This window comes from Pleurodeles waltl, chromosome 4_2 (assembly GCF_031143425.1).
Source record: "Pleurodeles waltl isolate 20211129_DDA chromosome 4_2, aPleWal1.hap1.20221129, whole genome shotgun sequence".
NCBI classification, from domain to species: domain Eukaryota; kingdom Metazoa; phylum Chordata; class Amphibia; order Caudata; family Salamandridae; genus Pleurodeles; species Pleurodeles waltl.
In genome coordinates this window covers 634,003,291-634,075,379 of record NC_090443.1, presented here as the reverse complement: position 1 = coordinate 634,075,379, position 72,089 = coordinate 634,003,291, and positions in this window count along the sequence as shown.

Below are 72,089 nucleotides of genomic sequence, written 5' to 3'. Positions count from 1 at the left end.
GCCAACATGGAAGCTGTCCAGGTCCCTGGAACTGACCACCAGCCACGTACGACTGACCACTGGGGATGGCAGCCATGTCTGCAGCGGTGCCACTGGCTCAGGATGTGGCATGGTCGCTGGCCGCTGGGCGTGCTGGCGGCGGTCTCAGTGGTGGCAGTACTTTCGGCGCTCATTGGGCAGTGGTGCTGGTGGGTGGCTCAGTGAGCGTGCTGCTGGTGGCGGTGTCCTGTGCGGCGGTGCTGGTGGCTGGCTAAGTGAGCATGCTGCTGGTGGCGGTGTCCTGGGCGGCGGTGCTGGTTGCTGGCTCTGTGAGCGTGCTGCTGGCGGCGGTGTCCTGGGTGCCTGTGCTGGTGGCTGGCTCTGTGAGCGTGCTGCTGGTGCCGGTGTCCTGGGCAGCGGTGCTGATGGCTGGCTCTGTGAGCGTGCTGCTGGCAGCGGTGTCCTGAGCGGCGGTGCCTGTGGCGGTGGTGCATGTTCAGTGCCGGTGGTGGTCTTGTCCGCCGTGCAGGTTGACGGTGACTTCCCTTTCTTCCTCTGGCCCTTCCCCACCTTGGATGGTGGCGCAGCTGTCTTGCCAATCACAACTATAGTCCTGGGAGAGCTCTTAGTGGCAGGTGTTTTGGCCTTCTCCCTCCGGGCTGTGGCCAACTTCTTTACTTTTTGAGGTGGGGGGAATGTCCTTGTGCTGGCTTCTTGGCACACTGGCTGCCCTGCTGCTTGGTGCACTCCAGAAGCCGGTTACTGCTGGCACCACTGATCCCGGTGATGGGGTGACTGAGGTGCTGGGTTGGGACCTGGGCAGGCGGGCCCTAGGGGACGGAAGGGGTGGGGGAGGTGTAGGGAAGAGGTCAAGGTTTGACAGGAAAAGTTTTTTAGACACACTGGGACGGGTAGATGGAGGGGGTTTGGGAGTGGAGGACAAGGTGGTGATAGTGGTTGTAGGAGGTGTACGTCTGCTGAATTTGGGTGAAGGTGCATGGGCTGGAGGTGGATGGATGTTGGGTGGCTGGGTGCCTGCGTTTGTCTACTTTGGGAGGAGGGCGCACAGACACACACGTAGAGGACACAGGGGATGTGTCAATGGTAGTGGGGGTGGTGAGTGCACGTGAGCGGTGTGTGGTGATGGGATTGCTGGTGATGGACATAGTGGCTAAAGATGGAGTGCATGCAGGTGTGAGTGGAGACGTGACAGGGAGGGAGGAGGGAGACGTGGAGGAGGGGGACACAGTTGAGGCAGTGGATGTTGGCATGTCTGCATGGGTATGATGCTTGTGTGAGTGCCTGTGGGATGTGCTGTGCTTATGTTTGCCAGAGCTACCCTTGTGTGTTGAGGTGTGTGCATGTTGGTCTCATGGTGTGCTTGGGACATGCTGAGGTACTGGGGATTGGGTCTGGGTGGAGGAAGTTGGAGGGGGGAGGCTAGACATAGGGACAATGGCTACCATCAGTGCTGAGGCCAGAGTCTGAAAAGCTCGCTGTTAGGCTGCCTGACCAGAATGAATGCCCTCCAGGTTTGCATTGGTCTGTTGCAACTGCCTCTTTACACCTTGGATGGCATTCAGAATGGTAGACTGCCCAACAGTGAGGGATCTGAGGAGGTCAATTGCCTCCTCACTGACGGCATCAGGGCTGACAGGGGCAGGGGCTGAGGTGCCTGGGGCAAAGGAGATGCCCACCCTCCTGGGTGAGCTGCCATGGGATACACGCTGAGGGGCTTCTGGAAGGGCGGTGCTGGTGGGGGGGTGGCGGCTGTACCTGTAGATGCGGTGGGCATTAGAGGGGCCCGCCACCGCAAGGGAGCTCCCATCAGAGGAGGAGTTGGTGTCACTGGTCTCAGCTCCTGTCCCCGCCGTGGAGCTCCCCTCGCCCTCCGTCCCACTGGTGAATTTGAAGTCCATAATCTCACCCTCCAGGGCCATGTGGAATGCAGCTCCCTCCCGCTCCGGTGGCACTGCTCCTCCGCGTGATGATGCTAATGCACACAAGAACAAGGAGACCACAAAAAGGGGGGAAAGAAAGTAGAAAGACATGTTCAGTGCATGCAATGCCGCTACCATTGGCGGACTCTACAGACACAGCAGCCCTCTGCACTACGCCATGCACTAAGAGTTCCCTAATTAATTACAGGGCAATGGGGTAAAAGGCCTATGCCCGATTGCTGCACACATGGAAGTCACAGGAGCCTGACTAGGGGTAGAGATGGCTCTTACCACTGGTGGGGATGGGGTGCCACTGATCCTGCCTCACAAAGGGTCCTTGCCTGCAAAACTCACCCTGGCCTTGTGTAACCCACTGCCCACCTCCCCCACCCAGACACCTCCCATGCATGCTGAATCAGCTGAATGAGCCCCCTTGTGGCTTCTGTGATGCCCTCAAGCGCACATCCAACTCCGGATACGCCACCGCCAGGATCCGGAACATCAGGGGGGTCATGGTGCGCCAGGCACTCCTCCCACGTTGGGAGGCCATCCCCAGCTGGGCCTCCGCCGTCTTCTTGCTCCAGCGGAGAATGTCCTCCTATCTTTTACGGCAGTAGGTGCTCCATCTGTGGTGGACACCCAGGGTCCGGACTTCCTTGGCGATGGCACACCAAATATCCTTCTTCTGGTGGGCGCTGACCTAGAGGAATAGTACAGGGCAAAAGGAGAATATATAACCATCCGGACCGTCACTGTCATTAGCCCACATTCCCACCCTTGCCCTTACGCACATACACTCACCATCTTCTCATGCAGGCCTCATCCCCCCCATTCTCCCATCCACACCACTCCAAACAGGCATTGCCCATACAGCATGCTCACAGTTTGCTCACCTGTTTGTCTGGAGGACCGTAGAGTAGCGTGTACTGGGGGAGAACCCCATCCACTAGTTTGTCCAACTCCTCCGAAGTGAAGGCAGGGGCCCTTTCCCCAGAAACTGTAGCCATTGTCGCTTCCAGACTGGGGTCACAGCAGCACTTGCAGTGTAGGTCCTCTCCTGTCGAAGATCAGGTATCAAGTGAGTGAACAGAGAGAAAATGGCAGTCACGTCCACGGAGGTGCGTACCGCCACCACCAGCGTACATCGTCATTGGCTCCTGGGACCCATAGGGTCCAATGTTAACCAATGCAGGGTTGTGCCGCAGTCTTCACCCGCCTACCACGACGGTGTACAACGCCAGTGCAGTTACCTCATATCCCATTGACTTCTATGCCCTGGGACATATCCCCAACAGGTGCCATTGATGGGACACATGTAGTCCCCCCCGCAGGAGTGAACAGGTGTACAGAAACCGGAAGAGTTACCATTCGATGAATGTGCAGATAGTGTGTTTGGTCGACCAGTACATCTCCCATGTGAATGCCAAGTTTCCTGGCTCAGTGCGTGACGCTTACATTCTGAGGAATAGCAGCATCCCTTATGTGATGGGGCAACTCCAGAGGCTCCGTGTGTGGCTATTAGGTGAGGACATGGACCCTATACAGTGTGAATATTTTCTGGGTCTGGGGTTGTCCCTAAGGGTTAGTGTGTGTCTAACAGTTGTCCCTCGACATTTGCAGGTGACTCTAGCAATTAGCCCCTTTGTGTCATTGGTCACAACAATCCTCAGCACTTTGGAATACACACAAAAACCCTGGGAAGTTGTTTGTCAGTTTGCTGTGCCAATGAGGTAGATGTCTTCAACATCTCGGGTAGGTTCAAATGCTATGGGTGTCACTGGGGGATAGGCACTGCAACAACCATTGCATGCTCCTTACTTGCAGTATACAGTGTCATGCAGTCACATATGGCCATTGAGGTGTAGAGTTAACAAACACCTACATGACAATGCCATGTATAAACAGTACAGTAAAAAGTACCACAGGAGTGTCAGGTACAGTGATGGTTTGTAGGTACGTGGGTCTACATTATCTGAGACTATGTGTGATTGACTGATCATAGGTATATGTCAGTTGCTCTGATCTACTACTAGGATGACTTGCTCACTCAGTCTAACAGGTTGACAGTGAACAATGTTGTCCATTATCTGATATGTACAAATTACACTAATCAATGTTTTCCATTTGTGTCTTGCTAGTGGACCTCCGCCCTTGGTCAGGTGGACCCATTTGATTTGAAGACCACGATGCAGCCAGTAAGTGTCATCTTGTATGTCATTTGTTCCAATCCAGGGTTTGGTGTAAGTCAGTCTGGAATACTACTAATTATGGTTTTGCCTGACTAATGATATGACATCATTGCAAAATGGACAGTGAAATCATGTCTGTTGGAATGTTGTGAAACGAGAATGGTTTGCTTGTAGCACAAGAGGCAACATGTGCTTGAAAGGAATTGTGTGTATTAGGAATTGAAATGGATGGCCACATATTCATTGATGTCTACCATGATAGGTGTCAGGCGAGCTGGTTATGTACATAGCATGCCTGTTGACAATCACTTTGTCACAGCACTTTTGACTGTGTGCCACACATAGCTTACACTTACTCACAAGGTGGTACAGATGTGGGTTACATCTTCAGAAGTCTCTAGGGGGCTTATGTAGGAGACACATGCACCACAGGTGCCTCACTACCCTTGAGATATATGAATTGAGGCTGTAGTACTACAAGGGCCCATTTTGTGCTGGGCAACAGTCAGTAGTGTATACACAATTAGTAGACAACTCAGCTCCAGATGGTTTTGGGAAAAGTCTATTATTTTTACCACACCAGATCCCCTCAGTTTTCACAACATTGTCCTGCCACAATATTTGTGAGTGATGTAGGTCACATCACGTATGCATATGATGTGCATGCTGTGTGCGTACCTGGTACTGACATGCATGTGCAAAAGATGTACAATGTATCAGGATACTGTTGCAGCACCCAGTGCTGTGCCAAACTCACTGTGGGCCTAAGGGCACTCATACATCCACCATGTGTGTGCGGTTTAACACATGTAGCACAACATAGTAGAGGGTAGGGGGCTTTGTAATGTGTAGACAACTTTGATGTGCAGGTCAGGCTTTGACCAAACTTTATGGGAACATTGCATCATCAGTTGTGCATGTGGGCACATCATGGGCAATTGTGTGCCCTCTTGTTATGTATGCTCGGGCCTTATATCAGGACACATGAATGATGATTTACCAAACTCTCGAATAGCCTGTGGGATATTTCCAGTCCCCTATCATATGGCCCCCACCTTGCATCCTTGATGGCTGGGCAAGACTTTATGTTTCACCATGGTTTTCGAGGTGGTGGATTGCATGCACAGTTCCCCTTATGCACAGTGACACAGGAAATCCAGACCTGTTGGGGCAGGTGATCCTCACAACTATGATGACATAAATGTAGATCATAGAACATTTAGTCCACTCATCTCTAGGCCCTGATGGTTAATAATGGATAGCCGTCCCGTCATCCCAGTGACAAGTGCATGATACTGTAGATTGCTGTTAGGAAATAGTCATAAATAAGGAGTAAGTCATTGTTGAGGAATGTGTTATCTGCAGTTGCAGTGTACATAATATGTCTGTTCAACCTCCACCCAATTCTGAATCTGATTCTTGAGTCTCCTCATATTTCAGCTGCTAATATGACACCAGAGCAGAGGCATACATTTCACAAGAGGGCTAAATGCTACTGGTACATAATGGAGGTGGAAGTAGTATACTGCAGAATGGGAAGGAGGTTCTGCATGGAAAAGGCAACTGGAGAATGGCATGTGTTTGCCCATGGTGGACCTCCACAGCTGCCACAGCCACAGAAGGACAGTGCTAGAAAGACATCAAGGCCCTCCCAGTCAGATGCACCTATTCAGCCGCCTGCTGCAGTTGTTGTAAGCCAATTTGAACAACACATGAGACAGGACACGGCCAAGATTTTAGCCTGACTTGACAAATTGGAGGAGGAGAGTGCAGAAACTTAAGGATGTTGTGGTACATTAAACTGAAACTCAGGAAAATGAAAAAAAAAAAAACACTTATCTTGTTCTACAGCCTCCCAGTTCCTTCCCCTTCCTTTAGCCGTTGTGCATAGTTTTTATTGGGTTTTAGATGGATAGTATTACGTTAGTGTAGGGTAGACATAGGTTAGGTTAAGTACAGTGGGGGTGGGGTTCTTCATTATTCTATTGGTGGGGGAGTCATGTTGGGGTATTTTTGTGTATAAAAAAATGAAACAAATTAAAAATACCAAAAAAATTGATATATTTGTTTAGGCCATAGGTTAGGTTGTGTAGTTATAGTTTACGTTGTCCTACTAGTATCTTGTCTCTTAATGGGGGTGGGGAGGACAATATTTAGAGTGTGGTGTTACATGTGTAATACAAGTTTAGAATAGGTTAGATAGGGATAGTTGTTAGTTAAGTCAAGTTCGTATAGGTTGATTTAGCATAGGGTCGTTTTTGGGTTGTAGGTATATGGTTTTACAGTAAATCCAGTTTTTCTTAGACTAATAATATTGAAAGTGGATTGAGTGTCTGGGGGTTCTTATGAGTGCACTGGCCAAGTTGGAGGAATGGCCTAGGGTATGCTTACTGTTTTGATTTACAAGTATTACTGTGTGCATCTCCTATGACCAAGGAGCTGTGATATTGGCTGTTATATTCCATCAACTAGGGCATACATTTGCCATCCAGAGTTCCAGCCATTCACAATGTGTATGTATACTTTGTCTTGGACAGGTAAATATGGTACTTCACCTGTCATTGGTGGGGTCCTGCAATTTCAGTGTTGGCAAGTGTGGCACATCTGGCAACAGGCAAATTTGGAACTGTATACTGCAACACTGACAGGTGCCCATCAATGATAAGGTTATATTCTCCTGTACGACACAAATAAGTTGTACTGGTATTCCCATCTGGGTAAATTACCATTGAGCTGGTTCATAGCAATGCATGTCATATGCTTTTCCTTGTGTATGTTATTCCTTCTACATCTTCATCCTCTGATGTCTGTGGTGCCTCTTATGCCATGCTGATGCTGCTGTAGAGGTAGAGGGGGCCAAACACACTTCAGGGTATAGAGATGTAGAGCCAAAGGTCCTGGCAGTACCATTTGTTGGAACACATAACGCATCACTGCAGCAAGGAGGAACTGCAGATTTTTCAACACAGCAGCAACATCACAGTGGTAGGCAACCGTGTTTTCCCTGAGGGTTGCCGCTTCACGCTGTATGGACTTCATGGTATTCTGCATAGCCCCCACCCTGCTGTCTGTTATGCTGCTGCCAGTTTGGGAGGGCAATTGTTGTAGCCTCTGGTTCATGACAACAGCCATATCGGCCAGAGTCTGCTGGAGTCCACGTAGTGGGTGCCTCTGATGGCAGCTGAGTTGTCCTTATTTGGACTGATGCTCATCCGCACTCCATCTAGGCTGCCTGCCATGGTCTCCATCCCCACCCCCAACTGCTTGGCCAGCTCCCACTGGACTCCTACCACTGTCCTCTGAAAGCTGATCCCTGGGTACTCGGAGTCCAGGGCTGTGTGAGTGCTGGCTGGTGGCGTGTGTTGGTAGCTGTGTGGTTCATGTGGAGACCCTGCAACGCTATGTGTCCTCCCTGCGAAAGGAGGTGGTATCTGGAGTGATCCTTGGACATCTTTGGAGAGTCTGTTTATTCATGGTTGGGAGCTGGTCATCCATGGTCATCTATGTCATCTGCAAAATCCAGGACAGGCAGGTCGGTAGAAGGTAAGCCATCCTCCTCTGCAATGAGATAGTGTAAAATCAATATTCAATAGTTTTTTCTGTTGACATGGGACATCATGAATTTGCCACTGGAGGCTCAGTGACATGCTACTGACTTAAGGTTGAAGTTGTACTTATGTGTAGCATTGTACATCACACAAGGGTCAGGCTCTCTGGGTACTTTAGGGCATATGTAGGTGCCCCAAGCCCCACCCAAGTGTCACTTTTGGTGAGGCTCAGGTGGCACTGTGCCCTGTGCTATATTTGCAAGTTGGCTTGAAGTCACTTTTTGTGCCTTAAAGCCACCTTGTATATATGGCCCCTTCACACGCCTCACTTTGCGTGGAAGGTGTGTGCAATGGGTACTGCTGTGGGCCTTCCAGAGCAACACCCATTGCGTTTTGACACTGCCTCAGATTTGAGACTTTTTGTCCAGAAGCTATGTCAAAATCTAACGCCAGCCCAGGAGTGGGGTTAGCATGTCAAAATCTAGGACTAATGATTACATTTGTACTCAATTTTTTGCTTTTTCTATGTGCGCTGCACACACAGTAAGAGCAAATTGCCCTTTAAGTATTTTGTTGTGCAGTAAGGTGTTCCTTCTTGCACAAAAACAATCTACCCATCAACTATGGTGCAAGGGTGACTGTGTGTCACACAACAGCTAATTTACCAGTTGCACTAGGGGTACATAGGGGTGCACTGTATTCAGCACACACCTTTATTTTCAGTTTGATCTAGCCCTCTATCTTGTCAGATTGTGAGACTGCAACTACTTGTACAGCTGCACACATGATGTTCACAGACATGCTCCATATGTTGTATGTGTTTTATTTTGTGGCCATTGCCATATGGTGCATATGGTTATCTCTGAGCTGTTGTGGAATCACCTTGTATGGGTTGTGTTCCACAGATTGCAAGCTTTAGGGCAGATGTTTCTCATGTGGCTCAGGGCAGCTACAATCTGTGATGCACTACACTGCACCAGTTTAGATATGCATGGATGTGCCATGTTTACTTGAATACAATACAGCCCTGCAATTCCCCCTGTGCCTGCACAGATTTGTTCTGCCTGCACCAACACAGGCATTGTTGTAGCATGATGAAGGGGTGCCTGCCTTGAAGGGATGATTTGTTTGTGTATAGGAAGCTGTCCCTTCCTGCACATGTACAAGCTATTATTGCTAAGAGGGTGTTTCAATGTGTGCTGCAAGATGCAGCACACATGAGTAAAGGCAATGTGTCTAGGAGGAAGAGAAGCATTTTGGCCAGAGACACCACCTTGACACCACCCCTAGGGTGCTAATGACTTCTGTCCTAGTCTCTGATGTCTACTTTGTGTTGGTACAGGGGCTTTGACAATATGCAATAGGTGTTGTAAGAGCACAACCACACTATTTACATGTGCCTTCCAGGCAATGTGCTTCCTATTTACATGGTTGAATGTAGGTTCTTCTTTGGTAGAATATAGCTATAGTGAGTGGCCTATGTTGATGTTGTTAATATGTTGAAGTGCATAGCACAACCAAAGAGTCAGTACATGTGTAGCTTGGGTGGAGATGGTGCATCATGATTCACAGCCTATGTGCCCAGATGCAACCCTTTAACATGTATTAACTGTGTCCTATGTCCCTCCCCTTCCTGGAGAGTTTCTCCTTAGTCCTTTGCTTGCAATCATGCCAGCGCTTCACTTCTGCGACACTGTTGACTTTGTCTACTATTTGCTGCCATATTTCATCTCTCCTATCAACTGGCAATTTGGTGGTGACAAAGAGCTGGTGTTGGTGCTCCGTCACCTCTCTGACCAGTATGTCATGCTCCTCCTCACTAAAGCGACACTTGTGCCTTCTCTTTTCCTTCTCCTTTGACTTTTCTGGACCCTCCTGGCTGGTACTTGGGTGATTGGAGTCTCTTTGGGGTCTCTCTCTCCTGGCATGAAAAATCCATCTTCTCTTGCAATAGCACTTTTTCCTGCTTGTACATTTTGTTTTGATGTTAATGCGGTAAGAAAATGATGCTAACACTTTTGCAACACATTTACATGCGGCAAAACAGTCTACCGACACTTTTGACAAATTAGCGTAATTTTACCTCATGGGATGTTGCAATGATTAATGTTATTTTTTTACGCTAACTATTCCTTAGCGCCATTGTACGTCATTTATTAAATATGGTGCTAAGAAATTACTCTAGCTCGCATTAAACAAAATGAAGCACAACTGCGCTAGTGCCTCTCAAACAGGTAGGGTTGCTCTCCTATTTTGTGTTATTCTTCTGTAGTGTCAATGGAATAAATTCACAATGCTCTATTGTAAATTTAAGCCCCATGAAAGTACACAAAGAGCACCACTTTTAGGGCAAAAAAAAGTATCATTAATTCATGCTTGCATTTCTCTGTAAGTTTACAGAAAGTTGGAAATTTAGGTGAAAACGCATTGCAACATTTTTTAGACTTTAGACTCTTAAATTCTCAGTCACTACCTCTGCTCTGTATCTTCTCATTTTTGTTTCTTTGTACTGCCTCTCATAAAGAGTTTCTGTCTGCATTTTGCCCCAAAGGCTTTCAAATGAGTTAATATCTCCTCTCAGTTCCTTGCCTTTCTCTCTCCTCACCTCAGCTGCTACATGTCCTTATTGTTTCTTATACCCTCTGCTCCCATCCTTACACACTTCAAGCTTGGCACCTAGTCCTAGTACCACTATATGCCACTATATGCCACACTATTAAACAACCACTCACCATACTGACCATGTTCATCTCATGAAGATGTATCTGAGACTCATCGGTCTTGCCTACTCCATTGAATGGAGAAGTGAAAAGGGTAGATTAGTCCAAAGAGGGGGTGGGTCACTAGTGACCTGTCCCCCAGTTCAATGCCTATTCATGCTCTGAGTTTGATAATGGGACGTGCTTTAGCGTGACTGTGCCTGAGGAGCCTTGCACGCTTTCTGCTTTGGAAGAATCTCTGCAGCCTAGTTCATGGGTCATTTGGACTCAGAATGTGGCACTGTACCCGGAAAATAAAAGGCCTGCTGATAGCAATAGGCCACAAAGCCTCCATACATGTGTAATGAAAGCTACATGCTAGAAGGCACTGAGACCATCTCAGAGGTAAGAACAGCTCACTTTTTGCTGCACCCCACCACATGCATCACTTCTGTGTGCCTCATTCACTCCATTTCTGATACATTTACACTGACTGCACACTACAAGTACCCCTTCCTCATTCCTCACTTCTAGCTAGTCTGTCACTCTGAATATCATACATTTTTAGCCCCAACTATAGTCACTAACAGTCACTTACTCTCGATCACTACTAGTCAGACTCTGTCTTCCTAATACTTTGTCACTCTCAGTCTTTAATTGCTCTTCAGCTGAAGATACACCAGTCACAGGCACCTACTCATTCTCAGTAGTTCTCAGTCATTTTATTCACTTTCAGTCTGCTACTGTCGTTATCTCTTGGTCACTCTTAATCTCACCTTTAATCAGTCTCAGTCAGTCCAATTCTCAGTCTCACTCACTTTCACTCAATCACATTGTTTCTCTCATGTTTAGTCACTCTCTTTCGTATCCTCAGTCAGTCTGTCACTCTCAGTCTCACTTTCAGTCTGAGGCTGTCACTCAATCATTCTCTGCCTCACCCACAGTATCAGACATTGGTTACTTTTTGTTAGTCACTCTCTCTCACTCACATCATCATCCAGTCTGTCTCTCTTTCAATCTCACCGTTAGCCAGTCTAAGCCATTTCAGTCACAGTCAGCCTACCAGCTTCACTCCATCTCACCCTCAGGCGCATACTATCAATAACTCTTAGTTGTTCTTAGTCAGAATGAATCACTAATTCATTCTATGTCAGACACTCTCAGTCACTGCTTACTTCTCAATCACACTCAGTCTCACTCATGTCTAGTCAATCACTATCAATCTCAGTGAGTCTGACTCTCACTTTATCTACTTCACTATCAGTCGGTATGAACCTCCTTAGTCTCAGTCAATTTCAGTCACTATCAGTCTCTCTGTCATTCGCTCTCTCGAACGGTGTCATTTTTAGGAACTCAGTAATCTTGAGTCACTGGCAGTCTGACATTCTGTTTGTCTAATCCTCAAGTAGTCTCACATTCAGCCAATCTGTTGCTTTCACTCTCATTGCCAGCCTGTCTGCCACACTCAGACTCCCCTTAGCCAGTCTCAGTCACTCCAGTCTCCCATAGGGATGTCTCAGCCACTCACTGTGTCAGCCAGCTCTGGTCTTTTTTTTAGCCTCTGCCAATCTACTTGTCTACTTCACTCTCAATTAGAGTGACTCAGGCAATCAGTCTTACTCATAGTCTCTCTGTTACACTTAGCCCCCATCATGTTGCTTAATTCATGCTGCCAATCCTCATTTCACCTAGTTTTAACCTCAGCCAGTGTAGTTCGCCCTTTCACACTATCCCTTGCACTTCTCACTCTCCATCTGACCCTCCTACTTCTCCTATTTCTACTTCACGCTCCTTCTGCCTCACATCATCTTCCTCATTTTCCCTATTGCATGCCAATTTACCCTTTCCTGCCTATACTGCCTATCCCCAACATGGCCTTCCTCCTATTTCTCTACCTCAACCTCTTCCTTGCCCTTAAATCAACCTTTAACTAAACCTCCTTTTCTCACTTCACCTGAAGACACCTTCTCTCTACACTTGCTCAATCTTCCTTGACCCTCTCATTTTCTTTCTGCCTTGACCCCGATTCTTGCCCCGTCAGATGCACAGGTATCTTGTAACTGTTCAAGTACTGAAAATAAAATGACAAGAATTGAGGTGCAGTTTCGTGTTCACATTACAAATGTACAGCCTGACTCCAATTTTCTGTAGTGTTCAGCATCAACATAAACTGCATCAGTTTCTACACCCCACACGCAGTGTCCCAATGTAATAGTGTACCCATGAAATGACTCCTTCATTTACTCACACATACACCCAATTAATGAGTGATGCTCTCAATTGTAACATCTCCCAGTCATGCACTTTCACACACTCCCTGCTGCAACCATTCACAGCTTAGCTCTTATTTCTTCAATCCCCCACACATTACAGCATTAGCCCTACCCAATGCACTTTTACTCACAGCTAGACATAGGGCCTGATTATGACCCTGGCGGACGGCGGAGGCCGTCCGCCAAGGTACCGCCGCTGAATGACCGCACCGCGATCAAAAGACCGCGGCGGCCATTTAGACATTTCCTCTGGGCCGGCGGGCGCTCTCCAAAAGAGCGCCCGCCGGCCCGGAGGAAATGCCCCTGCAACGAGGACGCCGGCTCAGAATTGAGCCGGCGGAGTTGCAGGGGTGCGACGGGTGCAGTAGGGGGTGTCAGAATCCCCCATGGCGGCGCAGCAAGCTGCGCCGCCATGGGGGATTCTAAGGGCAGCGGTAAACCGGCGGGAGACCGCCGGTTTGCCTCTTCTGACCGCGGCCGAACCGCCGCGGTCAGAATGCCCTGCGGGGCACTGCCGGCCTATGACCCCCATAATGTCTGCTTCACTCATTCACTCCTAGACCTCTACATATTTTTCGTGCATATTCTCACTCATTCACTGATGCACTTATTCTCATGTAATCATTAACTGCTTTATTCCCGTATTTACTTCTACATTTCTAAACTCAATTACTCCTCTAATTGTAATCATTCCTCTGCACTCATGTCCTCCTGTACTCACTCATTGGCTGCTGAATTCATTCAGTTATTACTACAATTAGGCTCTCATTACATGTGTAGTGTTCTTACAACCACCACACTTGCTGTAGGGGTCTGGACTCCGCGGATGCAGTGGGCCAACCCCCACATTACAACCCTGGTGATCTGATTGTCAAGGAACCACCAACTCTGCCAGGATCTTGGATCCCGGCAGTGTGGCATGATGGAGATCCTAATTCACCATGGCAGTGCTGCAAGCTGCGATGCCCGGCGGACTACGACCATGTTCTCGACCAGCCTTTTCACTGCCATGAAAAGACTGGCAGAGAAGAGCTGCTGGGGGCCAAAGGGGGGCCCCTACCGTGCCCATGCACTTTGCAGGGCAGTGGAGGGACCCCCCCCCAGCACCTTTGCAATGTCCACTGTCTGATTTCCAGATGCTTGTGCATCCTGCTGGCCATAGCATTGCCGTTGGCTTGATTATGAGTTGGAGACAATGCTGTAGCCTGTTTCCCGCTAGGCCAGCTGACAGAAACTTAGGTTTCCGCCTGCTGACCTAGTGAGAAACTCTTAATGACTCTGGTGGGTAAGTCAACCCCTAGGCAGCGGCCACTCTGGAGTTTGGCAGACAGAGTTTATCATCTTTCAAACTCTTAATGAGGCCCTCAGTGTTAAATTCATTATTTGTATTGTTTGTAGCCATTTTTAGCTATAGTTTTATACACGTATTTTAGCAAACTAGGCTTGCCGCTGTGCACTTTAACCTAGATATATTTTATTTAGCTTTGTTATCTTATTTTAACATTAGCCACATTTACGGTCTTGTTTTATTTAGCTGTTCTTCGCCTAGGTCAGCACTACATTCTTAAGCAAGACATTTCTTTCACTCTGTACTTTTTTCAAGTCTGCAGTAAAACAGGTTGCATGGAAAAGTGGTACGCTTTGTCTCCAATGTTCACAGAAACATACACACTCTTACGTCGGAATCCTTTCTTGGAACATCAGATGTTTTATTATAAAAACACTACTTTGACCCATGTACATTAGAGGGAGATTCCAGCCAGGTGACCATGACTGTATGCTGATTGCTTCACTGCAGCTGCTTATGTAGACTACACACCTCTTGGTCAGGTATGAGGGATGATGTCTTCCCAAGTGGAAACTGAAAGGCAGAATTAGAGCTTAACATGCTGTGCTGTAACATAGCTTAGGTAGGAACTATCTCTACAAACCTTAGTGACAGTATGGTAACGTTATTCTTGTGTTTTACTCTCCTTGTCACAATTTTAATCCTATTGTGCTTCATCGTCCTAGTTATTGCAATACATGCTTTATTATCTAAGATGCAGTTACTTCAATAAAGCCTGATTGAACTTTACTCTGCCTCTGATTGTCCTTGCATTCGTGAGACTAATGTAACTGAGAGAAACGGATGAGATCTGAGTGACCACGATTCCGCTGAGAAGTCATGTATGTCATGCACCCAGTTGCCCCAATCATCCCTGCTCTTGGGTGGAGATGAGGCACTACTAGTTAGCCGGAACAATCCCGGGTTAAGATGACAGATCTCACACGGTGCGGGATCAGACTCAATCCCTGCAGTACAAGTAATTCTGCTGCCTGAATCCAGTAGTTACATTAGGATAATGAGAACCTACATGACTTGGCTCCACCAACGTTTGGTCAGGCACTAATTTTCGGGTCCTCCTGAGTATCTCTGTCTCGCTACATGCAAGGATTCCTTAGTGCTATATACGGAGAATTCCGTGGCATTGTTTTTTTTTTTTCTCCTCAGCTGAGTAGGGAGTACCTAACTAACATTGTAGGTTGTTCAAGCTTGAACCCTAAAAGGATAATCCCCAGGTGGTATGCTTATCTCTGAACAAAATTTGCCATTCACCATGGCAAACCGACAGCGGGTATCAATTGCAATCAATATGCAACCACCCCTTACTTCATATTTATTGGCACATGGCCCAACGGCTAAGGGGGGTCCAGTAATATTGTTTGTTGAAGCTCATACAGTCTACAGAACAAAAATGTTCTATGCTTGGGTCACCTTTCCAACAGTTGATGGGAACACAAATACATTTCACCACTATACACCTGCAAATACAAGTGCACAATATAGAGCTTATGCATATTTAGAGATACCTCTATCTTATCAAGACCATACTAATTGGCTTGATGGCACCCTACCACATACAATCCTACTTATTAGACTAGGTCCTCTAGTAATGTTGGTCCTACCTGACCTTTATTAGCCACATGTACACCACACCCTGATGCAGCAACCTTGACTATAGCTGAAGATTGCTGCTTATATACTGAGCTTACGACAATATACAGACTATTAGTACAGTTTCTAATGCAAACGTTAAATACCAACCCAGCACGTGCTGCCCCAAAGCTACCACAAGCAGCAACACCAGGCATTAATCCTGCAACTGTACATTCAATCATGGGTAAGGTACCCACCAAATGGGAAGAGATTCCATTTTGGTTAGCTCAAAAATGATTGCACTGGAAGCAGTATTTCCCCATATGGGACCTCAGGATAAGAATAGAATATTAACTATGTGCTTGCCGTTTGAGATGGTTCCCACAGTAAAAAATTTAATACTTGGGGCACAGTATTTGCCAAGCTCTATATTACACGGTACAGCGACTCTTGCCAATCTTTCAAGAGTTAAAACAAATTCAAGATGAATACAGATGCAACTTATGGGCAATTTTGCCACTGTATCTCGAATTATATTGAGTAACCTGAAATGGGAAACAGTTGCACTAGCAGTACGTAAACGGCTCTGGGATGTTCCTGTACAGGATCAAGAACGTGAGCTAACAAAGTTTATCGCAGAGACCTATTCTAATATTGGTCAAGATAGTCTGGGGGCCAGACCCACAAAACTACAGTTTCAGGGTAAATCAAATGAAGATACTTCCAAGCAAGCACCTGAGGGTTCTAAAAAATGTTGGGCTAAAAAACAACAAACACCTAAAAAAGAAAGGGGAGAATCTCCTAATTGGGAGACCCCTCAAAATAGATATAATCTCAGAAACAGAGATAATGAAACTCCTGACAGATATCAATATGCTGATACATGACAATCTTGTTCCATTCATGACTCACCAGAAAAATGCAGTGAGAAAGGAGGGAGGTCAGAGTGCAGAACTGAGTATGTGAAACCGAGACAGGAATCACAGCGCTTAACAGAAGTTTCTTTTAAAAAAGAAGAGAAAGTTCCCCGAAAAAACCCCCAATTTAAAAAGAAAAAAGTGGCAGCAGTTGTGATTTGTCATGCCACTCAAGAAGAGTGCTCTGTTGAAGAACAAGACGTGGGCACTAGCTCTGCCAGACAGCGCAGCAGAGGTCACAATAGTTCACCGGAATCTTCAAGAGCATCTGGAGGTGAAAGCAAATGATGACTTCTTACAAGTTGAAACTGTGGACATGTGTGTCTCCACGCCTGACAGGGTGTACAAATTAAGGATAAACTTAGAAGGAGACAATGAACGCACAATTGACACAATCTTTTGGGACTGTGTCATCAAAATTTATGATATTTTACTGGCCGAAAAGGATTGGCCACCTGAATTTGTCTCCATTTGCCCATATGGGGAAGAGATTATCAAACATTCTTTCTCGCCTCTTGTTCACGACAAGCTCGTAGAACCCCACGCCATTGTTTGGGCATTGGCGCAGGGAGCCGCATTATATCGCAGCCACATAGGGTGGGATTAAGATTTCCCCTATCATGTAATCCCAATTCAGAATCAACCCGAATACCCATTAAAACATGATGCTAAAGCACCTGTGAGGGAAATCCTCACACAACTAGAGTACCAGGACATAATTCCACCCTGTGTCTCAGCAATGAATAATCCTTTATTTCTGGTAGCTAAACCGGACCATTCATACAGAATAGCCTAAGACTATAGACCCTTAAATATTCATACAAGCACACATGCTATACAAAACTCTCATAGCACAGCACTTATGAACAACGTAGTGTGCAAAAAATACAAAACAACATTGGATATTTCCAGTGGCTTCCTCTGCCAAAATATATTGCCTGAGAGTAGAGACCTATTAAGTTTCAGTGCACTAGACTTCCAGAAAACATTCTGTCGTTTACCACAGAGTTACAAGCACAGCCCAGGACTGTTTGTGGCTTGTGTGACTTTAATATTGCCCGACATTCAAGTATTGTCCTATGTAGATGACATCTACTTTACAGGCGATGAATTACTGCAACATCTAAGACGGGTAGCCCACATCGTTGTAGGATTTGCCGAACTCAGCTATAAATTGAATTTAAAAAAAAAACTAAAATAGCCTTCCTTAGTGCCCTGTTTCTGGGATACCAATTATCAAGTGAAAGAAATAGCCTAGCTCCACAATTCTTAGAAAAATGCGCACAGTTACAACCTCCAAGTACCATTAAGAAACTCCAATTGTTATTGAGTTTTCTAAAATGTGGCATCACGCATCAAACCCTGACTTGATACATCCTGACTTTTCCAGTAAATTCTGGACAGTCAAACACACATGCATCCTCAGAGCATTGCAACAAGACATGCTTGCAGCACAACACTTACACACATGGGACAAAAAAAAACATCTGGTCATCAGGGTAATTGCTGGTGCCATTGATTTCACCTAAGTAGCATTCAATGAGAGTGGGACAGTCCAAACTGCATACAAATCACATTTGCATTCAACAGCAGAACATTTTGCTCCCACTGAGAAAATTCTCACTGTTGTTCAGATGGCTGTCATTAAAGAAAGACCAATAGCCCAGGGGAGACGCATTGTTGTTGTATATCGAATCCCAGCCCTTGAGGCTGTTACCAAAGCCAGCGTTTCAAATGCTTTAGCATTACATCCACGTTGGATCCAATGGGCAATGTCTCTGACAGCCACTGATGTTGACTATATTTTTCACCAAAAGTTACAAACTCAAGACTTTTTGCAGTATGAACTAGAATACACATTTCCAGCAAATGCATTACCTATTGATCAATATCAAAGAGTCATGTACACTGATGGCTCAGTACAACCTTCTGTAGGCACAAAGCATCTATACTCCACTGCGTGCGCAGTAGTAAGCAACTATATGGAGAATAGCAAATTCTATCCACAACATACCTATACTCAAATCCTAGGGGATTGCACTGCACAACTAGCAGACCTAAAGGCTCTGGTGATAGCACTGGAATATACAGATACTGATCAGCTAACACTGATTATCTGTTTCATACTATTGTGTCAGACCTTCAATGAATATCTGCAGAATTGGTGCCAGAATGGGTTCAGATATTCCAAAGGTAACACCAGCAAACACAGACTTGTGGGGGGGGAAGTAGCACATCTGAAGGAAACACTACCAAATGTCCATGTTGTCCATGTTGTACATACACTTGGACACAAGGGTGTTAGAATACACGTTGCTGGGAATACACTGGCTGATGAAGCAGCCAAATCTGCAGTAGCTGCGGCTTCTGTTGCTGCAATACCTCGCTCTAGGACAAAAACGGACTATGAAATATGGGCTGCCGTGACAGCCATGGCTGAAGGCACACCCTTGCCAAAAGCACTTCCTGCTAAATATTCCTACCGGATGGCAGACTTGTTTTCTGCTATGGCTATAATACGAGGTGTGAGTAAGCTTGACATTCCCAACAAAGATCGAAGACCAGAGTTGATCAACGCAGCGCATGAGGGAGTTGCGTCTGCCCATGTTGGTGTGGTGGCTGCAATATCATTGTTGCAAGCTCTTTATTGGTGGGCAGGTCTATACAAACAGACCAAGCAGTATGTCCTGTGTTGTGGTATCTGCCAACAAATTAAGTAGTCCACCGTCAAACACCCACCACAGACACCCCTCTTAATTTCTAACAAACCATTACAATGTGTGTACCTGGAAAATTGCGATCCTTTGTCACCAGACAGCGCATTCAAATACATTCTAGTCGCTGTTGACTCCTGCTCCAGACTTCTATGGGTGTGGCAACAGTGCTCAACTGATGCTCAGACTGTTATTAAAGATTTGCAAGTCTTTTTCGGCACATATGCAGTTGCTGCTTTCCACTCGGGCCAGTACCCTGCCTTTGTCTCAATGGCATTCAGGGACGCCATGGCTTCTTTAGGGGTCCAAAGGTCCAGCTCCATTACTCATCTCCATTTCATCCCGAGGGAAATAGTGTTGTGGAGCAACAAAACTGAGATTTAAAGCAATCCTTAACAGTCAGAGTACTAGGTATGGGTCGTAGTTGGCTTAATCACCTGTATGGAGTCCAGAGAGCACTTAATAATATGCCTAGAAGGTCCTTTGGGGGTCGTACTTCATACAAGTGCCTGTTTGGAACTCGAATGTATGTTCCAGATCTTGATGGTCCTGGCGTGGAGGCAGCAGAAACACCCTTTGACATACATGAACGTGTCACTGTCTTGCAGGAATTACAACAGTTCTGGGATGACAACCCTTCTGCCAGTGATGCCTCCTTATGAATTAATGATTGTGAGAGAACAGGGCTGATTGCTGAGGCCCCAAACTTTCTATCCCCATCTTCCACTTTTTGCTGGTGTTTTCCTGACTCTGCTAGTGCCCTGGGTACTGCTAACCAGTCCCAGGGCCTGCGCTCTGTGTAAAATCAGTATGCAGATTAGGCTAATTATAATTGGCTAAGTCAACCTACCTATAAGTCCCTAGTATATGGTAAGGTATGTAGGTTTAGGGACCCCAGCATAGGTAGTGCACCCTTAGGTGCACTGCTGAGGTGCCCAGTATCATTTTAAAGGAAGGCCTGCCTTGCTGGCTGTTTTTAAATTAAAGTTATATGCAAATTAGACTTTGGAATTAAAAGTAGTTCCAAAGTCTTAAACATCTATCTGGAGAGAGTTCCAGGAGGTCGGATTAGACTGGCAGGTTCGCCCGCTGAAGAAAATCTTCATAAAAACGACTAAGTGGGAAGGTAAACTTTTGACCGAGGCCTCCCGCGGGCTGTAGCCGAGCCGAGCTCCATCGCGGTCGGCCTTAAACTTTGACTTTGCCCCGGTCGAGGTGCAACCAGATGACCCTCTTTTTGTTTCTAGGCGCTAAAAAAGCAGTAATTCTTTAAAAATTCATATCTCTGGTTCCCCTTATCCGATTTTTTTAGCTTTTGTGTCATTTTAAAAATAAAAATATCATCTATTTTGATAAATTGGTTTTGGATTTTTAAACAGTTTCCTGTGTTTTATTTAATTACTGTTTTGTGATATTTGAATGCTTTACACTCTGTCTCTTATGTTAAGCCTTGTCGCTCGTTGGCAAGCTACCAAGGGTTGAGCTGGGTTTAATTTACCGAGACCTAACTGGAACTAAGTGGAAGTTAGTGGCCTATTGCTAAGTGTAGGTACCTACCTGCCCTTACCAATAACCTATTTTCCAACATTTTTGGTGCACAGTGGTGGGATCCTGTACTTGTGTTCAGTATCACATTACAGTTTTAAGTAAAACAAATTAAAAATCCATTGAATGTTCCTAGTGCAAAACCTGTTTTTAATTTTTAATTTGGATGAATTTCAATTATTGAATTTTTGTGATTTTTCTAAATTCTTGTTTCCAATTTTTGCAAAACATTTTCGTTGACACAAAACTAGGTAACCATGGAGCTTGATCTGGCTAGCCTCCCCACACTGACAGTATTCCAGCTTATGGTTTTGTGTACTGAAAGAGGGTTGCCTGCAACCACTGACCTCAGGAAGCATGTCCTGATCAAATCCCTGACAGCATGGGCTGAGGCCCAAGAGGTAGACTAAGAGGAAGCTCCAGAGGAGGAAGAAGCAGGGGAGGATGCTAGCTCCAACCACTCAGGGGAGGGTGGGCATCCGAGCCTAAGTGAGGAGGAGGAAGACAGGTCCTCACTGCACACAGTCACTAGGGTCATACCCAAAGCTAGTTGGGGGAAGGGGGTCCCTTCAGGAGGAGAGAACCTGTCCCTCAGGGAAAGAGAGCTGGAGGCCCAGCAAGCATTTATAGCTTTGGAAGCACAGAAGCTGGCCATAGAAGAGAAAAAGTGGGCAAGGGAAGAGAAAAGAGACGGTGGCAGCGACAGAGATGCTGAGGTGTCCATGGGTGGGGGGTTTTGCCCCAGGTTACCCAAGGGGATGGTTCCTGCCTATGTAGAGGGGGATGACATGGACAAGTGGCTGGAGGCCTTTGAGAGGGCACTCCAAAGGAGAAAGGTTAGGCCTCAACACTGGGGTTCACTTTTATGGGAGTTCATCCCCAACTCAGGGAGGGATAGGCTTCTGACCTTTAGTGGGAGGAGGCAGATTCATAGCCTACTATGAAGAGGTGCTTAACCAAGAAGTTTGGTCTGACCCCAGAGCAGTATAGGATGAAGTTCAGGAACACCCAAAAGGTCAATTCCCAGTCTTGGGTTGACTTTTTAGATACCTCACTTAAGGCACTAGAGGGCTGGATTCATGGTAACAAAGTAAATACTTATGAGGGGTTATACAATCTGATCATGAGAGAGCACATCTTGACCAATTGTATCCAAGAAAGGTTACGCCAGCATCTAGTGGACTCTAAACTGATCAACCCTCTAGAGCTAGGGGAGGCAGCTTATGAGTGGTTGAAAACCAGGGTGGTTGTCAAGTCCCAGGGGAGATTCTCCAAGAAGAGGGGGTCAGGTCCACAAAAACCTAAGGAGGGAGTTGGGAAGCCCACCACAGAGACTCCCTCTGTACCCCAGAACCCTAAGAAGGAGGAGAGTAAATCCCACTCCCACTCTGACAAGCAGAGACAGGGAGACCCAGGGTTAAAAAAGCTCTTGGACAGTAAGGCTTGCTTTGACTGTCAGCAGACATATCATTTCAGAGGAGATACAGCCTGTCCAAAGAAGGTGGTTAGCACTGGGCTGTCCAGTGTAGCCATGGAGGAGGACACCTCAGAAGATGAAGTCCTCTTAGCATTGAGCTGGGAGACATGACCAGATGGTAAGCTGGTGATCGCTGAGGGTGGGAGTAGGCACTTTCACCCCATTCAGGTGAATGGGATCCCTACCACTGGCCTGAGAGACACCTGTGCCAGTCACACTATAGTGAGTGACCGGTTAGTGACCCCAGACATGTATGTCCCAGGAGAGACCAGGAAAGTCAGGATAGCTACTGAGGAGATCACCTCCAAACCTGTAGCCATAGTGCCCCTAGAGAGGGAGGGTATCCTTGACTGGTTTAGGGTGGTAGTCAGTGCTGACCTCCCCCTAGATTGTATCCTGGGCAACGAATTCCCAGAGGTGAGTCTGGTCCCAGATGGGGCGGTCGCCCAGGGCGCTCCCCCAACCCAAAGTCCTGGGGAGTCAGTCCCTACAGTTAGGAGACAGGGGTCCCCAAGAAAAGGAAAGAAGAAAAGGAAGGGTGGGCCACTCTTAAAGAGAGTTCCAGGGAGCCAAAAGCCGTCCGCCCCCATACGGGTGGGAGCCCAGGGTTGGCAATGGTGAGGCCACACCTGAACCCAAGGAAGTCCTGAGTAGTCAGGCAGCTGTCCAGATGCAGAGTGTTGCCCCTACACTGACAGAAGGGAGAGTGGAAGGAGAGTGTCTGCCACAGGAGGTGGTAGCCCCTCACTCTAGACAGCAAGAGGGGTGCCAAGACCCCACAGTTGCCCCTAAAGCAGCTCACCCACCTGCCAGTGGAGAGCTTAGGGTGTGGTTCTGGGTACTGACAGCTGTCAGTAGCCTCTGCTGGGTGCTAGCCTTCCTGGCAGCACTGTACTTGGCCTTGGAGGCAGACCCCAGGGAAAAAAGCAAAGTTGGTCATGGTAGAGTTGCTCAAGGGTTGGGTGACCTCTTTGGGTAAGCTAGGTGTTGCCCTAGCAAAGTTAGGAGTGGGGGAGGTGGGCACCTCACTACCTAAGTTGGCAGAGAGAGAGAGGAGGAAGACCCTCTCGAGGTAAGTTTAAGTTTGAGATGGGTCCTTTCACTGTTGAGATGGATTCACTACCCAGGGGGAGTGACCATGGCAGGAGGATGTAAGGCAGAGTAGGCCGTGCAAAGGGACAGCCTGTTCTCTTTACTGTCTTCCTCGCCTGACAAGCCAGGAAGACTCTCCCAGGGTTGGGCTGAGTCTCCTGGGTGTGTGGGCTGGGGGGGCTTGTGTGAGAGAAAAGGGCTGATTGCAGAGACCCCCTAACTTTTTGCCCCCATTCCCCCCTTTTGCTGGTGTTTTCCTGACTCTGATGGTGCCCTGGGTACTGCTAACCAGTCCCAGGGCCTATGCTCTGTGTAAAGTGGATATGCAAATTAGGCTAATTATAATTGGCTAAGTCAACCTACCTATAAGTCCCTAGTATATGGTAGGGCATGTAGGTTTAGGGATCCCAGCATAGGTAGCGTACCCATAGGTGCACTGCTGAAGTGCCCAGTGTCATTTTAAAGGCAGGCCTGCCTTGCTGGCTGCTTTTAAATTAAAGTTATATGTAAATTCGACTTTGGAATTAATAGTAGTTCCAAAATCTTAAACTACCTTATTTTTACATATAAGTCACCCCTAAGGTGTACCCTATGTGCCCCTTGGGCTGGGTGCCATGTAACTATAAGCAGGGACCTTATAAAAATAGTTTTATAAGCCATGGTGCGGTAAAAACAGCCAAATTCGTTTTTCCCTCATTGTAGTGAATGGCCTTCATAGGCTAGAATGGGGAGACGTTATTTTAATTTTAAAAGTCCCCTTAAGTGACAGATACAAGAGTTTGGTATCACATTAATTATTATAATAAATACCACAACTTGCAGTTGTTGGATTCAATATAACTTGTTCAGGTAAAGAGTTTTAAACTTTACCTGAAAAGTTGCAAACTTCAGCCCTGCAGTGTTTTTGCTGCTGTGCTCTGATTGGCCACCCTCTGGCAGCCTGGCCAGGCTGCCTTGGTGAGGTTTGAAGTGACCTGGCTTCACACAAAGAGATGTGCCTGGTGGAGAGATTCCCCTCAGCAGATGGTGAAGCAGGAGGGGGGAGGGCTGCCAAACTGGTCTTCAAAGGCAGAGAAGGACATTTGGAGCAACCCAGCAACACCCCCACATCCTGCAATCCCAGACAGCTAGGTGCCCCCTTGATTAGATTGGGAGAGGGCAGGAGAGGGGTGTGTTTAGGATTTTTAGCCATACCAGTGAGTGGGCCAGATGTAACCTCCAAAAATCATTTTCAGCCATGATGGATTTTTGAGGAATGTTGTCTCCTGGGATTGATTTTTGCCACACTTCCCAGGAAGTGGTCATCAAAGGGGGAAGGACCCTGCACCTGATTGGAGAACCAGGACCTCCCTGTTTTTCACCCAGGAGCAAGGATAAAACTGTCAGACCTGCACCCACACCTCAGATCCATATCAGATTCCAACAAGGAAGAACTACAGGAGAAGAAGGACTGCTCTGCTGGACACCTGACCTGCACCTGGATACTGCACTCTGGAGGAATGCACCAGCTGCACACTTGTGCTTCACCACTAAAAGGACTTTACCTGCCTTATACTGCTTCAAGAAGGGACTCCCTGTTTGCTACAGGTACAAAGGAACTGTCCAGAGTCCCCTGCATCAAGTCCTGCGAGCAGAGCCCAGCTGACCAGCGTCCAGTGGCCATTTGAGGATTCTGATCAGGTGTATTCTGGGAATTGTAGTCCCAACTCCCAAGGAGCAACTCAGAGCTTCTGGAACCTTGGATCAAGTTGTGGACATTTCAAAGACACAAAAAGGACCTCTAGAAGAAGATCCAGAAGTTTGAAGACGTTTGGAGCAACTCCATAAATTGAAGAGGTGCATTGTGGGAGTTGTAGTCCCAGACCCCAAGAGGCATACCAGAGCCTCTGAACCCTTGGCTGGTGCTGTGGACCACTTTCACGAATCAAACACTTCTGAAAGTATGTTGGACTGTGTTACCTCGTGGGTGGCCTGAACTCTGGACTTTGATCCTTTCCAGTGTGACCTTTTTTAACCCTTTGAGCGCTAGTTGCTTCTATGCGCTAGAAAGCATTAACTCTTTAAAAATTCATATCTCTGGTTCCCCTTATCCGATTTGATTCATTTTGGGGTCATTTTAAAGATAAAGAAAAAGTCTAATTCTATGAATTGATTTTAGATTTTTAACCTGTTTCCTGTGTTTTATTTAATTACTGTTTTGTGATATTTGAATGCTTTACACTTTGACTCCTAAGTTAAGCCTTGTCGCTTGTTGCCAAGCTACCAAGGGTTGAGCTGGGTTTAATTTACTGAGACCTGCCTGGACCTAAGTGGAGTTTAGTGGCCTATTGCTAAGTGTAGGTACTTACCTGCCCTTACCAATAACCCATTTTCCAACAAGGATGTACCAGTTGCTGTGAAAAAGGAGTTTGATCCTTCTTATTGTGCACTGGTTCCAGTCCTGGGGATACACAGTACCAGAACGGTTATTCTACCACTGCTGTCTGGTTCTAAGTAAAATCACTTTGTCTACATAATCAATGTCAAGTTACACCATGTGGCCGATCCTGCACAGCAGACCAAGAGAATAAAACAGTAGCACCCGAATCCCTCTCACTACTGGTCAAGATGTCCCTCTAGAAGTTTTAAACAGCAAACTTACCAAGCCTGGTGAGGGTGGAAAATGATCTTTCATTAGCTCCGCTAGCATCCTTTGCAACGAGCAACACAGAAAATGTTAATCGATCATTCTCAAATTCTGCACAAACGGATGGCATTGTCTATTATGAACCACCGCAGGAGACCACTGTTAGTTCTCCTCTTCAAAATACGGCTCCTGTTTTTGCACACACTGCTTCTGGATACTTTGCCAACATCACTGACACTTTCTCGGACTCATCTGCCTCATCTGCATCTGAACTGTCAAGAACACGTAAGCTGATAATTTGGCTCAAAACAAATTACTTTGTTCTGCCATTGAACTATCTGTGGCTTTCCTTGACTATTAGCTTTCCTCCTTTAGATTGGCTTTGTTATTATTTTCTTTCAATTAATACTTGGTTATGACCTAACGACCAACAATGGAACTGGTGGATAAGGTCCTGAAACCCCATGTCTCTTCTCACAAGTTCCACAGAGACTTGTCTTACATGAACATTTGCGCTATACCAATTCCTGATGGGATTGTTTGAGATAAAGTCACATTTGTAATGGACGGCCCGATGAAGGGGATTCATGTACCATATGTCTTTAAACTTTCTATGAATGACGTAATAATACCCGGAGTTGTTTCTGATTACTGGGATGTGAAAACAGTTGATTCTATTATTACTGAGTTGCAGTATTACACTGTATTTGAAAGTGAGGATATATATCAATCCAAAGAAAATTATGGAGACACGTTCTGCTGTAATTATTATGGACTCTATTTCATTCATAGAGCAAGTACCCCGAAAACTATTTTTAATTACACACAATGGGAACATTGTCAAACTCCTCCACAAGGAAGTTCTAAAATATATTTTGGAAAATGTACATATTTTTCTGGGTACATTGCTAAAAATGCTGAGTCATAATATTTTAAATGGCCATTTATGGAAAATGTACATATATTATTGACAGATACATATTTCATTTATTTGGATTCCTTTGTTTCCCGGTTGGCAATAGAAGACTGTGATTATTGGTTGAAGTCGATTGACTTAAAAAGTGTGGGGGACCAAAAAATTGGTAAATAAGGGGAAAGGAAGCTTTATTCAGAGCATGCCTGATACTTGTTCAAATGATATTTTTGAATGAAACTGCACAACAGACAAGTTGTTTAGATTTAGCAAAAATTAAGGATTTGAATCCGCCCAGTATACCCGCCTCTGCAAAATTTTACAAATGGCAAAAATGTATTCAATGCAACAGAAGATCAGCTTGATGAATGCGTCCAAAATGACATATTTAATGCTTCACTTTCACGTCCTGGTGGGTGGTTATTATGGCTAATAGATACCAATGGGTTTCATAAATGTTTTGTAAACTCCAGAGGGGTTTTTAAAACAAGTAGGCCTGAGCCTCGCTATGTGTCATCTGAATATGCGGGTATAGTAACGACATACAGTGTAGGGAAACTATGCCCCAATGGTTGAAGATTTCCTCACTAGATGCTGTTAATGATAACCTCAGTCTCCTGTCTAATAATACTGATTTGCAGGATTTCCTGTTAGGCCCCAGAAAACAACGTAGAAAGCATTTCTGTATGCAGTCTATAATGATATTTGGAAGCTTTCTCAATAAGAAGCTGCAGCGGTAAAGGCAAATAGATCAGGAAAATTTACAGAAGGCATTAGCTGTTGTAGATAATGGGAGTAAAACCCTGTCTGACCAAATATACACCTTAAACAACATTGTTTCCTCTGAAATAGACATAGTACAGAGCGACATGTCCTCGTTATACCATGGACAGAGTCAACTAAGATCCATTATGCAGTTAGGTTGGACATTACAAACACTGAAAGCAGGTTGCGTTCCCTGGCAACATGTCAGCGTGAGGGATATATTTTCTACGTTTAATTTAACGTGACAACATCAACTAATGACTAAGAAGGAAGTGACTTAGATCATGTTAAATATTGAAAAAATAGAAAGGTTTCCCTTCACTGTGGCTGAAATACTATCAGCTGAGTAGTTAATACACGAGGTCATCAACTGGCTATTTCAACACTTCAATCCACATCCTGCTTAAAACACATTCCAGTGTGCAGATATGAAAGGCTAGGAGATAGTTACATACACGATGTATGGGACCTGCCCTTCACGAGCAAATGTCTCAGTGGCATGAAGGAGGTCTTTCTTAGCGGCAGTGAATGTGAGACTTCTGTCAGCCATTCAATGGTTTGTAAACAGCTGTCCTTGCTTGGGGCATGTAACGCTTCAGCAGAGATCTTGGCTTGTTAGCTGAAGGGAGTGCAGGTTCCCCTATTTAGACCTGCATTCCAGGTGCTCTCGAATTGCAGCTATGTGCTCCTTAATAGTGAGAGCTGTTGGGGGATGTGAGCCAGAATAGTTTTAGTTGTTTCAATCTCCAAAATTGTTACATGCTGCGGGAATGTACTTTTTCCTCCTACATGACAGAGGAAAGTAGCTGAGATTTGGCCCCTTATTGCTACTTCAAATGTGAATTTTGACAAGTTAAGGAGACTCAAGGCTTTATTGTTTCAAAAACATGTGGTGCTTTCATCTGCACGCTAGACCTATGCACTTCAGGTTGCGAGGCCATCCGCAGAGATACAGTCCCTTTTAAGAACTAACTCTCTGAGAAACTTTGGTGAGCTCGTGGAACGGATATTTTTGCTTCCAGTACTACTGGAATTGCACATTTCTTTGATCCAGGCTACAAAATAATTCTTCAAACTTTCCTTTTTCTGACAGGAATGTGGATAATTGAGCAAGCTGTAGAATTGGAAGAAGAATGGCTGGAACTTAGAGCCCCACTCCATAGTTCTGAGGTACTGCCTTCAATTTCCAAAGAGGGCAGTCTTATCTAAGACTAGCCAAAACCAACAACAAGAATACCAGCAACAACAGAATCAGAGCAATTGGACCCAACCTCTGCATTAGCTTGGGTTCATGTGGCAGATCTTAAGTGCATTGCAGAGGCAAAGGCAAAAAAGGTCGAGCAAGAGGCAGCACCAATGACAGTTCAGATGAGGCTCCAGGAGTATCTGGATGACCCAAAAGAGGTGTATTTAATGTGTTGATATAGGATATGCACCAATGGCCATAGCTCAGCAGGCTGGCAATAAAGTATCTGGCTTGTCCTGTAGCCAGTGTGTCTGCTGAATGTGTGTTCAGTGCAGCTGGTGCAGTTGTTACAGTGAAAAGAACCAATTTCTCACCTCAAAATGCAGAATGATTAACCATGATGAAAATGAACCAGTATTTTATACCACCTGATTATACTATTCCCAAAACAACACAGGAGGAGGAAGAGGAGGAGGATGATTGAGCGAACCCAGGTGTCTTTGCTGATCAACTTCTGGCTAGGCAAACCTACGATTGAGGAAGAACTCTACTTACCAAACTGAGTATGCCAGTGCCACATAGAACGTTTTAATTATTTCTTGTTGAACCTCTTTCTTTCTTCTTTCTTTCCTCCTCTTTGTAAAAAAAATGATAGTGGAACATAATGTTTGTGTCAGATTTATGTTGCTCCACCATATTATTAGTCATTTATTATATCCCTGGATTGGAGTTGGACCCATGTGAAGTGAAGGTGCCCCCACATTTCCTTCAGGACATTGAAGATGATGCCTGCCCCCCTAACATGCCATTGCCTATCCTAGCAGGGCTGCTCCAGAAGATTATTGATTAAAAGACCGCCAGTGCCAATGCCAAATTTCAATGTGTTGCTAGTTGCTACCAAAGGAGAAGATATTAGAGCTAATATTTTGTTGACCCACCATGCTTGGATTGGAAGAGGTATCTACTAAACTTTGCACCAATGAGTGGAGATATAATGAGTGATTGAGAGTGAAGCTTGACTATGCATATGGTGTCTGACAGTGAGGGAGGGATGGTGTTCAACACATTTGTAAATTTGATTCTGATGATTTGCAATGTTCGGGGGCTGATGGATGATAGTTCTTGCCAGAAAGAGATTGGTCTTTCAAACTTAGTGAAATTTACCTGCAGGGTCCACTCCTTTTTTCGGTTTCCTTAGAACAGACCAGTCACTTTAGTTACCAAACACACATCAACACAAAATACTCCAGTTCTGTTTCTCTATTTGTTCTTCAACAGAAGTGCACTTGACTACACAGGTCTACCTTGCTCGGTCTGGGACTGGGATGGAGTTTCTCAGAATAAGGAGGAGAAGGATGGAAAGACTCAGGGCGGTACTGCCTCAACAGCTAGAAGGAGAAATTCATGGAGTTCAAAGATAAACCATGATGATGGCGAAGACTTTGAGGCCTAGCACTCACTCAGCTCTGTGGACTGGAGAGAGGTGAGTAGTTAGGAAATGCTGTTGAGTATGTGTTTGCTGCATTGCTCGCTCAGACATCAAACCCCCCTCATATTCTTGCTCTGCCTCTGAGTCTTCTAGGTACACTCCTGACTCCTCATGAAGCTTACCATGCTTCTTTTTGTCTATAATATAGTTACTGGGTTTCTTTCAATATGCAGGCCTTCTCCTAGTCATCTCCTGCATGATTAAAACTTGGTGAAAGCTCAAGACATCGGCTTACTTACCAGACAGATTCAGCCAGGCACCCAAGTGTGACAGACACTCCAAGAAGAATGGAGATGCACCGCCCAATTTGGCAATAGCGTATCATTTTCTTTTCAACACTCATATGTTTTTGAACTGGGTGGGATAACTGCATTCTTCCATAATTTGTATTTTTCAAACCTAGAAAACATAACATTTAGAGACATAGGTGGTCATTACGACATTGGTGGTAAAAACCACCTACCGCCATGGTGACGGCTGCTAGAATTTTGCCACCACGGCTACCATCCACCTGCCATATTATGAGCACTGCCTGACTTTCGCCACAATAAGCAGGGAATATCGGCAGTGTTCATGGTGGTGGATGGTGGTAAGGTGGCGCTGCTACCACCAGCACTGGTGCACCAGTAGAACGTTGTCAGATGTATTATGACAAGTAATATGGCCTGGCGATGTTCTGCTGGTGGGGCGTTGCTGGCAGTAGCAGTGCCCCTTCTTGTTCCCTGCCGGAAGACGTCATCGCTCAAGATAAGTCGGGCTTCCGACAGAGGATGGGGTTGGGAGGGTGGGATGACACCCTTTGTCTTCCCTCTTAGCACTTTAACCTGCTACTTCTACTACCTACCTCTACCTGAAGGTAAAACCTTGGGGAAAAACCCTGCAGTAAGAAGACTCCCTCGCTTCATCTATTCAGGTAAGAGAAGAACTATGGATTAAATGAACTTCTTTGGTTAATAGTTAACAATAGAGCAAGGGTATAAGTAAATGGCATACGCATTTTAAGCATATTTAAAAATTGTGTACACTAAAACACCAAAATAATCTTTTGAGACATAAATCAAGTAAAATAAATGATCTCCTTTTTATTTTGAACAAATGCATAAACCCACTCTTTCCACCCACAACTGGCCCAACTCTCTCCCTGGGGGTGAAGCAAACAAATAGCCTCACCCCCAAAAAATCCAACAAAAAGTCCAACATAAACGTTTTTGAAAACCCTGTCCCAACTCCCTCCCCACCCTCTCCACCCACAACAAATCCCTCTCACCAAAACAAAAAAATAAATAAAGGGCTCAGAAGAGGGTACAGTCTATATAGGCTATATTCCTAGTAAGCCAGCTCTCCATACATCCACCCGTTGCAGGATATGGTTGTGCAATTCCCTGTCAGAGCGGAGTGGGTGGCAACAGGAGCAGTCAGGGACCCTGACAGCTGGCGGCGGCACTAGTGATGTAGTGGCCAGGAGGCAGAAGGCCAGGCCTGGCATGCTGCCGACCCCAGTCCTGGGTCTAAGGCAGCTATTTCAGTCTCGTCTTCATCCAGAGCCACAAGCCACGGTATTCAGCCTGGATGTTCCACAGCCTCTGCCAATGTAGATGGAACACTATCTCCTGTCTTGTTTGTGGTTATCCAGCAAGAGTAGCTGTGTGTGGGTGGTACAGTAGCACTACATTGCTGGTCTCCTAGGGACATTGTAATTTGATGTGATTATGATTAAGAGAGCCGTAGGGCCAATTTTATTTGCTTACCCACACATCCCTCACATAAAAATTCAAAGACTGTCTGCTAGAAAATAATTTAGGCAGAATAAATGTTGAGTAAAAAACAGTGATATAATTTTTTTCTAGTAAGTAAACAGACACTTCAATTGGAAAAATAAAAATGAATTACTGCTCATTTAAGGCAGTATGCACTATGGAGTACAAGTTGTTGTGCCAAATCAATGGAGGCATGCTAGATGGTGCTTTGAGTACTTTGCTGCTGTCTGCAGCTGGGGCAGCTATAGTTGACTATTATCTATCTTTAATTCCAATGGCCCTGCTCTTCCTCAAATGCCTTTCACTTAGTTTCTACCCTGACTCCAAAGAAGCAGATGAATAATTAAGACATGTCACATATCTCATGTATAAAATGCAGATATATTTATCCTGCTGGCGTAATTAGCTGGTGGGGAAAACAATGCACTGCACTACAGGCTATTTAGATTGCTTAGGCACATTTGTCACAGAGTACCCCTTATGCCAGACTTGAAATTAAATTGGGCACTTACTAACCCCACTTGGTTCACTGGCCTAGCCCACCACCACATATCCTTTCCAATATATCAATTGCTGGGCAGTAAGGAAAGGAAACTTGATTTACTCTACTGGAGAGTAAGGCAGAGGGATTAGGTGGGTAGGTAGAGCTTTTGCTATAGATTAGGTGTCATTGATCACCTATTGATTGTGTGCCTAAGCTTTGGCTTATTCAGTCACTGTATAGGCAAAAGTCTAATGGATAAAATCGGAACAGGCATAAAATAAATCTGCTATGGAAAACAATGAAATATATTTTGGAAACACTGCTCATTGTCATAAAAATGTGGCACATGCCAAAAATGGATTGTTTTAATTTGTTTAGTACGCTGGGATGGAAGAACTTAGGTAAGAATAAAGGAGTGAAGTACTAAGAGGAGACTGAGTTGGTGAAGGGAAAACATCACACCTTGTGTGTTCAGTTTGCATTGCATTGAAAACTTTGTATTTGCAATGTTACCTGAAGCAGAAGCACATTGCACAGCCAACACTGCAGGCATGAATTGAACTATACTGCACTTCTTCGGTCATGGGTGGCAAAATGCCATGGGCAGAGAGGGGGCAGATGAATGAATGATGTTGGGTGAGATACGTAGATGCCTCATTAATAAATACAGGGAATCAAGGGATTAGAACACAAATTAAAATAGCCACCACTTTGAACGATAGCTTTGATAACCATAAAACACAAAGTAAGTGAAGTAGGTCAGCAACATGCCCCTTTACAGAAAAGCACAGTTGTTCATCCAAGCAATTATTCAATCATTCTTTCATTCTTCCTACTACATTCACCCATAGCCGGCATAATTTAAACTTTACTTTCTCTCATCCAGCTTGCACCAAAATTCGCAATCTATTATCCATTCATTCAGTATCCACTATCCACCCTTTCTTTCAATGAGCATTTCACCCAGCAGTCGCTTTATCCAATATTTACCCAAACATCCTTTCACCCATTCATGCATCCTTTCCTTTTACTCATTTCACCCATCCTTTCTTTTAATCTTCTGATCTTTCCCATTTTCGTCAAGCCATCATTTTGAATGTACCTTATGTGTCCTTTTGCTGAGTTGCAGATAGAAGAGGCCATAAGTAACCCAACCACTGCTGTAGCTGTAATGTGGGGATTCAAGATCACAACAATGCTCCTGTAGCTAGTGAGTAACAGTAATTGTTGATAAGCAAGCAATGTGGCTTCCCACCGCCTATTCCTCCACCTGCTTCTCCCCCTACTACATCTGTTCCTGCAGTGGAACTTGAGCTGGTTCCATTGGTGGTCGGTGAGGCTAGAAAAAAACATGATACCGTTTTTAGATGTCCAGTACACCGACCCTTAATTTTTTTAATCAAAAAAATGTAAGCACAATACATCTATACAGTTCAGTTAGCACTGCAGTATCTTCTATCTAAAATATCATTCTTGGCATTTTGTTGGTTTACAATGTTAAAAAAGCCAGGTAATCAAGCCAACCAAAATCTTTGTGCAATGGAGGGGCAGAGCTATAGCCTATGACAATGATGACTCAGAATCATTGAAGCGCAAAGAAGTGTTGGAATAAAATTAGTCGATGAAAGACCAAAAAAATTCTAATGTAGGGATAGCAGGAATTAAACAAAAATTGGATAGGGGAGTTGGAAAAAAAGAGACAGTATAACAAAGTAAACAAAGCTAAATTAAAAGTAGTATAAGAGTGGGCAGAGATAGAAGTTAGGGGAATAATGATAATATTAAATAATAGGACTTACTGGGATGAGCAGAGCCCCCAGCATTGGCCCTGGTGGTCAGCGCCACTCCAGCTGCTGCCAGCTCCACCTATGTGGTGGCCCTCTCCCTGTCCTTGGCTGCTGATGTAAAAAATAAAGACAATAGAAAAAATAGATTAGTGGTACAGTTAATCTCCACAAACTTATTATAGAAGTGGCAAACACAGTAACATTGTACTTAAATTAGATCGTCTATGGCAATAGTATGATCAACTGCCGTTGAGTTAGCTATACTGCTAAAATTCCTGTTCTAAATTTCCTTAACAAAATTTACATTTGGAACTAATGCATGGCAATGAATGATATTTGATTCTATTCTCAACCCCGAGGATAGACCCACACAGTCTCCCTTTTGTACAAGGCATAGATATTAACTATTACTACACATCATTGTGAAACTGCTTGGGACTGTACAAGCTACTTTAAGAAAGTCACAGAGAGAGCTAACTCACCAATATGAATAATTCACTATGGTGACAAGAGTCTGCATTGCAATGGCTTTTTAAATATTCAGCCAAAGCAAGTGCTTAAAAGTACAATGATGTAGCTCTGAGCACCTGCCTAGCTCTAACTGAATCACATAAAAAATAATATTCTTAATTAAACTAAATGTAACTAAATGTAACTTACCTTTGAGTGTGACCAGCATGATATTCCGGAAATAAAGTTAGCATTGTAGAACACAAATGTAATAATATAGTTAATAATGCTCACTCAGCCCCAGAATCTCCATGCCTAGCAGGTCAAGCAGGTGCTGCTTGTGGTCGATGATACCTACCCAGCAGTGCGTTAGCTGCTGAGTGGTGCGCTGGAGCTGGGTGGTGCCCCGAACACACCTACACCCCCTAGATCATTGCAGTCGACACTCCTGCAGAGTGTAACCACTGCCAGGCCTGCCACCTGCTGCCACCATGAAGGGTGGGTGGTGATGTTTATAGAAAACCAGTGCTGCCACCTCCTCTTCACAAAAGATGGGCCGGGGCTGCATCCCTTGATGCCACTTCTGCCCAGATAGCTGCTGTCTGCTGTCTGTGGGGGCCTGGCTCTGCTGCTCCTCTGTTCACTGGCACTGCCCTGCGCTGCCATCGTGCTGGCTGGTAAGATGAAGTTAAAAGTAAGTTGAATAGCGTGAGAGACAATTGGCATGGCCTAGCATGTTTTTGGGCTCTGGGGGGGGGGGGATCACCCAGAGAAATTTTCTCACCTCAAATGGTTACGGGCAGTCTCAACAATTTGCCGTGAGAAAGCTGCTGCTTCAGTAGAAAATCTACCCGAGCGACAGCAAAATCAACTCGAGCAGCAGCACCCTTTGGCACACCAAGTGGATCCGTTCATTCAGATTTTTCAGTGCAGAAGAGCTCCTGGCACTTACAATTAGCACCAGCAGTGCGATGTGACATTCCACCATTCATGGAACTTAATTGAATCTCGTTGAGCTTTCTTGCAACTCTGCGGAATTCCACAGAGTAAAACTCAGCCAATTCCACCATCCCCTAGTTAAAATAGGTTGTTCTGTGTTTTTATTGTGTTATATTATGGTCATGTTTTGTTGTGTTTTAATGTGCTATGATTTTGTGTTGGTTTTGTGCTATGTTGATTTGCTTTTTGTACTATTATGATGTTATCGTTTGATGTTTTGTTGGTACTGCGTTCTACAGCTGATACGTGTTTTTGTTTTCGTGGGTTTTTGTGGTGCATTCTGTTAAAGTTCAAGTAAAAAACAATCTATTAGTGTTGTCATTGCTGGTAACAAACCCCTGTTGTTTAGCTGTTTTGGACACCAGTAGCACCAGAAACATAGGATCAAAGACCACAGTTTAAATTGCCAAGTCCACCGGTCTTCCCACTCCATTCAAATTTCTTCTGATACGGCCCTTAACCTTTTAGATTTATTTATCTACAATGTATTTTTTATTCGAATGCTAAAGGCATTTGATAATTAAAACGAAAACGTATCGTTATATAAATCACCATCGTAAGACGGCATTAATTGGCATGCATGAGAAAGGAATGTAATAAGGTTGTATTTCGATTATAGTAGGTAAGATGTCAAATTCACAATATTCTTTATTTTATGTACTAGTGGTCTCAAGGTTAAGTATTCAGAGCAGCTTACTTTTTCATTTTATGAGCTGAGCTATCAGAATACGAATTGGAAACCTGCAGAATTAGATATGTTTCCTCTGTTTTCTTGCAAAAAAAGAGGGCAAGATAATCCAGCGCCTTCTGCAAAAATCAATTACATTTCAGTTTAGTATTCTCAGTCACTGAAACAGGATATTATGTTATGTCCTGAACAATATGTTGTTCCAGTTACCAGGGAAACCAGCAGCAAACTAAGTTTACACTGATGCATCATGTAGAAATTGACAACAAGGAAAGTCTCGGGGGTATAGTTACAAAGTACTATTTGCATTTAAATGTCTAATATCCCTAAAGCAACTGAGCTATTTGAGTATACAGGATGCATGGTTTCCTTTGCATTTGCTATCGCCTCACGCTGTTGCTACAAGAACATGTTGTAAGCCTTTCAACAGCCCCCTTGTTAATACATTAAAAAATAGTGTACTATCAAATACGTTTTAATAGCTATTGAGCTACGTGATGTGTATTCTCATTCTGGTGGCTTTCAGCATGCATTATTTGTGTCCAGATTGTATATGAGAAATATCTCATGCTCAATTAACTTTTCCTTTTCTGGGCATCCTGAGGCTAAAGTTGAGCTTGCACTTCATCCTTACAATGCACTCCGAATCTCTGAAAATGACAGACTGACGTGGACTATTACTGAACAGACCATCTGCTTAACTCGCCTGGCTCCTGATAAGCATCAGGAGGCGTGTCCTTAATACATGATTCTTCTTCTGGGATTAGCTTGTAACAACAGGAGATGCTAGCACCTACCTTGGAGAACCTACCACACTCACTTCGACATCACTGGTGGTGGGCTTCACATGCATTGAAGGCTTCTCAACATGGATATCTCCTGGGTATGCAGTCCACTAGTGGCATTGAACTTACATCTTTTTTCATTGCAGGCACTGAATTTCGTCAGTCTCCAACACCTAACCCACCTCCTGTTGTCTCGTCTCCTGGTTCAACAGTTACTTTTTTACCCTCAACAGCTGTGGTGGATTTTAAAGAGGGTATCCAGTCCTGCCGCAGCCAGATATCAAATTTCTGTGCCAGAGGACGATATCAATGTTGAGGTGGTCAAACATGAACCACAAGATGGCCAAGAAACCTTGCACCCAATCCAGGGATATGGATGAGTGTACTGTGTGGTTTGGGAGAGTGCCTTTATTATTAATTTGGACTTATGTCTTTCATTTAAACAGTTGGTCTCCTCGTAGGACATTATTGCTTATGTATTTGGACTGCTTATGCTTTAGTATGTGGTGGCATGATTTTACTAATTACTAATTTATGTAAAAAGACTGAGGGTCTCAGTACGAACCTGGCAGTCATGAGACTCCCAGGGCTGCAGTGGAGGTCGGACTGCCGCCAAAGCAGCAGCCCAACCACCACATTACGACTGTGGCAGAGCCACCTCGGTCTGACCGTCAACACGGCCATGTTGCCGACAGTCTCAATTCACCTTGGCAAAGGCTGGCGGAAAGTGGGGGCCGGGGGCCCCGTGGGGGCCCCTGCACTGCCTATGCACTTGGAATTGGAATGGGCAGTGCAGGGGCCCCCATGGATAGCTCAATCGCGCTTTCCACTGGAAAGAGCGACGCGTGCTGCTGCGACCGCCACACCACATTGTCACTGGCTCAATTACGAGCCGGCGTTAATCTTAAGGCCCTGTTCACTGTAGGGCCAGCAGGCGGAAATGCTGTCTCCACCCGCTGGCCCTGTGGTGAACTCATAATAGGGCAGGCAGTGTTCTGGCCGCACTAGCAGTCAGGTGTTGGTGCGAGTTTTCGTAAGGAGAGCCTGAATACCTGACGCTTCTGGTGTGTGTTTACAATTTTCACATCATCATCCAAGCGCACCTTTCCCCTCTGATAAACCTTACTGCTTATTTTCTTTTTTGGCTGACATCAAGGACTTTTGACTTTTATTTTGGAAGCATAAAATAATATTTTTGTTCACTTCTCCATGAAACTTGCATCCGAACAGATTTCCGAAATGTCACAGATTAAGTCAGTAACATGAGTGCAAATAAACATATGATGGTAGGTCAACTATTTGTGTGCTGCCATTATAAAGGCAAGTCGTAGCATTAACAAATGTGACAAAAAAATTCCAGGCAATAATTGTATAAAATAGGAACATGAGTGGGTGTAAGGATTTGGGACAGTCAGTACACACCTATCCTTATACTTAAAAAGACAAAGATATGTTTGACCCAAACCCCCAAAAATCAGATCATATACCAGTCTATGCCAACTGTCTGCTGTGCGTAGCAGTCCTAATTTTTGTGCAGTGCAAGGAACAGAAGTAGAGCTTGTAGCAGGTGGTGGATAGGACAACAATATGCCATTAAACGTGGATTAAAACAAAAAGTGTCTGAGCATATTATGTTAAAACATTAAACCGTAAGTTATAGTTGAGTAAAGCGGATGGTGAAAAAGTAATAAAAAATTAATTGAGACGCAACAAACAATGATATAAACACCAAGGCCCTGAGTTATACTATTTGGTGCAAAACTGCACAAACACAGTTTTACACCAAAAAGTTTAGCACTGGCTTGCACCATTTCCGTGCACCAGCCGGACACCATATTTATAGAATGGTACAAGCCAATTTAAAGGGTAGGCTAGGGTAAAAAAATTACGTTAGCCAGGTGGGGCTGGCGATATGGGAGAAGGGGGTTTTGCACCAAAAAATGACATTAGGCAGGTTAGAATAAAAAAAAAGACTCTAACTAGCCTAGAGTAATTTTCTGATGCAAAACCATCCATACCACATGACACCTGTCTTAGACAAGACAGGAGTCATGCCCACCACCCCAATGGCCAGCACAGGGAACTAGCGTCCCCTGGGCATGGCCATTGCACCCAATGCCATTAGGGGGACCCATTTCACGTCCCCCAATGGCACTTTAAAAGAAAGCAAAACTTACCTGTACTTACCTATACTTACCTGGGATGGGGTCCCCCGTCCTCTGCTGTCCGTCTGGTGTGCGTGGGGGTGTCCGTGGGGAGGGCACCTGTGGGGTTATTCCATGGTGTTCCACCATGGAAATAGGCCCACAGATCCCCTAAAGCCTACCCTGACCCAGGTGTTAAATAATGGGGCAAAGCAAGCTTTGCACCATTATTTGATCCCTGTTCCCCCTGTGCCTGATTATAGCAAGGGGGATAAATATGGCGCTATGGCCATAGAGTCATTTTTTGCACAGGAATGCCGACCTTTCATCTCATTAATGCAAGGTAGGTTTCCACGTCCAAAAAATGGCTTTAACTCCATGAATTTGTCACTAGACGGGTCTAGCACCAAAGTATAAATATGGAGTTAGTTTTGCACTGAATCTGCATAAATAAGTGACACATATTTGGGGCAAAACAACTATAAAATGTCCCAAAGTGTGGTAGTGACAGTAACCCGTAATGGCACACCTGTGTGTGTTGATGGATTGCGCTTGGAGACAGACCTTGTACAGTGCCCTCACATACCAGGGTTTACTCTTGTCCCATCCACAGCAATTAAATTACTGGTCATAGTGTCTGAATGAAAGTAAGGAATATTAAAAGGAAATTCATATAAATATGCGTTGGGTGTGCATAAGAGGCTATGTCCGAGAGATACGTACGTGATATGATTAAGTTGGGTTATGGACAGTTATGTTTGAGTGGTTATAGGCTAACTTTAGGGACGGAGAGTGGGTTTAGTTTGTAACTCGTCTTATGTTAGCATAATCTGCAACTCACAGCCCATGTAGCAGATAAGTGTGCATTGTGCAGGGGAGGACTCCTTCAAGGTAATGAGGCGTAGACAGGATTTATGAGTACCTTCAGAAATATCTTTGACCACATGAATCTTGGAGACATTCAGGTCACAGTCTCACTCTCATCCTGCCATTTCTTCCTAAATCCCTCTACTATGCGTGCCTTCTAACCCAATGCATTGACAGTGTCTGTGAACTCCTGGAAATGGAAGTCATCTTTACCCCACTAAAGGTGCATGGAGAGATAACATATTGTTGTATGTAGTGTGTGTCCACGGTTGTAACTACAAGGGCTGCCTCTTCCTCGAAAAAAAAAAAAAAAACTCTTCATCTTGAGCACCGTACACTTGAGATTGAATGTGATTCCTGTTGGCTGCAGGGTCACCTAGCCATAGGGAAGAGAACAGAGCCTAGGGAACTGGAGGTATTTATGTGGTTTGAAGTGAATGGAAGTTAGCTGTATGTGATTTGTGTCAAGTGTATGTTATTTTCATATCCCCTTCCTTTCTGAGGTCCACACCTATGTGTCAGAGTCTCCATCTCCATTGCGGAGATCTCTATCTCCATGGTAGAGGTCTCTGCCTGGGAGGCAGAATGCAAAATATGATCAGAAATGTTCTTGTAGTAACTTTAAAGACATAAACACAGTTGTTGGAGATTACACCATAAATACAGGTGTTGGAGGCAGCCATATAATTGTACGGGTTGGTCACTTGAAAGTAACCACTGAGGTGTAAAGCTCTACCCAGAGACTTTGAATAGAAAAATAGTAGAGATTTACACTTGGGCCTCACAACGATGTTGGCAGTCGAACAGCTGCACTGCAGTCAGTCTGACTGCCACATTACGACCCTGGCTGTCAGACCGCCAGGGGACACCATCTCCACCAGGAACATGGTTAAGAGGTTTACGCCAGTCAGCTCAATCAAAACCTCGTAATGGGCCCAGAGGGAGACCGCCAGTTCCACAGCGGTCTCCTCTCCATGGGGCTGATTTGGCTGATGGTCAGACCACTATCCTCATAATGAGGCCTTTAGTTACACTTAGATATAGGAGTACATCTACATGTGAATAAACATGCATATGTATATTTGCCTTTGTGAATGTGCCCTATTGTTTTAGTTAAAACCAGACACAACACCGTCTTAGAAAAAATTGTTCATAAATGAAGAACCAAAAAGACTGTAGTTCATAGATTCCACTGTGTTATGAGATGCCCCCTACTATTATAGTGAATAAGGTTGACTATAATGTGGTATTAAAAAAACGTACTTCAAAGCAAGGCATGAGGGATCCAAAACACTTAGCAGGTCACACTTTGGACCTAATGTTTCATATTGATTTTTTCACTCAATGGCTGATTTTTCTTGAGTTTATGTACTGACAACTGTTTAATTCATGACCATGCAAAGGTGTACAAGCTCCAGATTGAATTATTTTATTATTTTACATCAAACTGGCACTGCAAAGTACAAAGATTAATAAACAAAAATAAAATGCGTTTTCTTTTTGTAATTTGATTGAAGTTACATCTGAGAAACTTAAGAATAGATTTGAAAAAAGGCATTCATTTAAATAACTAACTTTGGGCTTATGCTGAGGTTTACAATAGCCCTTGAACACCTTGCATACTCTGTTATTCTATCAGTTAGACATAGGTTTGTCAGAATCTGTTGGTTATTGTTAATCAAAGACTCCTTCTTGTGTGAAATTGAGACATCACACACATTTTACCAAGAGAAACTTCCACGATGGTACAAGTGCGGTCACCGCCTGGATTCAACCCAGCTGCCTCAGGCTCAACTTGGACAAGACAGCGATCCTCATAATCAGCACAACCCCCTCCACCTTGAATGACTTCTGGTGGCCGGCTGCCCTAGGAAGCACGCCCACTCTCATCGACCACGTACACTGCCTGGGCATCAATCTGGACTCCACGCTTTGCATTACCCATCAAGTCAACGCCATCTAATCAGCCTGCTTCCACACCCTGCATATCCTTCAGCAGATCTTCATGTGGACCTCCACAGAGACTAGAAGGAAGGTAACCCAAGCAAGACTACAGAGAATCTAGAATACAGCAGCCAGGCCCATCCTGGACATCACCTGCCGCAGCCACATCTCCGCCTACCTCAGTGATTTTCACTGGCTCCCAATTGAACAAATGCATCACATTCAAGCTACTGACTCACACCTACAAGGCACTTCACAAAACTGGACCAGACTAACTCAATTACTGCCTGACCTTCTACACCCCCTCCAGGGAGCACCTCCCATCTCGATCTCACCTCTATCCCCAAAATCAGAAAAAAAGGCAGATCCTTCTCTTAGCTCGCAGCCCGGACATGGAATACTCTCCCATCAACCTCAGACAGGTCGCATCACTGGGGCAATTCAGAAAGAAGCTCAAGACCGGGCTATTTTAAAGATCAACATGCCCACAACAGCGCCTTGAGACCCTACGGTGATGAGCTGTGCTCTACATGTATTGATTAACTGATTGAGAGAATGATATCATTAGAGTCTGAAACTAGAGCACTTTCCTGCAAATAAGACTGTGCTTTGGAGGAATAGCCAACATTCAGGCACCTTCATTGGTTTTCTAAACTGCTTTTATCACTTGCTTCATGCTTCATTTTAATTTGAGGCCCTTGGTTCCCAGCACTTAGAGCTATGGCCTTAAACACAGTCATCTAGTATGATGTAATCTTGTTACAACATATTCCTCTTCAGACTTGATCAAGGCAAATCTCTAGGATACCTTTTTGACCAAACAACAGCGTATAGGCAAACAATATTATTTTTCTTTAGACAACCTCAATTCTATGGTTACATTAACCATTGGGTGATCTCTGTTCATTCCTTTTAAAGATGCTCATCATATTGTACTCACCAGACAAATACTACTCTGGAAAAACAAAGTAGATCTCAATTGCTTGACTACTGTCAGTTTTTTATAATGCATCTCTGCTGGTTTCTTTTTGAGGAGAACCTAGGTGATAAATGGAAGGAGGACAGAGGCCTTGCGGAGTATTTTGTAAGTATGTTAGGCAAGAAGCTAGATGCTTTCAACGATTGTAGTTTCAAAGCTAAACTGACATCTAATTTACCACATTACAATAAAAACACATTTCATGAGTTACTCATACAGTACCTAGAGAAATTACTTTTTTCTTATGAAACACTACACTGATATAAATTAACTATTGAATTACGGGAAGCTTTAGGCAAAGGAGGGTAATAATGTTCTTATGGATGAGGAAATTTATGAGTAAGAATCCTTTTGTCACATAAATGTGTAGGACTGTTATAAGTGTGTTGATGACAAAATCTAGAATGCCACAATTGCCTAAGACCATTTGGGACTGAAAGAAAAAGGTAATTTGGGTTATGACAATTTGTGTTCCTTTAAAAGTCTAAATTCCCAACACTCCATATTACCAAAAGTGCATAAAAGTCTGACTTATCCACTGGTATGACAATCGTTTCCTCTAAGTGTGGAATTTTCTTCTCATAATTTGCTATAATATTTCCTTCATATGTCAGAGACAGCCTAGATGTTTTAATGAAACTACACAGTAGTAAACGGTAATCTACAAATCATCCGGATGTCTATGATCTATATACATGCATCAATTCTATAAGTGGCCATTATTTTTAAGGTTGCCAATTATACTGATATGAACACCCTATGATGCTGTTACAAATGATTATTTTTTTCCAAAAGACAGCAGTTTTGTTTTTGGCATTAGTTTTTTTCACCCAGTGCATAGGTAGTACATTGTTCATCACCCACATCCCCAGCTGTGCTGATGTGTTCATGGGCCTGTGGGAGAAACAAGGGGGCATGGACTCAACAGTGTAAATTTAATGTGCAAGATACACCTTTTATGGCAATGATGCGTAAGTGATATTTTTTCATTTAAAATGGTACTACAAACAAAGCTGTGGAACTTCTGAAGAGGTAAAACACAAACTATTTGAATTCAAAGCTGACCCACAAAATCAGCTATCATGCCATTGGACACCTGAATGTAAAGTGAAATAGGATAGTTTGAGTGCAAGCCTCCGCAGAAAAGAAACTGCAGGTTATAGTGTGCTAATGATTACATCATGACAATCTAAAGTTGAATATACCCAATGGGGAACTATCATGCACCAACAGAAACTGTAGCAATATGTCCAAATCTTTGTAAGAGAAACAGCTTATCCTAGAGCAAAATCTCAAATTGTGACACTATCTTTTCAAAACTAACATCAAGGTCAACCATACACAGACATGTCCCACCTTGAAGTTTGTTGGGAAGTGGTTTAATAGTAAGGCCAGGTAGGTACCTACCCTTAGTAATAAGGCCACAATCACACATAAGGTTCAGTCAAAATCTCAATAAATTAATCCTTGCTCAGTGCTTGGTATTTTGGCCCACGAGCAGCCAGTCTTAACTTCAAACAGGGGTGTAAATCACTTATAAACAGCAAAACAAGTAGAATACAACACACAATACAAATCCAACACCAATTTGTAAAAATTAGAAATATTTTTATATTTAATATGATACAAAAACCAAAAACATTCCAGTGTACAGAAAGAGAGATATGAATAAATCAAAAATTGTGCTTTCTAGTGCCTAAAAATGAAAAAGCACCAACTGCAGTGATTTGGTCAAATCTGACTGGGTCAAAGTCAATATTTGAGGCCAATTGCTCAGAAGGCCAAGTCTGAAATGCCTAGCCGTAGGCCTCAGTCCAAATTTTACCTTTGCCCTTAGTCCCTCTTTTAGTTCTTTTTTCCTCGATGTTGAGCGGGTCTCCTCAGGAGGAAGGCTTTTGAGTCAATGACAACCGCCTGCTTCAGCGCAAGGCGTTGGTGAAGTACTGGAGGCCTTGGAGCTTTGGAGCTTCCAGCGGGATAAATCTAAAATCCAAGCTGGGTCACAGTTCAGCATGGGCAGCTTGATTCCCAACGACAGGTCGGTGACCTTATTGAGCTTTTTAAAAAAAAAAACATCTCTAAATGTCTCCAAACTTCTGGATCTTTTTTCAGAAAGTATTTTTTGTGGTCTGAAGGGTTGACTACACCAGCAAAGGGTTGTGAACCTCTGAGTTGCTCCTTGGAGAGTTGGGACTAGAATACATCTGGTCAAATCCTTAAAAAGTCCACTAGGGGCTGGTCAGCTGGCTCCTCTTGCAGGACTTGATACAGCAGACTCTTGGTAGCTCTTTTGTACCTGTTACGTACAGGAAATGCACTCTTGGATCTTGGAAGCACGGCAAATTTCTCTTGGTGGTGAAGACCAGAGTGTGCAGCAGAACCAGTCCTTCAGAGTGCAGTCCTTCTTGGTGCAGACTAGGGGTTCAGCAGAGCAGTCCTTCTTCTGATTTCTTTCAGCAGGGATCTGAGTTGCTGGGCAGCTCTCCCTCTTTTATCCAGGTTTCTGGACCGGAAAGCACGGGGCCTGGACAAAGGGGTGCAGGGTGCCACACTAATAGGTGTCATTAACTTTTCCCTACACATTCCTTCCAGTCCCTCTCCTAATTTAATTAGAGAATTTCCTAACTGGGTGGGGTTACAGAAAATGGGAGAAGTCTGGTTTCTGTTCAACTGGCTTTCCTCCACTGAAGGCCAGTTTGGCTACCCAGCACCCTTCCTGCTCTGGCATCTGCTGCTTCAGTTTTCTTCCTACCAGATGGCTCCTTTGTCTCAGCCCAGGCATCCTCACAACTCATCAGAGCAGCCTGAGCAGCATGTGAAAGGCTGACCAATTCGGAGGGGATGCTACCGGGCTAACTTACTAGGTAACTTTAGGAAAGAATTCTAAAATGTGTTCCCTGTAATAGTTATGATAAATCTAACAGTGGAAAGTTGCTGGGTTTATCTTAACTATTATTTTGACATGGTGAATCATATTTTTAGCTCACTACTCTCAAAAGATAGACTTTATTAGTGTTCAATAAAGGCTTCCCATGTTAGCCTATGGAGCTAATGTACTACAAAGGGAAAATGAAATTTCCCTCAACAGGGCATATAAAACATATTTTATAATGTCCCTGCTTATAATAACAAGGCAGCCTGCCCCCGGGGCACCTAGGGCAGACCTTAGGGATGACATATGTAAAAATAAGAAGGTTTGAGACTATTGAAGTACTTTTAATTCCAAAGTCAAATTTCGGCTTAATTTTATTTTAAAACCAGTCTGCAAAGCAAGGCTGCCTTTAAAATGACAGCAAACACCATAGTAGGACACCCAGAAATGCTTTAACTCCACTGGGGTCCCTAAAACTATATGTCCTACCATGCACTAGTGACCTACAGATAGGTTGTCAGAGGCAATTATATTTCTGCTTAATAACCATATGGCTTTTAAACAGAGCATTGGCCCTGAGCCTGGTTAGCAGAGCCCAGGACTCAATCAGAATCAGAAAACACCAGTATCGGTCAAAAATTACAAAAAGTGGGGCACACTGCCCTGTTTTCTCAGAAGACTCCTTACATTTAATTCGAACTATGAAAGATTAAGATGGATTTTATGTAGAAATCAAATGGCATTTAAAAAAGCAAAATTCTTAAGAGACTTACTAGTATTTAACTATTTGGGCGGTACATAGAAAGTACAATATTTAAGGTTAAAAAAAATATTGGAACACAAACTAGCAATTACTAATGTTAATTTTACCTGCCCTTTAGCCAGACACTTCTGGGACTTCAGAAGAGCAACTGAGATGCAATCATATTTCGGTATTGTTGGGTATTCAGTCATCTCTGACAAAGGGATCGGCAGTTGAGTCTGAAAATACTCAAACCACAATACATTTTGAATTGAAATACCACACTGTCTGAAAAATAAGTTTAGGTGTAACAAACGTTCATAAAATAACACACTTGGTCATAATATGTAGAAAACCTAATTGGTATCGGGAAGTGCTTTTACTGCTACTGCATTTTGATTAATATCAACCCCTAACCTTCCCTTTCTTTAATGTGAGACTTCTGTCTTTCATCACTTGTATAGTGGATGAGAATATCTCTTAATAATTAAATGAATATTTTAACATTGTTAATCGCTTAACCCTTTCGCTGCCAGGCCTTTTCCCCCTCAGGTGCCAGGCCTTTATTTTGGCTATTTTGGGCAGTTTGTGCTTAGGCCCTTATAACGTTGTGTCCACATAAGCAACCCATTCCAAATTTGCATCCTTCTTTTCCAACATCATAGGCATTCTAGAGGTACCCTGGGTTTGTGGGGTCCCCTGGAGAAGACCAAGAAATTAGCCAGAATACAGTGAAATGTTCATTTAAAAAAAAAATGGGGGAAAAGGGCTGAAGACGAAAGATTATGGTTTTTCACTCAAAATGGCATCAACAAAGAGTTTGTGGTGCTAAAATCACCATCTTCCCAGCTTTCAAGAACAGGCAGACTTCAATCAGAAAACCACATTTTTCCACACAATTTTGGCATTCAACTGAGACATACTCCATTTTTTATTTTTTTTTGTGCTTTTAGCCTCCTTCCAGTTAGTGACAGAAATGGGTGTAAAACCAATGCTGGATCCCAGAGAGGTACCATTTCTGAAACGTAGAAAAAATTCTGAATTCAGCAAGCTGTCATTTGTGTAGATCCTACAATGTTTTCCTACAGAAAAGAACATCTGAAATAAAAAAAAAAAATGTAATTGAGGTGAAAAAAACAGCTATTTCTCTCAACGTTTTACTCTGTCACTTTTTTTCTGCCATGTCAGATTTTCAAAAGCAATATATCGTTTGTCTGCAGGACCATTCTGGTTGTGGGGATATATAGGGCTTGTAGGTTCATCAAGAACCCTAGGTACCCAGAGCCAATAAATTAACTGCACCTTGCAATGGGTTTTCATTCCATACTGGGTATGCAGCAATTTATTTGGTAAAATATAAAGAGTCAAAAATAGGTATCTAGGAAACCTATGTATTTCCAGAATGGGCACAAGATAAGGTGTTGAGAAGCAGTGGTTATTTGCACATCTCTGAATTTTGGGGTCCCCATACTGGCATGTGTATTACAGGGCATTTCTCAAAAAGATGTATTTTTTACACACTAACTTACATTTGGAAGGAAAAAAAATAGAGAAAGACGATTGGCAATAACACTTGTTCTTCTATACTGTGTTCCCCAAAGTCTCCCCCAAAAATTGTACCTCACGTATGTGGGTAGTCCTAGTGCATGCAACAGGACATGCAACATGGACACATCACATTTTAACATTGAATCTGTTTTTGGGAAAGTGCCTAGATGTGGATTTTGGCCTCTAGCTCAGTTGGCAACTAGGGAAAACTACCAAACCTGTGCATTTTTGAAAACTAGACACCTACCGAAATGCAGAATGGGGTGACTTGTGGGGTTCGCACCAGGTTCTGTTACCCAGAATCCTTTGAAAACCTCAAAATTTGTCCAAAAAACACTTTTTCCTCACATTTCGGTGACAGAAAGTTCTGGAATCTGAGCGGAGCCACAAATCTCCTTCTTCCCAGCATTCCCCTAAGTATCCCGATAAAAATGGTACCTCACTTGTGTGGGTAGGCCTAGTGCCCGCGACAGGAAATGCTCCGAAACACAACATGGACACAACACATTTTTCCAAAGAAAACTGACCTGTTTTTTGCAAAGTGCCTAGCTGTTGATTTTGGCCTCTAGCTCAGGTGACACATAGGGGAAGTCAACCAAACCTGTGCATTTTTTAAAACTAGACACTTCGAGGAATCCAGGATGGGGTGACTTGTGGGGATCTCACCAGGTTCTATTACCCAGAATCCCTTGCAAACCTCAAAATTTGGAAAAAAAATATTTCTCCTCACATTTCAGTGATGGAAAGTTCTGGAACCTGAGTAGGACCACAAACTTCCTTCTACTCAGCGTTCACCCAAGTCTCCCAATAAAAACGGTAACTCACTTGTGTGGGTAGGCCTATTGCCCACGACAGGAAACGCAACATGGACACATCACATTTTTACATTGAAATCTGACGTGTTTTTTGGAAAGTGCCTAGCTGCAGTTTTTGGCCTCTAGCTCAGCGGGCACCTAGGGGAAACCGACAGAACCTATGCATTTTTTGAAACTAGACACCTACGGGAATCCAGGATGGGTTGACTTGTGGGGCTCTCACCAGGTTCTATTACCCTGAATCCTTTGCAAACCTCAAAAGTTGGCAAAAAACACTTTTTCCTCACATTTTGGCGATGGAAAGTTCTGGAATCTGAGGAGGACACCAAACTTCCTTCTACCCAGCGTTCCTCCAAGTCTCCCAATAAAAATGGTACCTTACTTTTGTTGGAAGGCCTAGTGCCCAGGACAGGTAATGCCCCAAAACACAACGTGGACACATCACATTTTCCCGAAGAAAACGGACCTCTTTTTAGCAAAGTTCCTAGCTGTGGATTTTGGCCTCTAGCTCAGCCGGCACAGGGAAGCCGAACAAACCAGTGCATTTTTTAAAACTAGACACCTTGGGGAATCCAGGATGGGGTGACTTGTGTGGCTCCCACCAGGTTCTATTACCCAGAATCTTTGCAAACCTAAACATTTAGCAAACAAACACCTTTTCCTCACATTTTGGTGATGAAAATTTCTTAAATCCAAGACTAGCCACAAATTTCCTTCCACCCAGAATTTCCCCAAGTCTCCCAATAAAAATGGTACCTCACTTGTGTGGGTAGGCCCAGTGCCCGTGAAAGGAAACGTCCCAAAACTCAACGTGAACACATCACATTTTCCCAAATAAAACTGACCAGTTTATTGCAAAGTGCCTAGCTGTAGAGTTTGGCCTCTAGCTCAGCCAGCATCTAGGAAAACCTAGCAAACCTGGACATTTCTGCAAAATAGACAAATAGGGGAATTCAGAGTGGGGTGGCTGGTGGGGCTCTCATGGGGTTCTGTTACCCAGAATTCTTTGCAAACCTCATAATGTGGCAAAAAAACACTTTTCCCTCACATTTTGGTGATAGAAAGTTCTGGATTCTGAGAGGAGGCAGAAATTTCCTTCTACCCAGCATTCCCCTAAGTCTCCCAATAAAAATTATACCTCACTTGTATGGTTAGGCTTAGTGCCTGCAACAGGAAATGCCCCAAAACACAACATGAACACATCGCATTTTCTGAAAGAAAATTGACCTGTTTTTTGCAAAGTGCCTATCTGTGGATTTTGGCCTTTTGCTCAGCCAGCAGCCTAAGAAAACCTAGCAAACCTGGATATTTCTGAAAACTAGACACCAAAAGGAATACGGAATGGATTGACTTGAGTGGATCTCACCAGGTTCTATTACCCAGAATCCTTTGCAAACCTCAAAATTTGGCAAAAATAAAACAAAATTCCCTCACATTTCAGTGATGGAAAGTTCTGGAATCTAAGAAGAGCCACAAATTTCACCCAGCATTCCCCCAAGGTTCCCGATAAAAATGGTACCTCACTTGACCCAGTAGCCGAGTTAGGAAATACCCCAAAACACAATGGGGGTCATTCAGACCTTGGCGGACGGCGGAGGCCGTCCGCCAAGGTACCGCCGACAAATGACCGCACCGCGGTCAAAAGACCGCGGCGGCCATTCAAACATTTCCGCTGGGCCGGCGGGCGCTCCCCAAAAGAGCGCCCGCTGGCCCAGCGGAAATGCCCCTGCAACGAGGACGCCGGCTCAGAATTGAGCCGGCGTAGTTGCAGGGGTGCGACGGGTGCAGTTGCACCCGTCGCGTATTTCAGTGTCTGCAAAGCAGACACTGAAATACTTTGTGGGGCCCTCTTACGGGGGCCCCTGCAGGGGCCCCCAGGGGCCCCGCAGCACCCCCTACCGCCATCATGTTCATGGCGGGTTTCCCGCCATGAACAGGATGGCGGTAGGGGGTGTCTGAATCCCCATGGCGACGGAGCGCGCTCCGCCGCCATGGAGGATTCAATGGGGCAGCGGTAAACCGGCGGGAGACCGCCGGTTTACCCTTTCTGACCGCGGCTGAACCGCCACCGGCCGCCAGGGTCAGAATGACCCCCAATGTGTACACATCAAATGATCTATTACAAAACTATCTGTTTTTGCAGGAGGGGAGCACCAGCGTTTTTGATTCCAGGTGCAGCGGTCCTCTAGGTAAATCTACCAAACCCAGACATTTTTGAAAAACTAGACACCCGGAGGAGACCAGGGAGGTGTGGCTTGCATGGATCCTCCAACAGTTCCTTACGCAGACTCCTCTGCAAACCTTAAATATAGCGAAACAAATCACATTTTCCAACCTTTTCTTTGTTGGATCACCATGACGGTACACATTTCTTACCACCCAATGTTCCCCTTGGTATGTCTATAAAAAGTATACCTCACTAGTGTGGGTGGACCAGGTGCCTGCAATAGGAAAAGGCCAAAAACGTGTAGAGATTGAGGCGATAGCACAGCGAGTTGATAAGCACAATTATTTTGATACATTTGTAGGCTGACTCTGCATTGGGGACCCAGACAAGTGAAGTATCATTTTACTTGTAATACTGAGGGGAACGCTGGAGGGTAGAAAATTTGGGGCGGCACTGTGATCCTACAAAGAAAAGAGAGGAAAATATGGGTTTTTAAGCAAATTTTGAGGTTTGCACAGTGTATGGGTAAGAAAATGTTGGGGGATCCATGCAAGCCACGTTTCCCTGGACTCCTCCGGGTGTCTAGTTTTCAAAAATGTCTGTGTTTGGTAGGTGTCCTGTTAGACCTGACAGCCTTAACTTTTTGCCTGCCTCCCTCCACTTTTTAGGTACTGTTTTTGCTGGTTTTCAGACTGCGCACTTTACTACTGCTAACCAGTGCTAAACTGCATATGCTCTCTCCCTTTAAACATGGTAACATTGGATCATACCCAATTGGATTATTTAATTTACTTATAAGTCCCTAGTAAAGTGCACTATGTGTGCCCATGGCCTGTAGATTAAATGCTACTAGTGGGCCTGCAGCACTGATTGTGCCACCCACTTAAGTAGCTCCTTAACCTTGTCTCAGGCCTGCCATTGCAAGGCTTGTGTGTGCAATTTCACTGCCAATTCAACTGGGCATTTAAGAGTACTTGCCAAGCCTAAAACTCACCTTTTTCTACATATAAGTCACCCCTAAGTTATTTCCTAGGTAACCCATAGGTCAGGGTGCTGTGAAGGCAAAAGGCAGGACATGTACCGGTGTAGTTTACATATCCTGGTAGTGTAAAACTCCTAAATTTGTTTTTACACTGCTGTGAGGCCTGCTCCCTTCATAGGCTAACATTGGGGCTGCCCTCATATATTGTGTGAGTGGTAGCTGCTGATCTGAAAAGAGAGGAAGGTCATATTTAGTATGGCCAGAATGATGATACAAAATCCTGCTGACTGGTGAAGTTGGATTTAATATTACAATTTTAGAAATGCCACTTTTAGAAAGTGAGAATTTCTCTGCACCTAAATCCTTCTTTGTCTTACATTCCACGTCTGGCTGAGTTTAGTTGACAGCTCCCTTCTCCATTCACTCAGACACACCCCAAACACAGGATACTCAGCCTCACTTGCATACATCTGTATTTTGAATGGGTCTTCCTGGGCTGGATGGTTGGAGGGCCTGACACTTGAATGAGAAAGGACAGTAGCCTGCCCTCACACAAAGGACTGCCACACCCCCTACTAGGACCCTGACAGACAGGTTTGAACTGAAAGGGGACATTGTGCACTTCTAAGCCACTCTTTGAAGTCTCCCCCACTTCAAAGGCACATTTGGGTATTTGAACAGGGCTTCTGCCCCTACCAACTCAGACACTTACTGGAGAAGAGAACCTGAACCAGAACTTGCATCCTGCCAAGAAGAACTGCCTGGCTGCCCAATTGACTCACCTGTCTGCTTTCTGTGAAGGACTGCTGCCTTGCTGTGGCCCAGCTGCCTTGCCGCCCTCTGGCTGTGGTGAGAAGTGCTCTCCAAGGGCTTGGATAGAGCTTGCCTCCTGTTCCCTGAAGTCTTAAGACCAAAAATACTTTATCTCAACAAGAAGGACTCCTTGTGCGGCGAAATTCGATGCACAGCCTGCCAGAAACGACGCACAGCCTGCACCACGGTGAAAATTTCACCGAACACTGAACCAGAATGACGCAGCCCGACTTCGCATCGAGAAGATCGATGCAGCACCAGTGTAGGTACTGGAAATTCGACGCACGGCTCACTGGATCGACGCACAGCCCAGCCAGAACGACACAGCCCAACTTGCAGAGAGGAATTGCGGCTGCCGTGCGGTAGAAATGTTGACTCAACGCGCACAGAATCGACGCAGCTTCTGTGACTTCGTCCTGCCAGTGCAGGAAATCCATGCTTCATCCCCAGGGTGTCCGAAAACCCCACAAGCCGAAGAGGATCCATGTCCGGGTGCTGGAAATCGATGCACACCCCTTTGTTTCCACGCTTCTCCTCCTCTGCGGTTCTTTAGAGAGATTTTGCATGCAAACCAGGTACTTTATGCTTGAAAGAGACATTTATTGCTTTCAAAAGACTTAAGACACGTTATATATCGCTTTTACAGTGATATCTCAACATATACTTATTGCATTTTAATCGTTTTGACCTGCATCTTGTCAGATAAATATTATATAGTTTTCTAAACACTATGGTGTATTTTTGTGGTGCTATGCTGTGTTATTGCATGAGTTAATGCACAAATACTTTACACATTGCCTTCTAAGTTAAGCCTGACTGCTCAGTGCCAAGCTACCAGTGGGTGGGCACAGGATCATTTGGATTGTGTGTGACTTACCCTGGCTAGAGTGAGGGTCCTTGCTTGGATAGGGGATAACCTGACTGCCAACCAAAGACCAAGAGATGACCGCCGCACCTGGGACGAAAAAAGCAGTTGCCCCGCTAAAAACAGGTAGTTTTGAAATAGATCATTTTGAAGTGTCCACATCCTTCCGTGATGTTTCACAAAACAAAATGCAATTAGGTTATGTTAAAAAGACCCCATACCCCCCAACTTAGTTGGTGGCATGCTTCATCATCAGGGTCCCACCTGAGATACCTAGCATGTCACGACACCTGATTACAGCAAAGCAAGTTTTTCATTTTTACCACACATACTGGTTGGATTTGGCACGAGGGTGAGTGATGGTTCAGTAAATCAAATTTTATTAACAAGAGATTTCAAAAAAATGAAATGCACTGTTAATAACTGAAAGGCCAAAAAACTGAACCAATTAATCACAGCTCGTGAGCTGTAAAGACGTGACAAGGCACCAACCGCATTACAGTCCATTCACACTCCTTTCTTACATGACATGCACAAGACCATTCACGCCACCAGCTGCGGGCCCAGCACATTAAAACACTCGCATCAACAGACAGCACCATTCAAGGGCACATCACTTTCATGTGCCCACATGCCTGACACAGCATTCACACCATCTGATGGGAGTCTGTGGACTGGCGTTTGGCTAGCAGTGTGTTGCAGTGGCCAACAGCAAGTCACTATTTATACAGCCAGCCAAGCGCCTTTCCACGCACCCCACTATCACTTTTTTTTAACAACAAGAAACCTTTAACTAATTATAAATAAGTACAAAACTACAAACAACAAAGCTCTAACTAAATACATGACAGTAATGCCAACGTATAACTGAACATATGAAAATATAAAACAGGCAGTTTCCTCTCACGGTATTTCCCAAAATTATTTTAAGTGTGGTAACTTCAGAAACAGCAAGTCACACACAGTTCAGGCTTTGAAGGACAATCGGGGCAGGACATCCGAGTCTCATTCTGGATACCTCTTTGGGCACAGACTCTACATTTCTTAGCGGGAAAGTCTTTTTTGGGAGTGGGAGGAATCTGATCAGGAAAGTAGTGATCTTTTAATCTAGCCACATCCTCTACCACTGCTACACTAGGAACTCTTGCATGCTCAACCACAACAAGGCTCTCCACCAATGACTCCTAAAATTTAACAAATTTCATCCTTGAGTCAGGGGAACAATCCTCGAACACAATAAAAGCATTAAGAGTTGCTAAATTAAACAAATGGATGGCCAACATTTTATAGCACACGTAAGCCTTACGAACAGCAGTGGAAGGTTCCAACATCTGATCTACTCTATCAACAGCACCCATGTGCTTATTGTAGTCTAAAATGCACACAGGTTTGTGCACTTTAGCAACCTGACCCCAAATAGTGACAGGTGAAGTTCTCTCGTCTTGGATGTTAGTTAGCATGTAGACATCCCTTCGGTCTGCAAAATTCAGAGCTAGCAGCTCATCATTCTGCAAGGCTTTACACTGTCCCTTCTCATGTTTTTACAGACAAGCTCCCTTGGATAGCCTTTCCGGTTACAGCTGATTGCAGCACAAACAAAAGTGTCCACTCCGAACAATTCCTTGAACAACTGCTCTCCAGTGTAGAAGTTATCTACATACAAATGGTGACCTTTGTTAAACAGTCATCTACCAAGTTCCCACACAATTTTCTCACTAACTCCAAAAGTGGGAGGATAACCATGGGTCAATATTGGAATCCCTACCAGTGTAGACCCAGAAATTATAAACATATCCTGTACTACTTTCAAATACAATTTAATTCCATACCATGCCCTCTTGCTAGGAATGTACTGCCTAAAAACCAAACTACCCTTGATCATGACCAAAGACTCATCCACACTTATTTCTTTGCCTGGAACATAGACCTCTGAAAAACAGACATACAAGTGATCAAGGATATGCCTAATCTTAAAAAGACAGTCATAATTAGGGTGATCTTGTGGCAAGGCCAAAGGAATGTCAACAAAATGCAGCATAAAAAGAAGAAAATATTGACTACGAGTTGTGGTGGCAGGAAATATAGCTGTTGCCATTAAGGGACTAGTAGACCAAGAAGAAGCCAGTGACAGCTTCCTTATCAAATGCAAATACTTTGCCAGTTGACAAACACCCTAGCACCAAACATTTAGAAATGTTCCCTTGTGCCTATTGGACTAAACAAAATAGGCTGATCTGCCCCCAAGGGGGGCAGAAATGGCCAACAGTTAGGTGCCCCCTTTGGGGGGTGCCCCCTGCCCAACCGGCCACCCCCACATAACTAAAAAAATTATTGGCGCCTTAGTGGCTTCTGCCACCTCTTGGGTGCAGATGGGCCTAAAGATAATTGGCCAATATACCCCCAAGGGGGGCAGAAATGGTGTAAATAATATTGACCCCAGTTGGGGAGTGATCCTTGCCCAAGGGGCCACCCCTCCCAACCAAAACATATACATAACATCCTTGGCGCTAAGTGGTTAAGTGTTTCTGCCCCCTTTAGACTGATCTGACCCCAAGGGGGCAGAACTGCTAAACAGTGCTGTGCCCCCTTTGAGGGGAGACCCTTGTCCAAGGGGCCACCCCCCACAAAAAAACAAATGTAATTAATCCCTGGCATTCCTGTGGCTTCTGTTCCCCTTGGGGAAGATGGGCCTTACATAATTAGGCCGATCAGCCCCCAAGGGGGCAGAAATGGCATAAAATACATTGCCCCCTTCGTGGGGTGACCCTTGCCCAAGGGGCCACCTCCCCCACAAAAAACACACACACAAGATCACTGGCGCTAAGTGGTTTCTGCCCCCCTTAGGGGTAGATGGCACTAAATAAACTAGGTTGATCTGCCCCCAAGGGGGGTGACCCTTGTCCAGGGGCCCACCCCCCACACAAGAAAAACAAACAGCAAAACATCCCTGGCATCGCTGCGGCTTCTGCTGCCCTTGGGGGAAGATCGGCCTAAAAATAATCATCCGATGTGCCCCCAAGGGGGGCAGAAATGGTGTATAACATGTTGCCCCCCTAAAGTGAGTGACCTTTGCCAAAGAGGCCGCACCCTCATGTATAAAACTGACACAAAACAAACACTAACAAAATCCCCATCCAGAGATCCAGAGCACTTGCTGCACCTACTAAGGTGAAAAACTTTCATTACTTTTGTTAATATAAACCGAATCTGACTGCATTTACCAAGATGCATTGGGGCTAACTTTTTGCTGGAGTATGAGGCAGTGTGCTCCCTTTTTTTTTGCATTGTGTCGAATGACGGCTCCCTTGAGCTAGCGGGCTGACAAGTATTGGTGAGGCACCTGTGCGCCATAGTGGTACATACATTTGAGAAGACTTTTGGCGGCATTTCAAGCAACCCCACAAAATATGCTGCTCTCTGCTGATGACGGGCGAAACCCAGAAATACGTGTCCGGAGATACACAGCACTTGCTGCACCTCCTATGCTGAAAGACTTTGATTACTTTTGTTAATATAAAACGAATCTCACTGCATTTACCAAGATGCATTGGGGCTAACTTTTTGCTGGAGTGTGAGGCAGTGTGCTTCCTTTTTTTGCACTAACAAAATCTCTGGTGTCTACTGGGCATTCCAGCTTCCCGACTGCATCACAATCAGGCAGCAGGAATGCTGAAAGAGACATTGAGAGAAAGAAAAACCCTTTCCTTTTCCCCAGTGCCTCTTTTAGAGGAATCCCCCACCCCCGGCCAGAGGAAAAACGTACCTCTTTCCTCCTGGACACACTGGAAGCAATGGCTTCCAGAATGTCTGGTGGTCTCTAATGATGTCACACGCGATCATGCGTTGACTTCATTATATGGGGGTGGGAGGGTGTTAGTGGAAGGGGAAGTTATTTTCCTTCCGTCCTTGCCCATGGGAGGCCCTTAGGGGGAGCGCTAGCGTTTTCCCAGAGGCCGGGTCCAGGACATAGCGGTTATGTCCCATGCATCCAAGCGGTGCAGCCGAGGACATAACCATTACTTCCTTGGCACCCAAGGGGTTAAAGTTTAAATTGCATTATGAAGTTGATGATTGTTGCATAAACATAATATTATTGTCTCTAAATCCTTTAAATTATGTTGATACAAATCATATTTCTCATGCTCTTAAATGAACTATGAGTTTGAAAAATATTCACGCTAGCCTGCATTCTATCACCAGGAACCTAACATAATAGCCGAAAATACATTGTTCAAAGGTTTTTTAAACCTGCAGAAAATATACATTAGTTCAACTATCACTCACATACTCAAGTGAATTTATGCACTGGTTCGAAACATTTTATACAAGCGCAAGGCAAGGAAGGAGACCTATTTAGCAAAGGAAAACTAGTGCCACCTGGGATGCCTCTCGTCCCCCACCAAGGAATACATGCACTATTTCAGGGAAAAAATGCAGCATGGTACACCAAATTTGGCTATACTCACACACAGGTCCCTAATACCTCCAAGACAACAAAAGAGGGAATTTGAAATATACATGGGCTCTTCAAGAAATGCCTTTCGGCAGCACAGAAATAGAGACTCTTGAAAAAATCTAATTAAGTTAAAAATGCCCCTAACAAGCCAAATTCCTTCTGTAAGATTAATTATCAAGCATCCACACACAAACACCCACACACAAACACACAATAAAATTATGAACCAACTCGTGTCAAGGAAGTAGAAGTTTGAGAACAAAAGAAAATGGTTTGTGTTCCTAAGCCTTAGACTCCACCACCAACAAAAACATGGAAGGTGCGTATGGGAAAGTGCACCACATTTACTGTAAACTGATGCCTCTGTTTTTTTAACTCTGTGCACTGGGGTACTGCTGTCCAATTTATGGTTTATGTGCTCTGACCCCATAAAGCATTGTAAAATAGGCTAATCTCCAATTGGCATATTTCACTTTCCAGTACGGCTATATTATAAAGTGTAAGAAAATATGCTAGAGGCTTAGAAAGTTAAATGTCACCTGTGGACTGCAGTATTTATTGTTCCATTCTCTAGACTGACAAGTAAATCTGGCTTCAGACTTACATATGTATCCTGTCTACTGCATATCTTAAACCACCAGACAGACCTGTCAAAATATACTTTTTGAATAGGAGGAAAAACCTACTTTTAAATATTATGTATGTCACCCATAGGTAGGCCCTGCAGCCCACAAAGTAGGGTGGTTGGGGTTTTGGTGATTAAAAATGGAATGTGTGCAAATTTAATGTTTGCATGCTCCTATAATTAGCCTCAAAATTCTATTTTCATTGTTAGGACTGTAACTGCTTCTAGAAGACATTTTATCTGTAAGTTCTGTATATTGGACATTGAATAAGCTACAGAAATCGCTTAACCACTGTTTTTAATATTTATTAAAAGTACAATTCAGTGGTGAAGTTTGATTTTTTTATACCTATACAGGAAACACAACTTTTGAAAAGTTATACTTTTCCTGCCTGATGCCCCTGGAGGCTTATCCGTGTTGGTCAGCCTGAAAATGTTTCTTTGATGAGAAGTGAGACATTGCTCTCAGAGCATCAATAGTAGCTTGACCTGACAGGGTGGTTTGGAAGAGAATATGATGCAGCGGAACCCAGACAGGGCAACTGAGGAGTGTCCAAGGACCTCACTGTCTTAAAAAGGAACAGGGATACCTGTACATGTATAGTTTAGTGACAAGAGATGCCCTGCAGGAAAGAAGCTTTTTGATCAAACAAACAGCCTTTATCCCACTATCTCCAGTTTTAGTAGAGGAGGGAGCTTACCCAAAACCAGTTTAGAGTGGCTGATAAGGAGGGGATATTCATTACCTCAAACACACCCCTTGGTGTGCCATAAGCTCCATTCGGAGAGGAAAGATTTCCCAGGTTAAATGTTTGCAGAAAATGGTGATCTCTGAGATAGTTTGCAGTGAAGCAACCAGTAGGAAGGTTTGTCCTTGTTAAGATTTTACCCTTTGGTTGGGGAGTGTCCAGAAGTCACACTACTCATTGGCATGTGACTTGAACACAGTGGACCTCACCTCCAGCTCCTCAAAAAACTTTTTTGAGCTGTGACAGAACTGAAGAGGACCTACTGTCTGTAACTAGTGTATCGACCTTATGGGCTCAATCTAGTCCCTCTTCTACCTGGGATGACCAAATGTACTCCATGGTCAGTTGGCTGACCTGCTGTCATACCTACTGAGAATTGGAGTGACCAGTGGACTAGTTTACAGCTGGTAGTGGACTGGACCTGGGTGTCCTGTTTTCTGGACCACTAACAATATCTAAGATGTTTTAGCAGCATAAGACGTGGCAAAGAGGAACTACTCCAGAAATTCTAAAAGTGTAGGACTTAAACAAATTTTGGAATTCCAAAACTTCCGGCATAGGCTTCATAAAAAGACTTAGCCTGCCGAAGGATGAAACGTTGACCAGGCAAAAACATGAAAAATGTCCACCAGATGAGAAGACTTTGGCAGCATCAAAATTTGAATTCCTCCCTTCTCTGAGCTTTTCCTGCCTAAACAAACAGCTTCAGCAGGACCTTGTCCAGTGGCTATTCAGCTTTGTGAGGACTTCAGTGATACAATCATCAACATTATCCAAAGGGAGGTTTTCATAGTTAATAAAAATGGAGAAGGCAGAAGAGAAGGTATAAACTGTGACAAAGGTGACCCACTTGTTGTATTCGACCTTCACTCCCATGTGGTTGGCCTAATATTGAGCCTTGGTCACAGTCAACTGCAAACAGTGATTTCATGTTGCCTCTTTACTCTTTCTAAGTAATTTTTGTCTTACAAATTTGAAACTTCATATGTCCTTCTCCCCTTATATTATGATTTTGGTGTCATTTTTCCTATTACAATTTTCATAATTTTTAGAAATGGATTGCAACATTGTTGCTGTGTTTTGTTTTGATACTTAGATTGTTTTAATGTTACAACTACTTGGCACATTTTCCTGAGTTAAATCTGTCTAGTGTGTACCATAGCTATCAAGGTTTTAACCCAAGTTTTAATTAGTGAAACTGTGTTGTTGATCTTATAAGAATTTGGGACGTATTACCTGGGAATGTCTCACATCACCCCAACTAAAAACAAATTTTACAATGCCCAGGCATTAATACAAATACCTCAAATTCGACCTGACATTTTGCCGAGTTCACAGGATGTTATCACCCCTAAAGTTGTGGCATAGGAAAGTTGAAACATCAATTAAAATTAAGAAAAAGTTTAAGTGAGCTAGGGCAGACATGTGCACCAAACACTAAACACTCAGGACAAGAAAACCTTCTGAACATCAGCAACATTTAAAATAGGTCCTAAGAGATCCACCACCCCAAAATTCCCATTTCACTCAAAGTACATCAAACACTTTTGCTCATTGCCCCTTACATAGACCTGGCCATGGACTGCAACCCAATTTCACAGTCCTTCAGCAACAAAGAAGTCAATTCATCCAGACATAAGAAATAATTATGGTGCTACATATCAACAATTATCTATTCAAACTGAAATACCTTCCAAAAAAATAAAGTTACTTTGAAAAAAAAATACAGTGGATATTGAAGAGTTTGCAGACACCTTTTTAACTTTTTGATTGAAGTGCGGGTTGGAGGGAAGGATATGTGTATGGACCTACCACAAACATTTATTTTCAAACTTCATTTCACACCCTAATGTGAACTGCTCTCATAGCATCTTTAAATTGGAATACGGAGGTAATGTTCATTTACAATTATACAGATAAAATGGTCGCTATCCTCTTTGGACTTTTACTATTAGGGAGTTTGACATTTAGGTTATGATTCAGAAAGCCCTGCTAGGGGACATAAAATAATATCCCTCTAGTCCTAATTCCTGTATTGATAAATGTTTTTATGAATTGGTCCTATTGTGAGGAATGTTGAGCATTTCACAATGTAGCTATTTTAGCAGAAAATGCAGATTACCTTTTGCAAAGTAACGTGTAGAAGATAATGAATGTAGAGGTGTAGCATTATAAACGATTACAAAGCGTTTCAGTAATCACTGAAAGTAGATAGGATCACGTGAAGTATAAAGCAGCTTTTCCCAAAACAATTACTAATTAGAAACCTTCTCTTGTAATATTCTGGATCTATTTGTCCATATTTATCCCAGCGCTTCACAAATTAGACTGCAATATATTGTGCTCACTTGATTAAATATTAAAACCCTATTAAAATGAAGCTTATGTTAACGTTGTAGAACAATATTAAAAGGTATTTGATAGTACTGTAATAAAGTGCATATTTAAAATGAGAGTAATATACATACATCTTGAATATAAATTGCCAAAACACGGATTGTGGACACTTGCTGCTTCAATCTCAGAAGATAATATTTCTAGTTTCTTATTACACATACATCACCAACTGATGATTAAAAATTAAATATTAAATACTGACACCGTTTTCTTCATGTGGTATTCAACAGGCGGTAAAACAGTGATAACCTGAATCAACACATCAATTTAGCTTTTTGAGGTACTGACAGAGAAGTGTAAAATAAACGTTTATTAATTTGATAAATCGCAAATATTCTGGTGTAGATTGGTAATAGCATTGTGAATACAATAAACACACACACATATGCAAAGTATATATATATATATATATATATATATATATATAAATACAAACACACACAGAATATTGTAATCCATTGGAAATCCGCACTTCTCAAATGCACATATTTCAGGAAGTTGAAAACAAACACAATAAATGCCATACAGATGTCGACTCATCAATAGATGCTATGGAAAGAGACACTCCACGATCCCTGATCCACAATTGTAAGTGAAACACACACACACTCCAATCTTTTATTCACACTTGTGAAAAACACAGACTCGTGAAATATGACACACAAATTTCCTATAATACTTATATAATACCTATACTCCTCAATCTACATACACACTCTTGAAATTAACACATTTATGACTCCTAGCATACACATTTATGAAACATACTTACTCATGACTCTATATGCATACAGGCTGGTATAAACAGTGGAAACACTTGACAGCTGTACATTTTGCAGAATGCCCAATAGATGCAAAACACTAGCAGGCTTAGGGGCATATTCATCAAGGTTTTGAGCAACAAAAATGAAGCAAGCAGAAGTCAGATTTAAGAAGCAAAGCAAGGGCACACATGCATCTTTTTTTATTGTGTGGTGCAAATGTTGCGGTGAATCAACTGAGTCATGCAGGAATGAATAAGTGCAATGCATGCGTTCCCATGCAAAATCTAATAGAATTAAAACGCAGTGGTATTTAACATTATATCACTCTGTCACACATCGTGGCATAGTGCAATGCAACAACAGAAATGTGTCATAATTGCTCTCATCTGCAACCCAGACAATAGGAAATGATACGGTGGCTATAGTACAAAATCCTCACCATCACAGTACACTCTGGCAAGATCAGCTACCCCATGGAGTTCATTATACTGCACATGGGAGTAGCTAGGAAGCAACCATCTAGGCAGCGAAGAAGGAAGGAGAGTGTTTTCTGTCCCTCATTGACCTCAGGGAGTAGGCGGTCATTAGGGGTAGGTGAATAATTCTGATCTGTTGGTGGAATTCACAGAGTTTTCTGCACTTTGTTCACTGCAACGAGTGACAGAAATCGCTAAGATGGTGAGAGAGATTTCTGAATGTGAGCGGTCACAGTAGGCCACGACTGCTCATGATGAGAAAGCTGACGCTCACATTGAGGAAGCTGCTGCTCTAATAGAGAATCTACTTGTCGGCAAAAAAAAATTAGCTCTCTCTGGTGCTCCGAGTTATGCAGTTCGCACTGATTTTACAGCGTAGGAGAAACTCCTGGGACTGAAAATCAGTGTGAACTTCATGACTTACCAAAGCTCTGCATGGCATAGTTTTTTTCGGCACACTGCAAAGTTCCACTTCAAGATCACCCTGCAACATTACCTGGCCAGGATCCTCAGGAAGATCATCAACAGACCCCTTAATTGCCACCACACCAACCAGTAGCTCCTCTGCACCATGTAGGTCCAGTTTCAAGCCCAATCACAGTAATAAATCAGCAGATCTCCACAAACTGAGCCCAGGCCAAGCGGGCCAGTGGTACAGACTGAAGAGGGAGTCCGTTATGGAACTGCTCAAGAAGATAGTGCCAAGTCTCCAGCCAGCAACTGCATGCACCAATGCTATCCCAGTGCACTTACATTTGAGGTCTGTGCTACACATTTTGCCCTCAAGTTCCTTCCAAATCACATTGGCCAGATTGACTGGCATTTCACAGGAAGTATTTTCTGCCTTTCTCCCATCTGTGTTGGATGCGATGATAAAACTCATGACACAGTACTTTCTTTCCCCCAAAACTAGCTAACAACAAATGGATACCAAGCAAGATTTCTATATCATTGTTGGATTTCATCATGTGCTTGGTTCCATAGATTTTGCACATGTCAAATTTTGCTACTTGCAGCCACATCACATCTGTAAAGAAACCGCAAGTACTGCTACTCGATAAATGTCCAGACAATAGTGGACCATCATGGAATGCTCATCAATATCCTTGCAAAATTTCTAGGACATGCACATTGAGGGGCATATTTATACTCTGTTTGAGCTGCATTTGCGTAATTGTTTTTTACGCAAGTTCGGTGCAAACTTAACTCCATATTTATAGTTTGGTGCTAGACCCGTCCAGCGCCAAAGTTATAGTGTTTGAGTCATTTTTGGGACGTAAAAACCTACCTTGCGCAAATGACATGCAAGGTAGGCGTTCCCGTGCACAAAATTACTCTAAGGCATGTGTGCCTTATTAATCCTCAAATGGCGCCCAGCTGGATTTGCACTGTTTTTTAACACCTGGGTCAGGGCAGCCGTTAAGGGACCTGTGGGCTCATTTCCATGGTCACCGACCATGGAAGCAGTCCACAGGTGCCCTTCCCTGCACCCAGGGACACCCCCTGCCACCCTAGCCCACCCCTGGATGACACCTGTGGAAGGGGGGACCAATCTACGGTAAGCAGAGGTAAGTTTTTTTTTTTTTTTAGGTGACATAAAGGGGCCTAACTTGGGCCCCTCTACATGCCACTGTTCCCAATGGCCATGCCCAGGGGACAGAAGTCCCCTAGACATGGCCATTGGGCAGGGGGGAATGACTCCTGTCTTTGCTAAGACAGGAGTCATTTCCATGGGGGTTGTGCGTCAACAAATGACGCTTGTCAGGTTAGAGTAATTTTTTTTACTCTAACCTGACTTTCACCATTCTTTGATGCACAACCCTCAGTCTTCCCTACGCCTCCACTGCCCGGTTAGAGTAATTTCTTTTGACGCTAACCAGGCCACAGCACCGGCTACCGCCATTCCTTAAATATGATGCCTGGCTGGCGCATAGGAATGGCGGTAGCCGGCCCTAAACTTTTTGCCGCAACTCTGCGCTGGCGCACGTTTGCGTCAAAATGTATAAATCTGGGCCTAAGTGTACATCTTCTGCCACAGTATCATCAATGAGTGGTTTCAGAATGGCAGCTATGGGAATGGGCTACTCATTCATAAGGAAAGCAAAAATATAAATTTTACCAATGAATAAGTAGTAAGGTCTGACATAACAGCCATTTCTGGGTTTGAGGCTAGATCTTGTGTCATGTGCACATAATGGGAGTATCTTACTCTACCTTTTAGTCAATGCTGCCCCATTGTGTCACTCTCTTATGGAATCTGCAATGGAAGTAGGACAAGTCCCAAAGTGAGAAGTATTGTGTCATCTCACACTGTGAGAGTGGGCAGAACTACAATTTCTGCAATGTTGAACACATCACATGCTGTCCACAATTATATTCAATATAAGAAATAAGGATAAATCTTAGCAATGGTTGAGATGTGTGTATGTGCAATGATGCGGCATGACTACATAATTTGTAAATGTCCCACCAAAATAACAGTTGTTGAATAAATCTTGTGATCCTAAGCTTATGTGTCCTAAATGGAATTACATCTGTGGACCGGTTAAAGTATCAGGAGCACACATGAGAGAATAACATCAATGTTCCACATATGTCAAGCACTGAAAGTAAAGTATCAAATCTTTTCTTATATTTGTATTCTAGTAAAATAGGTGATATCAAAAGATCAAAGTATATCTAATTCCTAGGCATTCAAACATTCAAGGTACAAGTATACATATAGATAAAAAGTCAAATTGACATACTTAAATAATGTGATAGATGAATACGTCAATGCCTCAAGTTGACTACATTTTCTGCATCTTAGTCTATCAATGTATTACTGACACATTGGAAAAATAAGCTGTGAAAGATGTTATACACCATGAAATAAAAAAAGGTGAAATGTAACCTAGATAAGGTATCACAGTGTAGTTACAATCAAAATGTGAATCTGCTCATGCTCAATAAATAGTGTAACAATCAAGGCATATGAGGACAGATTTACCAGCAAGGTCAAGTCACATACACACATGTAAATGCAAAAATTGTTGTGTGCAGGTCTGTAAGACAAATTCATTTATTTCAAGATCATGCTGTCCCATACAAAAAGGGCCACATTGCAATACCTATGTGTCATACTAAGTTCAGCAAGACCACTTACCTTGCAAAAAGCATTCTGTGTTGTATGAAAATACACAAATTAAATATCAATGTTAAATGTTGAATAGTGGCTACATTTACTAGCCATGCAGACATATGTAAATTAATCTAAGGCTGTGCAACTTTCATGTAGACAAGCTGAAAATAGAAAACATGTATGTGATTGTATCACACTTGTTGCAACTGTCACTACCTATATAGCTCACAAAGTATGAAAGACAACCTGATCTTAATTTGGATACATTGCATACATATGGAGTGCAATTCTCATATAACTTATACAAATATTCTACCTTACTTACCATATTAATCTTCTGGCTAAACATAAAAGTTGGCATGTTGAAGTCTTGCATGTCTTCCACCATGTACAATATGTGCAACAACTCATATATGTTGAAAGTACATGTGTAAAGCAGTGGTAAAAAATATCATTTAAAAGTGAAAGAAATGTGTAGATTTTGCCTGCATACATAAAACACATAGGCCCTCATTATGATCTTGGCGGTCCAAACAGTGGACCGTCAAGATCACCACCACGGCAGGACCCAAGTGCGAAGGGTATGCCCAGACGTAGGTCCCTTGCTCCCCATGCCACTGGAGTCAAGCTAGCCTGGATGATGAAGGGTGATACCCTGAAACCGGTCCCAGGATGCTTGTTTAAGGTCCAGGGAGGACCTGGCCTGGCAGTTCGTGCTTGACTGTCCCCATGGGGAACAGGGTTAAGACTAATTTGCATATGGCTGGGTCCAAACTGGGGTGGCATGGTGAGCAAAAAAACAATGGATTAAACCCAGATCTGTGACTGCGAGTGAGTGTTTGAAAAGTCTAAACATTCCATCCAACATCCTTTTGTGTTCTTTAAAATGACACTGGGCACCTCAGCAGTGCACCTATGGATGCACCACCTATGCTGGGGTCCCGAAACGTACATGCCCTACCATATATTAGGGACATATAGGTAGGTTGACATAGTCAATTATAATTAGACTAATTTGCATACTCATTTTACACAGAGCACAGGCCCTGGGACTGGTCAGCAGTACCCAGGGCACCATCAAAGTCAGGAAAACACCAGCACAAAGAGAAAAATTGGGGCAAAATGTTAGGGGGGCTTTGCAATCAGCCCTGTTTTCTCACACAGGCCCCCCTCAGCCCACACACCGAGGAGACTCAACCCAATCCTGGGAGAGTCTTCCTGGCTTGTCAGGCGAGGAAGACAGTGAGCAAAACTGGCTGTCCCTTTGCAGGCCTTACTCTGCCTTACATTGTTCTGCCATGGTCACTCCTTCTGGGTAGTGAACCCATTCCAAAAGTAAAAGGACCCACCTTCAATTAAAACTTCCTTCTAGGGGGTCTTCCTCCTCTCTCTCTGTCAACTTCGGTAGTGAGGTGCCCACCTCCCCTAGCCAAAACTTTGTTGGTCAACACCTAGCTTACTCAAAGAGGTCACCCAACACTTAAGCAACCCCACCATGACCATGAGGGTCTGTCTAGCAGGCCAAGTGCAGGCCAGCACCCAGCAGAGGCTACTGACACTTGTCAGCACCCAGAACCACACCATAAGCTCCCCACTGACAGGTGCTTTGGCTGCTTTATGGGCAACTGTGGGGTCCTGGTACCCCTCTTGCTGTCTAGAGTGGGGGGCTACCACCCCAGTGGTAGACACCCTCCTTCCACTCTCCTGTCAGGTCAGGGTCAACACCCTGCTGCTGGACAGCTGCCTGACTACTCAGGACTTCCTTGGGGTCAGCTGAGTCCTCACCAGTGCCAACTCTGCCCCCCCCTTACTGTGGCAGACAGCATTTGGCTCCCTGGAACTCTATTTAAAAGTGGCCTACCCTTATTTTTCTTCTTCCCTTTTCTTGGGAACCCCTGTCTCCTAACTGCAGGGACTGGCTCCCCAAGACTTTGAGTTTGGGTACCCAGGGTGACCACCCCATCTGGGACCAGACTCACCTTTGGGAGGTCATTGCCCAGGATACAATCTAAGGTGTGGTTGGCACCGACCATCACCCTAAACCAGTTAGGACACTCTCCCTCTCTAGGGGCACTTTTGCTGCAGGTTTGGTGGTAACCTTACCTGTGGCTATCCTGACTTTCCTGCTCTCCCCTGAGACATACATGTCTGGGGTCACCAACTGGTCACTCACTATAGTGTGACTGGCACAGGTGTCTCTCATGCTAGTGGTAGGTAACCCATTCACCTGAATGGGGTGAAGGTGCCTACCCCCACCCTCAGGGACCAGCTGCTTACCATCTGGACCTGTCTCCCAGCCCAGTGCTATGAGGACCTCATCATCTGAGCAGTCCTTCTCCATGGCTACACTAGACAGGCCAGTGCTAACCACCTTCTTTGGACATGCTGCATCTCCTCTGATTTGACCTGTCTGCTGACAGTCAAAGCACACCTTATTCTCCAAGAGCTTCTTTAACCCTGGGTCTCAATGCCTCTGCTTGTCAAAGTGGGAGTGGGATCTACTCCCCTCCTTCTTAAGATTCTGGGGTGCAGAGGGAGTCTCTGTGGTGGGCTTACCACCTCCCCCTTTAGGTTTTTAGGACCTGACCCCCCTTTCTTGGAGTTTCTTGGAGTCTCCCCCGGAACTTGACAACCACCCTGGTTCTCAACCACTCATCAGCTGCCTCCCCAGCTCTCTGGGGTTGGTCAGCTTACAGTCCACTAGATGCTGGCATAAACTTTCTTGGATACAATTGGTCAAGATGTGCTCTCCCATGATCAAATTGTTTAACCCCTCATAAGTATTTACTTTGTTACCATGTATCCAGCCTTCTACTGCCTTAAGCGAGGTGTCTATAAAGTCAACCCAAGACTGAGTACTGACCTTCTAGGTGTCCCTGAACTTCATACTGTAATGCTCTGGGGTCACACCAAATTTCCTGGTTAAGCACCTCTTCATGCTTGGATAGGAATCTGTCCCCTCCCACCCCCCCAGGGTCAGGAGCCTATCCCTCTCAGATATTGGAACCCAGTCCCATAGGAATGAACCCAAATATTGGGGTTTACCCCTTCTCATTTGGAGAGCCCTTTCTAAGGCCTCCAACCACTTGTCTATTTCTCCCTCTACATAAGCAGGAACAACCGACATGGGTAATCTGGGACAGAACCCACCACCAATGGACACCTCAACTGCCACCGTCCCTCTGTTCAATCTTTGCCCACTTCTTGTTCTCTAGGTCCAACTTCTCTGCCTTCAAAGCTATGAGGGCTACCAGGGCCTCCAGCTCCCTTTCCCTGAGGTCCAGGTCTGCTTCTTCTTGGTCTGATGCCACAGACTCTCCACTCCCACTAGCTCTGGAGGGGGCCCTAGCTGCAGAGATTACAGTTTGGCCATCATCCTCTTCCTCCTGGTGGTTGGAGGGGACATCTCCCCTCTCAATTCCTACCTATAAAGCTTTCTCTGCCTCCATCTGCACTACCCAGTCTTCAATGGACTTGACCATCACACCCTATTCACATAATAGCTGAGTACTCTCACAACCCTCAAGTTACTTTTCAATGGTGAGTGGTCGGAGTCCAGCAGTGAATGGCTGATAAAGTCTGTTGTGGTTGGAGATCATATCGGTAAATCTTGAAGGAATCTGTAGATGTCGTAGCTCTAATAAGGGGTTGACAAAGGAAATAAGAGACACCACCTACTCTTGGCTCCATAGGATTGATGACTCATTAGCTGACTTCGCTGGTGTCATGATGCAGAAGGAAAAACTGCACCTGCCATCCACATGTGACAGTAGTAATGTTATCAAGTATCACATCTGCGAACCATCTCTACATCCATCCAATCACTGGAGACCAAGATTCACTCCTTCATAGCATCTATGAGTCCCCTCAAGAGAAACATTAAAGCTTTGTTTGCCAACCAGCAAACCCGTGCCAGAGACTACCATGCTGACTTACTGGCATACACAAATGTTAGTGAGAACATAGGAATTATATCTTCTGATTCTGATCGTTGTGTGTCTCAGCCTAGTGACATCAGTCAGCTGCCTCTAATTCCAACACCAAAACTTCCAGGGGAGACAGAACACTCACCAGAGTAGGAAGATGTAGAGTTCCCCAGTTTCCAAAGAAGAACTTTCTGATAAACATTTGTGAGTGTCCCCTGGCCAGTTTTCCTATCTGTCCGGTGTAGGCCTCATGCCTCCTTCTTCAGACCCTTGTAAAGTACTCTTTATGCAATGGTTTATCTTGTTATCCTATGTTCAAAATAAATCTGCAACATTTGCGAATGGTAATTTGTTCTTCAACGCTTATCTCAAATACACATGTAAATGTTAAGTCACATTCCTATCCAAATATATTTGGGAATGCAAAACATTTTAATTTGGCACTATGGATTGTAAAAAAAATATACTACTCACATGTTATAATGTGAAGATATGACTCTGTGTGATAATAAAAAAATGATTAAAATTCCATTACAAGATTTCCATGGTTGAGTCACAAACGTCTTCATTCATAATGTAACTCAAAAAATACAAAACACTTTGGGGAAGCTAAAGAAGTGTGACCTAAAGTTAATTGTACTTGTTGACTGTATATGTGCACTTACAACACTGATATCCATTGCTCTCTTTCTAAGTGAGCTGCAAGACGTGGCACCCTTAGCAAGAAGTACATGCCAATGATTATTGATTTTGTCCAGGCATGTGTGACTTCCTGCACAAAAATAAACCAGCCAACAATGCAGACCCACTTACACTATGGTGCAAGGGTATCTGCTTTAGTGCTAGCCAGCAGTTCGTGTTCCACTGCAGGCAAGAAGCAGCAATCTGTAATAACATGTCAAATCCAAAACGTACTTGCCCTGTCCCTTTCACACAAATCGCTACAGTAAAGAGACTACATGTGATGTGCTGTGTATAAAATCAAATAATGAGCTCCAATTACAGTGTCTAAAGTATGGAAATGGGTCCATATATAACTCTGATGTGCGTAAGACCTAAAGATGTCTAGAGGAGGCAGACAATGGAACATTTAACTAAAATGTGCTCAGGACCAATTGAACATAATGCACTCACAAAACAAACTAGTTCAAAACAAATAACAAATAACAAATAACAAATAACAAATAACAAATAAATAATATCCAAGTAAAGAACAATGATTACGTTATTGAAATGGAATTCCTAATATCTGAATACACTATCTAAGCCTAACTAAGATACACTAATATCATTAAAACTATCCTACACTACCTTATCTAACACTTAACCTCTCTTAACCAATGTTGGCACATGACAAGTTAAACATCAAGCCCTTGTAGTGTCTTATGACTGTGAGTACTAGGACCCGTGGCCCATGGTATAAGGAAGGGATTGGGAAATCATTAGCAGAGGTATTAAAGTGTAATCTTTAATGGTTATGGGAAAATTAGAAGGCAGTTGAATGCTGGACGCTGATGAATGAGGACATGAACAATATGCTCCGTGTGAGGTGTGTTCTTGTGCATACTACTGGGCTGGGAAGGACACAACAACTGGCGATGAGTAGGGGATACAT